Source organism: Apteryx mantelli, chromosome 1 (genome assembly GCF_036417845.1).
Source record: "Apteryx mantelli isolate bAptMan1 chromosome 1, bAptMan1.hap1, whole genome shotgun sequence".
Lineage (NCBI taxonomy): Eukaryota > Metazoa > Chordata > Aves > Apterygiformes > Apterygidae > Apteryx > Apteryx mantelli.
The window spans coordinates 74173861-74245949 of NC_089978.1; the positions used below are offsets into that span (position 1 = coordinate 74173861).

General features: G+C 38.7%; 1 protein-coding gene across 1 annotated transcript; it reads left to right on the forward strand.

Moving 5' to 3' along the window:
* The first annotated feature begins 17580 nt into the window (after nucleotides 1-17580).
* Nucleotides 17581-39282, forward strand: SLC5A7 (solute carrier family 5 member 7). Its single transcript, XM_013954089.2, has 8 exons — nucleotides 17581-17758; nucleotides 22700-22813; nucleotides 25825-25980; nucleotides 30232-30380; nucleotides 34622-34765; nucleotides 36666-36819; nucleotides 37652-37869; nucleotides 38659-39282. Exons 1-8 carry the CDS (start codon nucleotides 17581-17583, stop codon nucleotides 39280-39282), a joined length of 1737 nt encoding a protein of 578 aa, XP_013809543.2.
* Nucleotides 39283-72089: the final 32807 nt, after the last annotated feature.

Here is a 72089-nt window from a genome sequence, read left to right on the forward strand (position 1 = left end):
TTCTAATAGTAGAGACAAACCCTGAAACAGATTGCTTGGAGAGGCTATTAAATTTCCATCACTGGCAGGTCTTTGAGAAGATATTAGACAAACATTTCTTAGAATTCTAGGTATAACTAATCCTACCTTGCAGCCACAGCATAGAATGGAAGGCCATTTTTTTCTATAATTCCATGTTCTTAATTTTAAACATATTCTTAATATTTGATTGTTTCAGTGGATCCTCAGCTTGTATTAAAATGATTTCCTGAATTGAGCTAGACCCTGAAAGAGGTCTACCCATAAAGATGCCTATGGATGCCACGCATTCAATATCAAAGAGCATTTTGAAAGTTAGCCTTAAACAATATAGTTTTTAAGTAACACTGAAAGAACTAGGTGGTCAGCTGCTACTAAATTTGACTGGATCTTTGTATCGAACAACCTCTGTATAAGCCAGACCTGAGATGTACTTGAATCAATTTGAACATTTACTGTTAACATAAAATGTCCACCAATTCAGAGCAAAAGGCTAAACCAGAATGCAGAACAGACTAGATGGCCTCTTGGAGTCGATTCTTGAAAATATATCTTTACAAATGAGAATATACTACAATCTCTGTATGCCGGTTTCTGCTGCTGCTGCCTTCTTGGTTTTGATATCTTCATGTGATTTTGCAGGAAAGTTTGCACTGTCCAGGGTGTGTTCATATCTTGAACAGAGAAAGGGCTTCATTGCCAGAACTTTATTTTGACATCTTCACCATGACTAAATTATATACAAATAACCAAACCTTCAGGTAATATGCATCAACAAAGCACCACAATTGCCATGGAAGTATGGTGAGGTAGATCAATGGAAGATCTAGTCTAAAACTGTAACTGAATGAGGAAAAACAGCTCTATTAAAATATACAAATCTTACATAAAAGAATAGGATTATTATTTCTGTTTCATATTTCAGTGGTTTATAGGCATGGATAAAAAATCCTTTTATAAGCAAATTTATTTGATAAGAGTAATCTGTTGATGAATATCTCCCATACAAATTTCAGTTTGCATCTCAGATTTTGAGACTGGTGTATACATAATCATTTGTGTTACTGCACAGCCTCTGTTTGCTCAATTGATTGCCTTGTTATTGTTTTTCTGTCTGCTCATCTATACAATTGAAATTATCTTGCCCTTTTCTCTATCTGTTTTCTCAGATCATTTAACAATGAGCTACATTTTCCATGTAGCCCTTTCAAGGGAGATGGAAAAGGGGAAAAGTATGGGGAGAGGGACAGAAAACTGAAAAGTCAGTGTCAGGTCCCTATGAAATATCTTCCTTGCTGATAATGATTTTACTCAGTCTTTCCAAAAATCATTGTGTTCATGGTTACATGCCTTTCACTGTTCCTGTAGGGTCATACTTCAGTTACTCATTACTGCAATTTAGCTGTATTTCAATCTGGAAATGCTGAGATTGCATTTCTGTTTTGCAGGAAAAAGTAAACCAAACAAAACTGTATTTCCGTTTAGTTATCATTACAATGCAATGCAAAATATAAAACACAGTTAATGAAGTCATTCAGCTCCACTGTATATACTTTTTTGGCTTTATTTTATTTTATTTTATTTACAATAATATTGCCACCTTATTCCTGAATATCAAAAACTTGTGTGCAATAGGCTGGAGTGAGAACCTTCCTGAACTCTGACTATTGCTGTTAGGTCTGTGCTGGATTGTAGCCCAGACTATGTGCCTGCTTTGGGGACACACAGTCTGGTATCACCTTCGTACACCACAGGTTGGGGTGCTGGGGCAGGTGGGTGCCAGTTACTCCTCCTACTGACCAGGAGAACTGGTAAGGAATTGACACAAACCCTACCTCACACCAAGTGTCCAGGTGTTATTATTTCTGCTTTTTGTCTAGCCCAACAGCATATGGGAACAAAGTTAGAGCCAAACTGGAAGTGTGCCTGTTTGAGGGTGGATTCCTTCCTTTCACGAGCCCTAGCATTGCAGCAGCTATATGTCTCCCTTGAACCAAGACAGCTTGCACACTCCCAGTCTAACGCTAGACATGTGAATTTCAGTGAGTTCTACAGTCTTAAACAAATAATAAGTATTCAGGTCTCTAGATGGTAATATGTTTGTCTTTAAATTATGTACAACACTACACTGTAAATGATAACTGAACAGGATATTGTTCTGTGGGTAATATTTAGGAAAATTATAAACAAACAGCTGACTTTTTTTTACACCTGCCACCTACATAATGCACTGGTATAGGGCAGTACGGTCTGCGGTTTATTATTCGTCCTTCTATGCATGTGAACTAGGAATAAAAGAGTGAAGAACAAAGGGGGAGGGAGAGAAAGTGGGAAATGGCCTCTCAACGTAGTCCAGCTGTTGAAGAGTGAGATGTAATCTAGGCATAAAATAAGACTGTCACAAACAATTTCCCCTGGAGCAAAGTAGAAGCAGGGAACAAAAATGTGACTATTGGAGCCACTGTTTTTTCTTGATTTGCTATTATTACAGCACAGTTATGCCCTACTCCTTAATGAGAGCAAATTATATTGTTAGGAAAAGAGCAGAGCAGAGCAGAGTAGAGCAGAGGATGAAATCTGTTTCATGAAACCTGATGGTGTTATGCCCCCAAGTGGGTCTCAAATCTGTGGCAAGAGCTGTGGAGGTGCTCTAGGTGACAGAGTGGAGAAGTTACAGCAACTTCCTTCTGATAAAGAGGTAATACTTTTCCTGTATTAAATGTAAGATTTATGAATAGATCGAGTGGAGCAGTGAATTTTTTTCCATTTTTAGAAAATAAATGTTTTCTGTACTTTATGTTGTCACCAAATTTATAGTTTTAGTATACCATAGGCATTTATAAATGCCTATCACTCTGGCAGTATATATCTTTACAGCGGCAACCATGGCAGAACCTATTCATGGAAACATGTGGTTCAGTCCTCTCTACAAATCCTACACCAAGGCATTAGAGTGTCCTTCCGATTTCCTGGAGCAGAACTGTAGCTTCAGGCTGTCTGCAAATTCAAAAGGAGAACACTGCATTAATTTCTTCAGCATTTAATTTTCTTTGGATTAATAAACAGAAGATTCATTCAAAGCAGATCCTGAATCCAAAAGAGGAGGGATTGCATACTTTTCCTTTAAGCACCTCTATCCTATGATGGATATTTGTATCTGAAGTATTAGAAAATCTTTATCTTTTCACCACATTTTTTTTCTGTCAGTGGTAGATACCTATAAAAATATTAGGTAGTTGAATTCAGACATGTTTTTCAGCTTTCAGTGTCTCTTGAGTCATTTCACTTGTTTTGAGTGAAATTTTGTAGTGAGAGGGATGTTGAAAAATCAGATAAACTACTGAAGTATAACCAGCATTCAAGAAAGTGACAAGAATGTGAAGCTAAATTAGTTAGGGACTCATATATAATACTCTTGTCAGAGGCTTATATTTGAAGTATAAAAAGGCATAAAAAAGAAGTTAAAGCATGGTAGTTCGTGGACTTTTTCCATTAGGTTGTATTTCTGTATGAGCAGAAGTATTTGAAGAATTCAGATTTCATCAGGATTTTAAATGTAAAAACAGTCCCTCCTCTCTGATCATTGGTTTATATCCTCTCCCTTCTTTCTTTTTCTCCTTTGTGGCCACTACCATTGTTATTTACTAACTCATCTATCAGCTGATGGCACATCCTCCAGGTAGTTGAGGGTTGTGTAGGGCTTCCCCACCCCTAAGTACTAAATCCTCATGAAGACATTGGCACTTCCAGATGTCAAATTTCTTGAACACTGCTTCATATCAGTGTTCAAGGGATCTGTCTGGCTAAAAGCAGGCATCTGCAATGGATGTGTCTGCTTCGAAACAGTCACCCCATTGTCTGTTTTTAGCTATCGGACAGAATCAGGTACTTTGAGAGCTCAGTTTGCCTCATCCTCAGCAGATGCCTTAAAAGCTTCAGGTGAATGGCACCCCAAAAATGCAGACTTCTCTATATTGACCATTAAGCCTGGAGTGACTAGCTTACTTGAAAATGTCTATGTTATTGGTGTCTGGAGGTAGGTGAGAAAGCTTATTTTCTGGTTACGGCAGTCACAGGGGAACCACAGACACTACTGCCATAGCAGCAGCAGCATTTTGATATAGGGCTTCAGTTCACCTAGCCATGCTTGGATCTGAATCACTAGAAATTAATGCCTTTAACAAGATTTGTTTCTAATAAATGCAGCATCAGATACCACATACGCATTGACATTTCTTTAGTGTGGATGTCTAGCCCACTTCCAGTGAACCTGTCCAGTGTTGGTCTTGGCCACAGGAATTCACCAGCAAGGTTAAAGAGGGAGGGAACAAAATAGTCTGGTAATTTGACCAAAATTGTTCTGAGATGTCGGTCAGAAAAGTTTGTGGTCAGTGGTCTAGTCAGTATCTACTCTGTAGTAATTTAATAGTTGTTACTTAACAAGTAGGGGGTCATGACCAATATTATTTGCTCAGAGCATTATTTTCAAAGAAAGTTCCCTATCATATTTCAAGAGAATTTTCAAAATTCCAGATACTGTCTAAAAAACAATGGAATATACAGTCTTTACTTCAAGGAGTTAACATAATGAAAATAGTCTATTTAGCCAGAAAAGTATGATTTACTTTATTTCTCTCCATAGTATATATTCTGAGGTCTTAGAACTCAGGAGTCCTTCATACTAATCTTTCTCTTCTTGCTCTGGCCAGATGGGTTATTTGGGTGAATGAAGCTGATATATGATTCCAGTGATAGGCTCTGCTGCAAGCTGAGATTTGTTTCAGCAGTCAGTCCTTTGGGAGACTTCTGACATTTGCACATTTTGATTTCTCAGATGCCATCTGAATATTATAAAGTGCAGCCTGGTTTCTGTCCATGGTGCTGAGCAGTTCGAAAACATAGCTGGTACTGTTTTCATAAGCCACAATAGGGAACAAAGGCAAAAATAACAGTTTTATTGGAAAGTCAATGAAATTATTGATCTTAACATGTATAAAATAGTGTAAAATTATTTATTATTATGTTATAAACATATCAATTAATAACTACCATGAAGTTTGTTAATTAATATTATAAATATTAATATAATTCCTTGCCAAATTATATGTCTCAGATTAAACCACAAACCTGACTAAAAGTAACAAAAGAAATCTTAAAAAATCAGGAAAGTTAATAGTGAAGCTGAATATGTGCCTTTCAGTTCTCTTCCATGCACTGTTTTTTTGTTGTTGTTTTTTTTTACTACTCTAAGCAGATAGGGAGGGATTGCATTTTGACTACTTATATGCAAATGCATTTGATACTAGTATATAACAATGCAGCACATACAGTGAAGTGCCAATCAATAACCAGGGCTGGGGGGGAGGGCTACCAACTTTGAGAAGATTCTCCATTATCTCATTTGTAGGGAGTTTTTTTTCATGAGTTTTGTATATAAAAACCTTGTTTTTATTTTCCTTGAAAGTTACTTCAGGTTTACTATCTTCTGCTAAAGCACACAAGGTCTTTTTCTTATTCTCATTATGTCTAACAGTTGCAGGATGGATAGGCTGTATACCACAGAGCATGTAATAAATAATGAATCACTTTGAAACATTGCTTTTATGAAAAGTCACATACAAATATGATGTTTACTTGTAATTTGTTTAAGTTATAAAAACACCACCTGAAAGGATGACTTCCCAATAAATCTGCTAGAGTACTTGGGTAATGGAGCCTAGCTTCTTTTCTTTTTTTTTAGTTTTCCACCTCTGCTAATTTATGAGCCCTTTCAAAACCATGCTCCACAGCACATTTTTAGCAAAGTCCCCAAGTGAAATGCATATATGTAATTGTCACAGGATTCACTTCAATTTTTAATATCATGTCTTCCTAGTTTCAGGTTCAATGAACAACAAATCATAGAAAACTATCAGCTTTCATGCTATTTGCATTTGCCTCCCAAATGTGTCAAAGCACCAATACCTCAAGGAAAAGTTCACAGATCTGAACTCTGTTATTTATATTTTTGCATAAATAAAGCAATAGAAGTCACTCTTCTAATTAAAAAGTGGAATTAATTAGAACTGCCAGAGAAAGTTGTTCTGACAGTCAGTTGCACCATTGCTTTAGTAACAATTACATATTCTAAAATAGATACCTAAGCTTCTTACAGATACATAAACAAGTTTAATAAGGCTATACAAGTTTCCCACTTGTGCTACCATGATACAGGTCTGCAGGAGCCATAGATTTAGAAAGATCTCCTGCTCTTTTTCTTGAGTACGTTAAGATTAGTAACTGACAGCAATTATGACTATTGTATGTGGTTTTTGACAGGTCTCCTGGAACATGAAGACACCACAGGCCCCAGAATGCCTAGCAAACAGGACCAGGAGCCCAAGATCACAAGTAGCTGCAAGTACAAAGCATTCTGGTCAACATGTGATCCTATCCTCTTGCTAATTCTCAGGTACTTTAGAAGATTAGTATGGGTTTTATAATCCCAGTCTTCTTCCGAAATCCTTCTTGCTGTGGTCAGATGCTTTCCTATTGAGTATCTGTCTCACAGTCTGGAATCTTTTTTGCCATTTGCACTTTGCTTTGCAGGCCAAGATTCCAGTAATGAATCTATGGTATTTTGGGACTCTGTTTTCTCTCTCTAATCCACCCAGTTTCTTATGTCCTGATCCAAATATCACTGAAGTCAACGACAGCAATTCTGCTGGGCACTGGAGCAGCCCCTTGTATTGGGATCATGCATTTACTGATATATAGAAGCTACAAGACACATTATTCAGAATTTCATCAATATGGATTTGTATGCCAAATGCTTTCTAACTGCATTTAAAATACTAATGCTTAGACCAGAGAGGTACAGAAATAGAAAGTGCTATTTGCATGAAAGAGTTTTCATGGGAAAGACAACCTAAGGTATTTTTGTCTTTACTTAAGAACTTTTCACCAGAAGTATTTTTTATCTTTCACTTATCAGTTTCAAGCTACCTGTACATATAGCGATTGTGATTCAAAGAAGGTCTTAAGCCTGTTAGTAGAACCACTGAAGTCTACAGGATTAACCTGATCATTAGGGATTAGTTACCCATAGGAAGACCTGAATAAGTGATAGCAGACCCCAGTTACTAAATAGTGATAATGGACATTGAAACACAAAAATAATAGCTGTTTTAAATAGCTTTCATTATATATATGGTAGACAAGATATTTGTATGTAAGTAGCAATGAGTGAAATAAATGACCAAGTGATAAGCACAAATGAAAAAACTATGCTTTGTATCTAATTCATCTGTGTATAAGGGCCTACACAATGCCCATGCAGTGTCTAAGTTTTACTGAAGGCTTTAAAATAGGTTAAATATTTTTAATACGTATCTTTAAAAAATCCAAGGTTATCATGTTAATCCAGTTGTCTTACTTTTCCCAAATTAATTGAAATTACTGTACCATTTCAAAAGGAAGATGTTTCTCTTCTGGAAGTTAAAGGTGCTTTCTTTTTATCTCATGAATTTCAACCAGTTTGATTTAAAAGAAACAGAAATACTCTAGCTGGCTTCAACCAAGTGATCTGGCATACAATTGTATCTCTTTACCACTCCACTAAACAAGTTTTATGAATGTGCATTACTAAATAAAAAAATCCAAACTGATGTACTTTTTCTTTGAAGCTTGAGGTCATTCAACAGTCCTAAAATGACTTTTGTCTATAAAGGATTGTCATGTTGAAACTAGACAGCATTTCAGGCCAAAAGTATTGGCTTTGTAAGCCTTGCCATTAAATGTGCAGGTTTTCCAATCTGACAGTTTTACATAAAATTAAGACAGCTTTCATGAGGTTTAACTATTGCATAACTTGTAGTTAAACAGGGTTTTTATAAACAAACTCCTATTCTGTCTGAGATTATTATTAATAAGAAAGAAAAATCCTTCCTCCAAGGATATATCTGCTGTGATATTCTTTTCCCACACTAATTATGAACTCTGTTTACATATTCCTAATAGAATTAGACATGGTTATAAAATCATCGCCTATCAGTTGAAGTGTAGTGAGAAATCTGACTTCCAAGGGGATAAAATCAGAATCATTTTAATTTTTGTTTTTTTATTTTGGCTGCAAATATTATTTTAAGTTCTCTGGCTTAACAGTAATGAAATGATACATTTTCTATTTTTATCTAGCCAGATGATTTAATTTGAAAAGACCAAATTATATTTCTCACAGATTGTTTATAAATTAGATCACAGAATTCAGAAAATGACTCTGAATTGTGCCCTGATGGCTGCATGCAGCTGGTTGGCTAGTGGCAGAAGCTGCCACTTTTTTGTAGTATGAGTGACTTTTACAATGAGGATTACCATTTTGATTCTTTTCTGTTGGCCTATCCACTTTGTTTTGTGTGTGTCTTTTAAAGACATAAATAAGTAAGTACATACTTTAATTTTCCTGAAGGAGGGGGCAGGGGGAGGTGAGTGAACCAATATGTATGTTTATAGAGATACTGGCTATCTTTCAAAAATGAATAAATGTCATCCTTCTGCAGAGGACAGGTCTCATGTTTATTCTGAAAGCTTTAGAAGTGTGAACAAACACTGAGATATCATGGCCTGATGGGTTATTCTCTATCAATGGCTGAGCATATACCTGCTCCTCACCTATCATTGTGAAATAAAACACACTAGCTTAATCACATTTAATGTGACATTCACAACAAACTGCACAGGTATAGACTCTAATCAGATCTGTATAACTATTATACTGGAGATCTGTAACTTGTTCTGGCAATGGTTCCATTAAAAAATTTTAAATCTAATACATGTTTTTTTTCTCCCTCAATATTTTGAAATTGGCTGACATTAGTTTCAACTTTTTCATTATGACAGACCATGCACATAGCAACCGATGAAATCATTGCCCAGATAGAGGCTATTCTGTATGGATACTTCAGCCATACTACTCAAAGTTAATGCTGTTTAAAAGGTTTGATTTATCTAATCCTAAAATCCTTACAGAGTCAAATCAATATTTTCAGTTTTTCCCTCAAGAAATTGTTGATTCTCCAGCTGAAATGTATAGACAGGATTGAAGAGAAATTGAGTCCAAACAGAACTATCTTTTGACATGTCAGTCTACCCAATGCCATAGAGAATTTTTTTTTATGTTGTTCAGGATAAGCCACTAGTAGCAGTGCCAGGAATGTCAGCTTTTGCCTGACTCACATTGTCTTCACTAGATGGTTTCAAGGAAATTACCATGGTTAAATCTCAGTTGGGTTTTCTTCAGTTCTCGCCATGTTTTTTGCCAATTCCTATTTGGTCAAAATTATGCATTGAAAATGATCCAACAGTTTGTTTAAACATGTCTTTAGTATGACCATCAGCACCATGCCTGTTAACAACAGTAACATTCAAAGTAAAATTTATATTTCTTCTGATAATAGTTGATAAAAACACAATTTGTGTGTAGTTTCACTTAGTGCTTAACATCTTTATTATATTTTTTGCTTTCAATTCAGTTTGATTTGTGTTTTTTTGTTAGAAGGTGGTACCCATGGGTCTATAAAAAGAATATTGCTAATGTGAGGTTCATAATGGGAAAGAACCTGCCATTAGATGCTTTACCAAACCTTCTCACAGATTTTCTCTAAAGACTGAAGTCCTGTTAGAGAAAAGATTGAAACAGCATGAAGCTGTTTTCAGTGAAGAGAGAGGAAATCTTTTAGTGAATTCTCCTAAAGCTACCTTTGTGAAGATCTCATCCATGCTATCAGCTACACACAAAAAATCCTTCCTAAGCTGAAATTTGAAAACTTAATACTCTTGAAATCCTTTCTCAATTTCCACATTTTTTCCCCCAAGACAGCAATAGGAAATCGGCTAGTGAGTAATGGATAATTTGAATTCAGACAGATTAACTTAAAAACCTCATGACCGGCACTGGGACAAAGTAGCTGTGTTTAAACCACAACAGAAGGTGGCTTAAACTGATCTGCTACTCCTTACAGCTGAAAAAATTAGGTTTTCCTGCTTCCCTTTCAGTTCAAAGCCAAAGCTAGGACTACGAGCCATCTTCAGCATGGGTTAAGTATATTCAAATAGTCAACATTGGTTCCATATGTGCTTAAGAAACTGCTCTCCCTCCTCTGCTGGCTCTTTCTTTGCAGCGATATAGTAGTTCATCATCTCCAAGGTTTTCAGATAGATCTATGGTCCACTTTTACATCTGCTCATGTGACTTCATGACTTTGTGTGCTCTGGCACCCTCCATTTACCTTCATTTTCCAGCTTTGGGTTATATGTGGATGGCTGTCTTCTGTAGGGATGTGAGGCACTGGCGTGGTCTCAAGATCATAGTACCCAGGTAGGCATACCCTTTGCCTTCCTGGGTATGTGAGTGGTCACTGATACACTGTAAGTCATCCTACAACGCAGATCATAAATGGCACAAATGCTAGCCTAGTTGAGGTGTTCCTAGGGTGTTCCTATGCCAATTGTCCACCCACTGAAAGGCCTTTTGCGATAAGCTTGATAAATGGTGGGTCTCCATTCGGACAGTTTTATTGCTCAAGGATAGATTTCCCCAGAAATCCAATGAGCATATCAATCTGCTTAATCTTGATTAGTTCAAGGCACCACAAAAAAAGGTGGATCCTTGGTTTGTCTGTTCCCCTTTGTTGGTCCTAACTCACTGTCTTTTTCAAAAATCTAAAGGAGAATGGCAAGTATTACTTCAAAGTAACTTGCAAAACAGCTATTTTGTATTATCTCCTATATTAAGAATCACTAATTTGTGTTGTAGTCTTATTTTGTTACAGTTATTTTATTTTGCTTACTCTTTCATGTTGTTCACTGATGCTGATCAACAATGCAAAAAAGCCTGAAAGAAAATAGGTAGTGTCTGCATCAAGAACTTCTCTTTACAATATGTTTGTATGGCACTTATCTCAGTGGAGTTTTGAGGCAACTGGTTTCTGGGAATTGCTGGCAATATCAATATTAAGCAATGCTAATAATACACAACTTCTTCCCCTGCTTCATTTTAATCATTTACTCAGAAAAATTCAAATGTAACAGTTCACCATAAGGAAGTGTATACCTTAGATCTGATTCACTCTTATTTACATTCAAGTAAAGCAGGAATAATGCAATACAACTGGTTTAAGAGAATAAAAAAAAGTGAGCACATTCCATTTTCTCTTTCAATTCTTAGTTTCAAAACTTTTACAACAGCTTTCTTACACCAGGTGTTGGGAGGTTAGATTAGTTCAGGTTGCCTGAAATTTCTCAAAAGAAAAGCTTTACTTTCAATTGCATGCAGCTTTGCCAGGCATCAGACTACCAGCTGAAATTTTTCACTCCAGATGTCTGACTTAGATTGAATATTGATTTTCTTTTCTTCAGCATTTCAGCAAAAATAATTTTAGTTGTTTCTGAGATCCGCGTAAACATTGAATACAGCAGCAACTGAAATCGACGGGAGCTATATTTTAAATATATAAAGCAATGTAAAAATGCCACTTATTCTCTTAGTGTGTTACATATACAAAATTATCAGTATTTGTGAAGCAGTCATAGGCTGCACTCCAGAAAAGCCTGCAGAAAATTACCAGTTTTGTTTTCACTGCAAAGTCTGAATGAAGTGCAACATATAGGGCCACATGTTTAATGAAGAATATAACTAGAAATATTAAAAACCTATTAATTTATTGAAAGAGACAGGCATCCTATGGGAAAAATAGCATGTGATCATACAATTTAATACTATCATAAAAGGTACAGGGACAAGAGTGCTGTATTAAGGTTTCATACACAGTCTTAACTTTTCTTATGTTTTTAACTCTGTTTTTCTTATTTTTTCAAGTACTACACTTTACAGTCTTATCATTCTTTGCTGGGTTTTCTATATTATAGACTGTCAGAAATTATGCCACAGAGTATTAAACGATATGTCATATATAGTATTTGCCACAGTGGGAAAAAGAGCTGCCTATTTGACATTTCATCCAGTTTACTATCAAAAGAGTCACATCAATGATCTACACTGTCTGGAATCCTGAAAGCTCGAAACAGTGACTGTAGTTATATCTTCCCTCAAGGTAACCAGGGACTGTTAATATCTTTCAAATATATCTTCCAAAACTGTTTTCATCCAGGTGTTTTTTCTGAGCTATTGAGCAAATGGGTGGATAATTTCTTTGGGGACTCCATGGTTAATAAAGAAACTGCAGAGGAAAGGTAAGATGAATACTATCCCCAAAACCACAAACTGATTGAGAGACCCTTTTTTTGAATAATTCTACTATAAACCTTTCTGTAGCATCTGTCTGAGGAAAGCTTTTATTACAGGCCCTAAACTAAACTGTAGTAAAAGCTTTCTTACTACGAGAACCCTCATCAAATCCAGGGTTTTTTAAAGGAAGCTAGTGGCTTTTTTAAGGAATCCTGCAGTCCAACCTTATAAAATGTGTAATAACACCATGCAATATTTTAAACATAGAAATCTATTAGAAAAGAGAATTTTACTTCAGAAGTATACTTAACCAGATAGATATTTATTCCTTAGAGGTTTTAGATCATGCCTAAGCCTGGGGCATCTCAAATATTTGAATTATAGTCTTTAACATAGATGTTCACTGAGGTCAGACTTCAGTTTCTGTTCCTCATGTTGCATTTTGTTCAGGTTCCTCTGAAACACCAACTAGCAGGAAGCATTAAGAAAAAGAAACTAGGCAATTAGCCTGGCTGGCCCTAGCCCAAGGGTTTTTATTTTGATCAGCTGCATGAGTTGCATTCAGGGTGACCTTTTTCTAAGCAAAGTCTCAGTGATGGACATAGGTTTAAACCCAAAAGTCTTTACTGATACCAAGACAGAGTTTAAATAACCATATGTAGGCCCAGGAAATCATTAGAAATATTGTGATATCTTTGCTTAAAAAATGACAGATATTGTACATGAAAGTTAACTTCCATTGCTCTCACAGAACATTTCTCAATAGCTGTGTAAAGAAAGGAAGGAGAAAAATACCAGCTACAGCTGGATAGTAGGGAACTGGCTTGAAAAGTCAAAGCTTGAGGTAAGCTGTCTAATTTGGGTTGAAACTGTTTTCTGAAACAATCTGAGTAGGGACTTGTACCTTAGACTTCTACTCCTGGATAGGTATCCTGCCACTGCACACACTCTTCACAAATTATTTAAAAGATTTGACTGTCATTGCAATAAACATACCTTTTGACATTTGGAAAATTGCCACAGAACAGAGATTTGAGGACAGTTTCTGTTAGCAGAGTAAATCAAAAGTGCATTCGGTAACTTAGTTTGAATTTTTCCAGGTTTGCACTATGCTTAATTAAAGTAAAACCTGGCCCTTCATCAGTGTTTCATAAGACGCTCAGAGGTAAAATTGCAACCTGAATAACCCAATATAGAATGAGACCTTGGAAGCTTGCAACAGACAGGAAGGAGGATGCAGGGTTATTTGCAGAGATACTTGTATTCATCAGGTTACTCTTCAGTGCTTCATACTGGTTCAGCTAGCTTAACCTAAAAGTAAAGAGCAGTAAGGGATCTTTGGTCAACCCATCCTGTTTGTCAACTCTGGACCCTATTGGGCTATTGAGGCCAGTACTGTCCCTGTTCAAAGCATAACTTTTTCATTGGGGAGAGATTGCCTGCAGCAATGGGCAGCCACAGAATCACTAACAGAGGCAGAAAAACCGGTATGATTCAAGGTGAGCAAACATAAGCTTCTGTACCAACTCTCTTTCATACCGAAATCAAGTTTGAAGATTTTTTTTTGTCCAACATGTTTTCAAGCTGTGTTCATAAGAAAAGGACAAAATAATGTTCAAGTAGAGAATAATTTTTTTACAAGCCACAAACTGTCAATGGACCACCTGATTCTCTTTCCCAGAAAACATTATCTCAGATCTACGCATTCCTATAGCAGAAGCAATTTTCTTTGGAAATATGGTCATGTCTAGCAAGAAATCTACCTTGCAGTTGCAGTTAGTATCTTTGGCTGCATAATGCAGATGCATGATGCATCTAATTCCATCTTTTCCGAAGAGCCATAAAATTTACTGGTATCCAAGGAAACACTTACACAGACCTCAGATATCATGAGAAATGAGCTTTGTATTTGGCTGTGGTTGATGGATGCTGTTGGGCTGCAGCCGGCATAGTGTACATAGCGATCCAGTGTAGCAAGATCCTTTTCCAGGACAAATGTCTGCAGTAAACACAAGAAAACTACCTGAAATGCAATGCTAGTGGGTGAGTTAAGAAGAGATACTAAATTGTTAACTCAGCTAATGCATTTGGTTCACATCTCACCAAAATGATTGTCTTTCACAGCTGCTTCCAGGCGAAGGTAGCTTCAAAACCCAAAGCTGCACCAGCTCAAGGAACCTACAGATTAGACTGACCCCGTATAAAAAACTGCATGAATTAACTTATTTGTGGTTAAGTAACTACAGGAGTAGATAAATATATAAAGTAAAACTTAGCCAAAACTAATGAAAATCAAAATTAATAAACTTCAAGATTCATTTTAAAAAATTTTCTTTAAAATATAATTAATTTAAAATTAATTAATTTTCAGAAATGAGAAAAATAGTTTCCTCACTACAGTTCTATAAACAAAGGTTAATTATACCCATTAAGGACAACAGGAATTTTGCCATAGTCTTCAATGAAGACCTAAGTCTATATTCATTCTAAGAAAAGGATTTCTTTTTTTTGCCATTGGTTGACATTTTTTGAATATGCTAAAGAAAGACTTTTGGCTAACATTTTTTTCAAGAGTTTCCCATACTATGTGTTGTCATGGGTTCTTTTTCTGTACTGAGATGGAGAAAAACAGACTAAAATGTAATTAATCTCTTCTGTAAATTTAAGTTGACATCCAAGCAAGCACGCAAGCACTTTCTATCACATTTGACTAACTGAAGCTCATTTATATATTTGTTATTGAGACACACTCAACATTGTTTCCAAGGTCTCGGACTTCTACTTCTTGTTTATATTAGGTTTATTTATAGGATTTTTTCTTTAGAAGGTGCCTTGACGCTCCCCTATGTCTGAAGTGTGTCTCTGTTGCCTTTTACTGGGAGAAGGTTTTTACTGCAGACTCCCAAAGCAGACGTTGCATCACCAGCATCACTCAACAATCCATGAGACTGGCTGATAAAAATAGTATCGTGTATAACCTTTCATTCTTTGGTCACCTTTATTTGGGCATCTCCATCCAAGCCCAGGGACCCGAAAGCAGTATTATGCACACAATTTATGAGCACGCAATCATAATTCATTGCAAGTAATGTGCCCAATAAATGGCTGGGATTAACATGCTCCTTGGCCAAGCATTGATATCCTCATCTGACTGTGAGTGTGCAGCCGGTGAGGCAAAGAAGTACCAGTCCTTGTTGTTCCTTGGAGCAAGCTAAGCTAAGCTTTGCTGAGCTGCCATCTTCCTCCTCTCTGTTTTTATACCTTCCCAGATCATGGTTTTTCTCTTGAGTATGGGATGATTTTGTATTTGTTGCTTGAACTTAGTTCTATTTCCAGTCTCATTTCCATACTTCTGTGGGGGTTTTATTTCTACTTTCCTATGCCGCATGAGCAAGCAGCCCGTGTAACCTGCCACTCACAGGCTGCCAGTGACTGCTACAGCTCAGCAGGACCATCCCTTGATAAAATTTGGGCCAAGGCCCACGTGGGCCAGCTTCACATGTGTGCCCTTGTTCTCAGCACTTAGGGGCCCACTGCCCACTGCTGTTTGTGACCAGACGCAGGAGTCCTTCCACCTGAAAGCTGATATTAGTGGGGCTCTGCAGGTGCAGTTTGTAAGGGTCATGGCAAAAAAAGGGTTTTTCTGCAGCTGGGAAAGGTGGGTGCAGGGTCAAGCAGCTCTGCAGGGAGCTGTGGGGAAGGCAACGCTGGCAAACCGCCCCACAGCTGTGCCTTGGTTTACTGCTTGCCCCACGTTAAGCCCAAGTGCAGCGACAGAAGGGTGCCAGGGAGGCACCGAGAACAAGAGAGCCCCCCTTCCCTCTCCCATCCTCTGCTCTCCCCTTCCTCCACCCCTCTTTCCTGTGTGTGCCTCTCTTGATGAGCTCCTTCTTTTGTTCCTCTCCCCTTTTGGTCCCAAACGATCTCTTTCTTTCCTTTCTTTCCCCCCCCCCACCTCGTTCCCTTTTGTTTCCTCACCCCAATTTTATTTCCTGTCCCCCGCTCCGCTGTCCTGACATGACAATCACTTTCCCTTGAGTCATCCTCACTTCCCCCCGACGTCCCCTAGCACTCTGACGTCTTCCCCCTTCCTCCCCCCAGCTCTGACGGACACAGTCCTCTCACCCCACTCAACCCTCCTCCTTTATAAAGGGATTTTCCTCTTTTTAATCCAAGAGCCCCCCCCTCCCCTCTTTCGCAGCCTCCACGCTCGCACCGCCACGGGGGGAAGAGGAGATCCTGCCGGCGCTCTCTTTCCACCTGTGGGAACAGGCAGCAGGACCCGCGGCCATGGGCGGCCGCCGCCGCTCCTAGCGCCCGTGCGTCCCCCCGGGGCGGCGGGCACGACGGGAGCGCAGGTGGGGGGCGGCCCCGGTGGGGGCGGCCGGGGGGCGGTGGCGGCGCTCCCCGACGGCGGCGGCGGCGGCGGCGGCCCCCGGCGCGCCCGCGGGAGCACGGCGGCGGCGGAGCGCGGGTCGCGGAGCCCCGCGGAGCCGCTAGGGCCGCGGCCGCTGCGCGGTTCGCGGCGGGCGAGCGCTTCCCGCGCCGCGGGGAGGGCGCTGCCAGGGGGGCTCGGCGCGGGCGCTCCGCGTTTACGTCGCCGGGGAGTTTTCACGCACTAGACTTCGCGTACCTTAAAATTTCCGCCGTCCGGCAGCTTTTAAGCTTTCCGTCTTGCTCCCGAAACTGATCGCAAAAATAGGTTAATTCTTCTGATGCTGGAAAGTTAAATCTCTTACCAGAAAGAAAGCGCAGATTCTGAATACAGGAGATGGTAGAAGGAGGAAGAGACTCACCCTTCCAACACAAAGACTCAAAAATGTGCTTTACTCCTGCAGTTTTTACTTATCTATAGCTTTTCTATGCCTTAATATAGTCTTGTGGCTTGTCTTTTAACTAAATAGAGACTTTGTAAAAATCTGCATGGCTAAGATCTTCTATCCTATTCTAGGTACCAAACTATTTCTTGACTGAAGAGTTTCCAAACACTGGGGACTTGGTGGGACTAAAAGAATTCTGTGTTCTGTAATTGATTTCTAATTAGTGCATAGGTTTTTCTAGTAAGTGCATAGTTTGTAGCCACAGCATTCATTTTCCATTGTAATTGTTGGCTAGAAGTCCACAGGCATTTTAGTTACTATGTAAACTTAATTTCAATTACTTCTGAAACACTCATGTCATAATTTCAGCAGAATAATCTCTGCAATATTCATCTGCATTTTCTTTATATGCTGACTCAAAAAAGCATCTTACTAGGTTTGTTAAAAGCAGACATATTATTGCATTCTCTCCAGAGGTCTTAATGAAATAGCAATTAAAGAACCAGTCGGGACTTCAACATGCCTTTTCATGTGGAGGGGCTGGTGGCCATAGTTGTATTCTACCTTGCTATCCTGGCAGTTGGGATATGGGCTGCTTGGAAAACCAAGAATACTGGCAGCGAAGGAGATCGCAGTGAAGCTATTATAGTTGGTGGAAGAGACATTGGCTTGCTAGTTGGTGGATTTACAATGACCGGTATGTAAAAATCTCTCTTTTTTTTTCTAGCTTGTCAGTTTTCCATCTGAATGAAAGATAAGCGTAATCTATATTTTGAATAATGCAAAATGGAGGAAAAAATGTATACTTTTGGGGGGTCAATGCTAATGCTACTTAATGAAAAGTCAAATGTAACATTATATAAAAACATCAAATACTTTAAAATTGTGGAGGAAGAGCATATTCTATTTCTTCTTCACTGCTTTCATATTCATCTGTAAATCAGATACGTTTGGGACAGAAGTGGTTTTATATAGATTACTAAGAAATCTAATTCTAAAATAATTATTATTGTTGTTATAGCCATCCAAATGGTGAGTTATTTTTGTTTGATCTGAGTAAACTGAAAGTTTATATGGAAAAAAGATGGGGGGGGGGGCCTGTATCAATTAAGAACAAGTTTTAAAAAGAAAATTGGCATAAATCCAAGCATGTAATTCCACTAACTTCAGCAAACTTGCTTTGCGGATTCTTTTAGCTTCTTTTGCAGAAGTTTGACAAAATAATGCTTACTGTGAATAGAAGTATCAGTAGGAAAAGCCTGGGTGAAGAAAGATTTCATCATTAATTTTATAAACAGTGCAGTCTGTCTGACTCAGAGACACCCTGCAGTGATAGACGACTGTTTGGCCAGTTGAACCAGATGGCTTCCCAGGGTAAACAAGGGGTCCACAATATGACCCAAAATTTCAATTAATGTATGTTCATGTATGTCATTGGATCAAAACCACAGTATAAGAAGAGTGAAATGGCCCACCATTTTTGTTTAAACAAATTAATTTTAGGTAAGCATGCTTCATTTCTTTGGTATTCTAAATACTATTCTGACAAAGCTGCTACAACTCTCAAATTGGATTAATCAGGTTGCATTTATGTTTTGTTGTTTTGTCGCATTCTGGTTTCACAATTATCTAATAAGGAAGAGACACATAAAAACTTGCCCCAAAATTCTGTATTCTTTAATCAAGAGAAATTCACATTCACTTAAAGAGGCATTTTGCCAATTCAAAGACTGAAGATTAGGATATGGAGTAAAGGATGTTTGTCAAAATCAGTTAAGTTTGAATCCAGGCTGACATTCTACTTTCAGCACTTTGCTGTAATGTACTGTGTCATCCATTGGCTACTGAAGCAGTCAGATGTGACTAGATTTTACTGAAGACGAGAGCTGGTTTGACTGTTTTCTGATGAATGAAATGTTTTCAAGAGCACCAAAGCCAGAATGTTTTGCAGAGACTTATTGCTTGCCACAAGACTGTAATTGTTAGTTAGAGAGAGTGAAGAAGAAACAAGACATTCCCTGTGTAAGTGGTTATGACTAACAGCCTTGTCCGTAGAAGACACAACTTTTAGCCTCCTTAATCCTATTTTATAGAAATATACATATATGTGTATATATATATAAATAAATACACACGCACACACACACATATATATATAGTAACAACTGAAGCAAAAGAGAGAATTGAACTGGGGTTTCCTATATTGCAGGCAATTTCTGTAACCCACAGTTCACACCTACACACACTCATCCCATTTCATGCAACCTCTAGAGATGATGTAGTAAATCATCTCTGCGGTAGACTACCAGACAGATCCTAAAACCTTGGTTCAACTAAAACAGTCACAGACTTTATAGTATCAGGATTTACATGCTTGCTCACCTCCGTGCTCCATAAAAACAACTGAAGCTAATTGAGATGATGAGTAAATTCCACTTTCAGTTTCAGTGGACCCACGCCTGGGACACAGTTAGGTGTGCGCATCAGTCTACACAGTCAGGGGTCAGTTTGAGTTTTATCTCAGGGTAATTAGGATACTCAGTTTGTAAAGCCATAGCAAAAAAACTGTGAGTGTTGATCATAATCAGCAATAGTTTTTACTAAATGGTCACACTGACCAAGGGTTTATTTGCTTCTTTAAAAATGATAGGTTTGGGATTTTGTATCTCACAACCATGTCTCCAGAGTTACATGGCTGTTCCAACATAGTCTTTCTGTTTTACAGTTTTAACTGTCTAAATGTAAGCTAATAAGCAAAGCCTACCTGATAAAAGGGAGTATAAACTAGAAAGTTTTAAAGGTCACCAGAGAGTATATTGTATGTATGTATTTGAAGTACTTTTGGTTATGAGATAGGGCCTAATTCTGTCTCTCTTGTCCAAGACGGACATTACCATGTTTCTTGTGTAGTATCTGAAAACAGCAGCAGTTTCTAGGGCTACTTGGGGAAACAAAACTGAGCTCACTCTATAAACTTAAAATCAAATTCAGAGCATAAGCATCATGACTTCACAGGAATGCAAGATTTCTGAGTAATTATAGCTGATTTTCTAAATGGTATCTAAAAGCCTTAAAGTAAGTACACTCCCTGTGAATAATGTCTATGGACATATTTGGGTGCTTAAGAAACAGCTCTATCAACTAGCTACTAAAATGCCTGAACACAATGCCTACTGAAGGCTGAGCATATCAGCAATTATCAAAATAGAAAGATTGAGAAGCCTGAACTGTGGATGGATTACAACAGCTCATATTAAAATGAACTAATGCAGTACCACAATACGTATGCTTTAATTTAGGTGGGCATAGTTAAAATATTGGATTAATTATTAGCATTCCTTAATTTGTGGGATGAAATTCCTAAATGGTATCTGTGACAAGCTTGAGTCTATCCTGATTTCTGTGATTGAGATTAAACCCTAAATTAAGTATTTGAGATGGCATAATCAAAATGATGACAAATACAACCAAAACAGTAATGATCTATTTACATAATTTTCATTTTAGTTGAATGGAGCTATGTATCCTTCCACAAGGAAGAAGAAACATTATCTATATTCTATTTTCTGTAATCACTAGGCCAGGAATTTCATTTTACAGAACTTGATGAGTTTATTCAACGGTTTGAGTGATCAATCAAGGGAATATTTTACAGAGAAGTACCCAAACATCTGATCTGCTGTTATATATTGGTGGACTCTGAGGAGTTTCTGTGTTCCTCATTTGAATTAGGAACAAAATTCAACTGCATACCCTCAATATTTTTCTGATCAATAACATCTTTCAGGGTGTGCTTTAAATGGAAATTGGTATTCTCTGCATGTTTGGGTCCTTCAGAAGGTAGGCAGAGAGAGGATTAGAACAGATTACCACATGAGTGTTTCCACAGATTATTAAATTTGTATTCCTTTTGTCTGATTTAAAAAAAAAATCACCAAAGAAAGATATTACACTAACTTTAAATTGTGGCTTAGCAAACTAAGGATCAGAAAATTAATATCTAAGGATGAAATCCCATTCTATCATATCCCATTATTTCCCTTCTAATGTATTTATTGATGTGAATGTGCATGCTGACTATCCATTCTCTCTCCCCCTACCATCCCCTAAAAAAGCTATGCAGCACCTTCCTAAAGCTCTGGGGTCCTTGTCAGATGTTCCAGAACAGTCTCGTGTATGCAAAAATTGATAAGCATCTATTTTTTATCCCCCAATACAGAAATCAAGTAATCAAAAATGAAAATGAAACTTAAATCTTCCATGCCACCCTACTAACCAATACTTCTGAAACCATGATGCAAGTTAGCATCAGGTTAAAAAAAAAATACCCTTTGGACTACTACGTAATCAAGATGTATCATGATTAAGTGGAAGAGAGTGGTCAGTTAGAGTTCCATGAAAATTATTTAGAAATTTTAAATGAATTTTTGTTCTCCTCCACTTGATTCTCTTAAACACACAGACAAGTTTGCTGCCTACACTGGCTGCTTGGAAAAATCTGAAGAATGTTTAAGGAAAATAAATCTCATACAATTTTGAGTTTTTACACAGAAAGCCTGAGTTACTCTTATCGTATATGTGAAAGCAAAGGCTTCTGAGACAAATTAAAATAGCATCACAAAAATTTGGTACTTGTAGTGATCTGCCCTTGTTCAAATACAGACTCAGTTATGAATTCATAAAAATTACTCATTATACATTAGAGAAAATCAAGAACTATTTGCAAGGAATCTGCAAACTGGAAAAGATAAACTTAATCAAGTAATTTGTTATGAATGATTTTTGCAGATCTAATCACAATACATTTCTGTATTTGAGAATGTCTTTCAGTCATATTGTAGTTCCCAGATTCTCAAATGAAGAAGCTCTCTTTAAGGCAGAGAATCAATTTAAGGGCCTGAGGCTGATATATTAAAAATATTGTTGATTTTTAATGAGATTAAATCTGAACTATTACAGATAGCACAGTTCATTTCTGGAATCTGTGTTCAGGGTGCACAAAAACAGATGTGTCAAAGTTCAAAACTTAAAAATCTGGACAAAACCACTGCAGCACTATATAGAAATGTAACATTTAAGGAACTCGGAGTTTGCTCAATCTGCTTATTGTAGCCACAAAATAAAATTAGATAAGATCTTAAAGACAGGTTTTTTTCATGAAGGTCTTAGTAAAAGATGCATTCATTGCATTCATTACACTGTTGTCTAATCTAAATGCTCTGGGCTTTCCCAACAGGGATGACTTTATCATTGTATATTTATTGTTCTTCTTCAGATCCCCCCTTCCATCTCTCCTTTGACTAATGCAAAGAAAATGATAATGGTTAGTGAGCTGATCTGCTTTGTCCTTGTAAACAAATAGTGCGGCACTCAGCCCTCACATCTTCACCGACTATGCAGAGGCTTAGATGCCTTGGTCATTGTCCGAGTCCATCTGGTTTCTCTTGTCATATGCTTAGGTTATAAATTCTTTGAAGTAAGGATTATTGTTTATAGATGGATGCCCTGCCTGGGACTCATACAGTAATACATATGGTAAAAAATAGCAATATTGTAAGTGACGACAATTTCATTCTAGAAAGTGAGAGAATTTCCTTCTTCGTGTGCCTTAGAGGTTTTTCCACCTCTTCTTTTTCAGCCACCTGGGTTGGAGGAGGTTACATCAATGGGACAGCAGAAGCTGTATATGTCCCAGGCTACGGTCTGGCTTGGGCTCAGGCACCTATCGGATATTCCCTTAGTCTGATCGTAGGTAAGCAAGGAAAAAAAGCTAATAGTCTTTCATCTTAAAAAATTCTGATGACAAGACCATCATCTGAAATGCTGCAACCAGGGTGTGATAAAAGGCCACTGAAGTAAACTGGATTCCTTCTGCTGATAGGCTAGGCTCTGAAAAAGAAAAGCAATGCATGAATAAATCGCTAGAAACTGTTTGTTATCTTAAGTTCCCCAAATGCCTTGACAACACCAGTCAGATTGTTACAACCTCACTAGTGAACTATGGAGACCACAATAAAAAAGTTTTGGGGGTTTTGTAATATATACTCAATTTTATATATTCAGGTTTACTTTAAGTGCCTATATGACCTGGAACATGATAATATCAGGACACTTCAAAATCTTAGACCTCAAGAGTGGCAAATATTCCTGTAGGTTAGGGAAGTGCTTATAACTTACAGATCTCCACAGAGAGTCTAATTAATATGCCTAATTTTATGCAAGAAGTCTATAACAGAACCAGTCTATTGCCCTAAAATTGGATTAACCTTCTTCTTAAATGCAGTATGAAGTTCCAAATCATATGTCAAAATGCAAATACTTAATCCTGCTGTGTGCAGGTTCAGTGTCTAAAATAAAGACAGCATAGCAATTTTCAATGCTGTGCCTCTAATCCCAGAAATGTAGTCTCAGAACTTCCTTATTTTCCTTAAAAGTAATAATAATAAAAAGATTCTCACCATGTCTCAAGCACATGGCGCAGCTCTTAGCAAAACTATTGTGCTGTGAGTCATCATGAATATGCCACAAAGCTATCAGCTGCATCCTCCAGGTTTGTGAACAGATCATGTCCTTAAGGCAAATGCTTATGTAACCACTTAAAAAGAATTTGTTTGTAAAAAACATTTTGCATTTTTCATCTTTTATTAATATGATTGGTGTGTTAGCCTTTCTAGTGATATTTGATTTCTCAGTCTATTTTGAGTCTTTTTTTTCATGTTCCTTCCACTTGTGCAGTCCCTTTGTTTCCTCTTCCAGGTCTTCTTGCCCTTTTTATTTCTTTCTGTACAACTTGGTTTCCCTCATGACTCTTTGCTCCCCCTGGAAATGCTTTCCTACTCCCTGTCTCCTTTTATGCCCTTTCTTCCCAGGCAGTTAACTTCCACATCATGGATATTATTCTCTGGCTTGTGCATGCCAGCTCGAGTTCCATTAGTTGTTCCAATCCCTGAGAGTAACTCTATTTCACATAAGGAAAACAATAATGGTAGATGCCTGCCTGGAGATCAGTTGTTGTCATTGCGAGGTCATGAGGGTCATGATCCGTTGATGTCATTAAGAGGTCATTAGGATCATAGCCACAAGCATCTTCCTGCTTCCTAGCCCCTGTATAACTAGGACACATTAATAATAGCCCCCAAGGGGTTGTGTTAGCCTCTCCCCTCATTTCCAGCTGCTTTTAAAGAAATCCAGACTTCTTCATTGAAATGGTAAGTGTAGGTGACTGCAGAAAAGAGGAAAGTCTGTATTTTGTGACCATATAGCTCGCTGCAGAGCACAGTGAGCAAAGCGTTTCTGTAGTACATGCAGACGGGGAGGAGGGGTTGTTTATCCTTTTTAAAAAAAAAAAAACTAAATCAAAATTAGAAATAAATGGCTAGAAATATTGTTGCTTTAGACTGGAAAGATTTAAGACTGGTTTAATCTCCCTTTTCATTCAATGCTCCACAGTATACGGCTTTTCCTAATTTTTCATGCAGTTTAGTTTTAAAGGTTAGAATAGCTCCTATTTCCTTTGATAGGTGATTTAACTGCCTAATAGAGTATACTACCAGTGGCTTTTTCTTTTTCTCTTTTAATTGTCTTCTATGATGATGATGTAACAACTAGAATAGGAACAGGATTCATGAACAATGCAAGAATAGTAGAAAAATTGCTGGAGGGTTTCTGCGTCCAATCGACCTGTCTAAAGACAGAGTAACATAAGGGGTATAAATGATTTTTGATTGGTAAAGCAGTATCTTCTCTTCAGGGAACTTTATAAAATGGAAAGGTATGAGTGATATGAGGCAAGACAGAGAAATTTGGAAAATGTTCTGTACAATGAATATATCATGTATGTTGTGACAAAGAACCTAATTAAAGGTCACCAAATACTACGCAGTTGATTTTATTAGGAGCTAATTGGTTTCCTAGTTTTATGAGTGTAGCATATATATTACACTTCAGCAGTTTTATTGTAATAGAAGTCTACTTAGTTATAGCCATGAGCAGATCTGAACTATACATTTCAATAGTACTGCTATTTCAGGTTTCCTGAGATATATCCTTTTTTTCTTTCCATACCAGAAGGAATCTAAGAAATTTGAGGATTTTTGCACATATATGTACATATCCAGCCCATATGCCAGCCAGTCAGAGCAGAATTGCAATACATCAGATTTCCTGAACATGCACAGAAAGAAGTGTATGACAAATGTTTAGGGAGCCTGACACCTGCAGAACCAAGAAGGCATCTGACCTACCCAGCAGGTGTAGTAGGACTGATTTAAGCATACATAATAAATCTGAAATGTCCTGCAAGAATAGTGTGGACTATGCCATGTGTGAACTCATATTTCTGAACCAGGAATCCCAGACAGTTTTATGTTTAGAGCAAAAATTAAAAGTCAGACCCATCATCATGCTGGTTTCAGTACTAAGTAAGAACAAAATTAGGTAGAAAGCCATTCCCATAGGCTGATCCAAAATTTGACAAAACTTTAACAGCATTCATAACAGCAGGTCGAGTAAACTGAACCAGACAAAATAAAATAAACTTCTTTTTTCATTATCAGACCGTAGATGTTAATGGTGTGGGTGTGCTTATGTGACTCTGTAGATAGACCTAAGGTAAGAGTTCTTAGAGGATATTTTAATTGTACTTATTTCTTTTAAAAAACAGTAACATATTTTTCTACCTTTAACTTACAATCAGTGTTTTACCCTTTCATGGCAATGCATTTCTCCACTGCAGGTGGTCTCTTACACTGCTTTTCTTTGTAGGTGGTCTGTTTTTTGCAAAACCCATGCGATCCAAAGGCTATGTAACAATGCTAGACCCTTTTCAGCAGCTTTATGGAAAAAGAATGGGAGGGCTACTCTTCATTCCAGCTTTAATGGGAGAAATGTTTTGGGCTGCTGCCATCTTCTCTGCCTTAGGTAAGGAATGAGCAGTATAAATATTAACTTATCACAGGTGGAAAGGATTAAGAAAATCAGAAATGCATAAAAATCATGACTTCAAGTGCTAACCATGCTAGCTAAATGATGCAGAGCATGGCGGGTATCTCAGACCCATGGTACTCAACAGTGAGAACATTGCTCATCTTGGTTGTGCAAAGACAGCTAAGATGTCTATTCATTTTCAGTTACCCAGAAGGGGTCCCTTTTCAAAGCAGCATGAAAAGATTTAACAACAAATTTTCTTTAATTGTAAGGGCGACATGAGTGATTGCAAGTGTTCCTTTTATGTCAAGGCTGACCAAGCTTCTCTTTTCCTATGTAGAGATCACAGCAGCTGGTATTAATTTCTTTTAAAGAGAGGATAGTCGTGTAGCATTATTGTCAATTGCTCTAAATGAAATAATCCTTTGCATATAGGAGACCTAGATAGACAGAACTTTCTATCACACAAATTATAGAAGTAAACCAGATGCTGATCAATAAATTCAAGTATTATTCAATTCTAAATTCCTTTCTACTTGAGAAAAATGGAGAAAATACTTAGGATTCAGGAAAGGATGTAGAGAATTAATGGAACTATGACTCAATAGAAAATCACCCAACTACTCATCCAGTCCTTAAAAAAAAGCAGTTTCCAGGGTTTTTAATTATATTTCAGGCCTAAATTTCACTACTCCTTCAAGAACTGAGAAAGCCCTTGACTTGAAGCACCAGCAGTTGACTTTTACCAGCTAATCATACTTACAGTGCACATGCATGTGGTAATGCTTTCTAACGCAAGCTATTTTAAACAGAAAATAAACTTTGAAGGCACTCTCCAACTGTGTTCTGATGAACTGGAAAGCAATGGGGAGCTTGTTTACCATAATTTCATCACAAAACCCTTAAAGGTCTAAGAACAAACTACATGCTGAGGTGATAGGAGTTGAATAGCTTGAAGAACTCTCTGAGTATTTGGAGTATACTTTCTTTCTGATTGAGGACAAGCTGATCTGTGATATTTCAAAGCAAGTGGTGTGAATGCCTTTCTAGTAGGGTTTATATTAAAAGCTAATAGTTAAAGATAATAAAGGTGACTGAGAGTATCTATTTTAACTGTTCTGTGAATAGACCTAATTATATTTTACCTCCTAATCTGCACACCTATCCTCGCCAATGAAGATTTAATTCCAGTATTCTTCACCAGGTTGTTTATCTTCTTCATGATTCTTTGTTTGGCAGGATTGTAGAAGGGAAAAGCAGGGCTTCCCACATTGCGACAGAGGTCCAAGGCTGTACCCTTTAAACACATGAACCTTGAAGGTCCACTGTACGACAAAATGCCACCTGGCAGCTCTCTGCTGCTCTTGCCAGATCTTCTTTGTCTGTGTGGTTAGGCTACATCCACAAATGCCTACGGGTGCTAAAAGTTATTGCAAGATTTTTCATTTAAATTATTCTGATCAGAGGGTGTGGAATATTTTTAAGTAGGATTTATAAAGACTAACATCACTTAAAATAGCTAATTCATCTAAGACAAATGTATATCCATCCTGATATGTGCTGGAAAGGAAACACAGCAACTCAGGAGGTTTCCAGAGTGCAATGATGATAATTTCCTGACACAGGTGATTGATTAGTTGATGAGGGAAGATGCTCTGCTGGACTTCATACTTGCAAATATGGAAGAACGGGTGAAAGTCGGGTTGCAGTGACCATGAGATGGTAGAGTTTAGGATCCTCAGAGGAGGGAGCTGGGCAAATTGCAGGACTGCAACCCTGGACTTCATGAGAGCAGATCTTGGCCTCTTCAAGGGCCTGCTTGAAAGAACCTCATGGGAAATAGTCCTGACAAGAAGAGGGGTCCAGGAAAACTGGTTGATTTTCAAGGATCACTTCCTCCAAGTTCAAGAATGGTCTGTCCCAAGGAGGAGAAAATCAAGCTACGGCAGCAGGACATCTGCATGGATGAACGAGGACCTCCTGACTAAATTCATACATAAAAGGAAAGTGTACAGAGGGTAGGCAAGTGACCTGGGAGGAATACAGAGGCGCTGTCTGAGTGTGCAGGGATGGAGTTAGGAAGGCCAAAGCCCATCTGGAGCTGAATCCAGCAGCAAATATGAACAGCAACAAGAAGATCTTCTACAGGTGTATCAGCAGCCAAAAGAAGGCTAGGGAGATTGTGGGCCTGATGCTGAATGGGGCAAGTGCCCTGGTGTCAAAGGACATGAAAAAGGCCAATATACTCAATGTTTTCTTTGCCTCAGTCTTCATTGGTAATAGCAGCCTTCAGGAACCCCAGGCCCCTGAGACCACAGGAGAAGTCTGGAGCAATGAAGACTTACCCTTGGTGGAAGAGGATCAGGTTAGGGAACCTGGACATACACAAGTCCACGGGACCTGATGAGATACACATATGAGTGCTGAGGGAGCTGTCCGACGTCATTTCAAGGCTACTCTCCATTATCTTTGAAAGGTTATGGAGATCAAGGGAGGTTCTTGAGGACTGGAAGAAAGCAAATGTCACCCCTGTCTTCAAGAAGAACTTTTGACACTGTCTCCCATAACATCCTCCTAGACAAATTGATGAAGTACAGGCTAGATAAGCAGACTGTGAGATGGATTGAAAAGTGGCTGAAATGCCAGGCTCAGAGGGTTGTGATCAGGGGCATGAAGTCCAGATGGAGGCCAGTCACTAGTGGCATACCCCCAGGGGCAATACTGGGGCCAATACTGTGTAACATCTTCATTAATGACCTGGATGATGGGACCGAGTGCACCCTCAGCAAGTTTGCAGATGTTGCAAAACTGGGAGGGGTGGCTGATACACCAGAGGGCTGTGCTGCCATTCACAGGGACCTCCACAGGTTGGAGAAATGGGCTGGCAGGAACCTCATGAAGTTCAAAAAAGGAAGTGCCAAGTCCTGCACCTAGGGAGGAATAACCGCATGTACCAGTACAGGCTGGGCGCTAACCAGTTGTAAAGCAGTTTTGCAGAAAGGGCCCTGGGGGTCCTTGTGTACAACAGGTGGAACAGGAGCCAGCAATGTGCCCTTGCAGCAAAGGACAGCAGCATCCTAGGCTGCAGAAGACAGAATGTAGTCAGCAAGTGAAGGGAGGTGATCTTTCCCCTCTACTCCACACTGGTGAAGCCATATCTGGAGCACTGTATCCAGTGCTGGACTCCTCAGTACAAGAGAGATATGGATATACTGCCCAGTGACAGAACAAGAGGCAATGGTCACAAACTGAAATACAAGAAATTCTGTTTAAAACTAAGAAAAAACTTTTTTACTGTGAATATGGTCAAACATGGGAACAGGTTGCCCAGAGAGGTTGTGGAATCATTGTGGCATCTCCATCCTGGAGACATTCCAGGCCCAACTGAGCAACCCATTCTAGCTGACCCTGCTTGGAGCATACAGGTTCGATTAGATGATCCCCAGAGCTCCCTTCCAACCTCAGCAATTCTGTGATTCTGCAATTCTATCAGCTGTTCTGTGGATACTAACTCAGCAACTGAACATTGCGGTTTCTTTTCTATAAATGAAATCTGCTTCATCATGTTTGAAGAAGTGCTAGGTTTCTAGACTGACAATGGAAGATGGATTCTCCAATTTGCAAAGAAACCACTTTGTCCCATGTAAACGATTCAAGGGCACTTTAGAGAGGAGAGTGGACAATTCTCCCTGTACAGCTGATGGCTGCTGTACCCTAGACAAAAGGGGCTAGTTCAGAGCATAGGCAAGATATGAAAGAGTGTGATGGTATGTTGAAGCAGAACTGCCTTGGGCCCAATCCTCTACTGCAATGGTACATTTGCTCCCATGCATCTGTAACTTGGCCAGGGAGGCTTCAGTTGTGTATGCATGGCTTCTTTTCACCAATATACCTGAACCAAAGGGCAGAACATGAGACACTAGTCATTGCAGAGGTTAAACAGTGCAAGGGAAGACTGGTGGGAGCCTTCCCTCCTACTTTTTGTAAGAATTTGCGAAATGGCAGACTCTAAACTTAGAACAACAGGAGCTTTCCTTTTCCTGCTCCCTTCAAAGGTGCAGATGGAGCGTGGTGAAGATAGAGAGGGCTATACCTCCATGCTGTCACCATATATCAGACTGCATAGCAGACCAGCACCTGTATATGCAGATTCTCCCTGAAGTGATTTGCTTCACAGAAATGAAACAAAGGTGAGCGTTGTGGTCAGACATACAGTGACATACAGTGTTTTGTTTTTCCCCATAGGTGCCACTATAAGTGTGATCATTGACATTAATATCAATATTTCGGTCATTATTTCTGCCCTGATTGCAACTATGTACACTCTTGTGGGTGGGCTTTATTCTGTGGCCTACACGGATGTAGTCCAGCTCTTCTGCATCTTCCTGGGTCTGGTGAGTTTGACTTTTTTTTACCTTTCTTTGTTGAGGCATAGGGGATTTTGCCCTAAGCATTATGACAAATGCTGAGACCTAGTACTTACAGCTTAGATTTTGAACTATATCTACATTGAAAGGGAGAAGAAGGAATATCTCCAGTCAAAGAGCAACAACTTTATGGAGTCTGCATTTACATCAGTCTACAGCCCATACTTTGACTGCAATGCTGACAAGAGGCCTAATTCTTTGTGGGTTTTTTTAACCAGTCTGATAGTGCAAACAGTCTTGTAATTTCCCTGCTGGGTATAAATCTAACTTAGGATAGGACTGGAGCTGGCTCCATCACTATCTGTCCCTGAGACTGTGGCACAGACACTGGGAGGAGACATCAAAGGCAGAGAGCAGCAAGGAAAGCAGTCCAGAAATACTGGAATTGGAACTGGAGAGCTGAAACACCCTCCCACTTCTGTAGGTGTACCACCTACCTATGGCAGCTAGGTTAACCTCCTGTTTTAAATCACCTTCTTGATTTTTCCCTCATTTCCCTCCACCTGTCATGGAGACCATAGCCTGGAGAGCCTTACCAGATGACCCTGCTGTTTGAATACGGTGGTACGAATATCATCTCATCAGCAGTTAATGATATGCTATTGGGTGGCCTTTTGTTTTTTTACTGCTGTTCTTTAAGGCCTACTTTGAAAAACATTAATGCAAAAGATCTCTGGGGTTGAACCATAGGGGCGCAATGAAAGGAGCCACTGCCTTTGTTTGCTAGTACCAGTAATAAATAGTTGCAGGTGTGCAGGGATCTGAGACATGCAGAAATAAAAGGGGTGGCTGAAGGTAAAGGAACTGAATGGCACCTTGGGGAACCAGAGTTGTTTCTCTGCTTTCAATAGAGTTCTTGTGCAGCTCTGGGGAAATTGCTTCAGCCAGAGCTTGCACACAGGTGGTCACTAACCATGTGTGAGTCCTCACTCTGTGGCTTCCTACAGTGAGGCCTGTTGCCTTATTTACAGAAATGCTAAGCATTCCCAGTTGTAACTGACTTCATCAGAATCGTGCTAAATGCTCTGAAAAAGCAAATCCAAGTTCCAGCTGGCCACCTCAATTGAGTAGTTACTCCAGATATTATTCACTAATACCTTTGCTCTTCATGTGCACAGTGGGGAAAATACTATTCCTTTCCCTAAATTGTCTGTTAATATCTGTGAACCATTCAGTTTCCACAAATGATGTGCATTACAGAAATTCCCAAAATAAAAAATAAATACCTATGTGGAAAAATCAAAATACAGAAATGCTTTTCCAATGAGGATCACTCATGCACTGCATAAGGCCCTAATCCTGTGGGAAGAATAATGTGTGATCCTGTAATGAAAGGCAACATGAACCTGACAGGGAGGGGGAGGCCAATGAAGGTTGCATAGCAGTCTTTGGAATGCTTGTTTTTGTGGCTTTAATGGTGTTCTTTTAATTCAGGTCGAGCTCTTTATGTAATTTCCCATTTAAAATAAACAACAATAATGTCATGTAGAAGGAACCATTTTTATAACCTCCTGGGGTTTCAGCCCATCAGTGGGGCTGCAAGCTTTACATAGCAGTCCTCTGTATAGCAGAGGTCCATAGCAGAGGTCATGCTCTAGGTGGAGTGGTTTTAGATGAGATGGGAGACTTCCACAGTGGGTGTCACAGCAGAAGATATCACAGGCTCAACTATCCTGGTTGCCAATCCGGACTCTTGAAGCGGTTTTTATTCCCTTCGGCGCAGACCCTTGCTGCTCTTCCCTCTTATGTCTGTTCCTCTCCTACTCCTTACTCTCCCTATATTCTTGCTCTTATCATCTCTGATCCCCATTGTGGCTCCTCATTTCAGCCACATCCTCTTCCTCACCTCTCCATACGTCTCCCAATGCAGCCTGCCTGCCTACTATCTGCTATCCAGCTTCCCTGGCTTTATCTTTACAACCCCACGTAGTCTCTCTCCTTTCCTCCTCACCTTCCTTTATCACATCTGCAATTCTCAGCTCCAGTCTCTGTCTTAATCTTGCCCAGTGAGTCCTCTGACCCTGCACTAAATTTCCGCACTATTTACTGATCTTCTCCTCAGTTGTATTATTAATTCCCAGTTGTAAACTCTTTGCCCACCATGCATAAGTCCTCTTCTCTGGCTTCAAATCCCATGAGTCTCAGTTCCTCCTGGCTACCTGTTACTTCTGCCTCTGAGCCTCATGTCCTTGGTTTCTTTTCCCAAAATGTAGTCCCAATTTCTCCTTCAACTTCACGAACCTTGGTTTTATTTGCTCTGCATTCAAAACAGCAAATTTGCTACTCCACTTGGAAAGGGCTCAAAGAGGAAACTGGGCAAGAGAAGGAGGGAATTTGGGACTATGTCTATATTAGCAAATTAAATAGTGCGAAGGTAAAAACAAAAGATCATCCACACTGTTTAATTATTAACATAGTTCTGGCACTGTTTTGGCCCATGCCAACTAATACTTTCCCAGATAATTCCCATGCTCAGTTCAGGGCCTAGCCAGGGAGGATTCCCAACAAGTAGGGGATGCAGCCATCTATTTTGGCAGGAAAAGGGAGTCTAGCTGCAGGGACATAAGCTATGACATGTCAGTGAGCTGCAGGGCCAGAGTATAGGTCTTGACTTGTTTTATGACTAATGCAGAGATAGTCCCTGAGACCACAAAGAACTAGGTTGCTGTCAGGAGCCTGAGCAGATTACAAAAGCTCATAATGCATTTGCAATATAGTCCCTATTAAAACCTGGGCTGTGGCATGCAGGCTGCAGATGGACTCTATAGAAATTGACTTTCCTAAAATTCTCATCTGAGTATGTGCAAACTGCTGTTCTTCAGAAGTTTATCACTTGGACAAATTTTAGATTTGAGAGCAAGAAATCTCTTTAGATTTGATAAGCAAGAAAAAAAATCCATTTCACATCCTTCTTTCCTGCAAATTTTTCAACAAAAAGAGTGTTAACATCCTTTCATTTTGACAAGATATACTTTTTTTTCCCCTCAAAATGTCTTGGAGATGGTTGAGACATTTTGGTGATATTTCCCAGAAAAGCCCAAGCAGACACCAACCAGGGAAAAATTATGCCCATGTCTTAAACTGGCAAAGTTTAATACATAAATGAAAATGGAATCCAACTGTATTTGATAAATAACCTGAATAATAAGCAGTGCTGCCAAACATAGCAAGAATTCATATATTCTTCATATAGTGTTGCAATAATTGTGCAACAAAATAGAGGGAAATGTGTGATTTATCCACTCTTTGCTGCTAACCCCAAACACTTAAATGTGATCATTTGGATTATGGTAGTCTGCATGTTTTTGGATACCATTGGAGGCTTAAAAGTGTGCTAGAAATGGTGTATTCCATACAGCACAAACCCTGGTTTTCATCTCAGTAGAATCTATGCAGAATCTAACCTGGGAGAGTTGACAACTTACTCCATTCTGAAATGAGCTAGAAGGTAAAATAGCATCCATGCTCAAAAAGTCAGTGGGTGAAGGAAACCCACCTTCTGGCAGAAACTTTCTCTGGGAAGGTTTTCTCAGTTGATCTTTTGGCCCCGATCAAAAAGCAAGAGACTCAAAATAGTCCACAGCCCAGAGTGGGAGTGTTCTCTAGATAGAAAGTGCTGTAGCACTGAGCTGCCGGAGCAAGAGAGATGGGGATTCACCTACAGCACCTCTCTCCTGTCACCATATAGTTTTGTGTTGAATTAAAACCCTTTCCCAAGCATTTGGGTGTGTTTTTGATGTCTCATTCTTGTTTACTGGCAAATCCTGGCATTATTGCACAAGTTTACTTGTAGACATTTCTCTACAGTACGGTCCAGGAGAGGGTGTAAAGAATACCCATGGAGTATAGGGAAGATGTAGGGAAGATGTATAAATGTGTCTTTCCTGCTGATAGTATGATTGGTTTCTTTTTCCTAAAGCTTTCAAAAGTTTGGGAAACACTGATTTACACTGATTAATTCTCATACCCGCACTCTCCAAAACTTTACCTTGGAGATGAGAGGTAAGCTATCGATTACCATTATCATTATCCATTATCTCTGGATTTTAGAGTTGTTTCACTGGCACATAACTTGACTATTCTGCAATTCAACTTTGCATTTGATCTGTAGCTTACTAGAAGAAAAACAGACCAATGTTAATATTATAATTTCATGAGTTTAACGTGCCTTGTTTAGACCTCAATGAAGCATTACTCTTTGGTTACAGTGGATCAGCGTACCTTTTGCAATGTCGCATCCTGCAGTGACAGACATTGGGCTCACGGCTGTGCACCAGGTGCACCAAGCACCTTGGCTTGGATCTATTAACTCACTTGACATTTACACATGGCTGGACAATTTCCTTTTGCTGGTAAGTGATGGCTTGTACGAAGGAATGAAGCGTTTAAGAACTCATACTGTGTTACTGGAACATCTGAAAGAAGTAGAGTCTACTTAAGTGTTTCCAGCAAACTGAAAACTTTTAGCCTCTTGATGCCTGCTAAATATTTCTGGGCATATGAATGATTTTAGTGAAACATCAGAATATTGTAGCGCAGCTGTCAGAGTCAGCGTCACCAGTAATGCAATTTAAATATCATCAGGCTGAAAGAGTTGACTTATGCTAAAACTAATTAAAATTGTGTGGCTAATACCTAACTGATGTCATTTTTGGCAAAGAAATATATGTATTGCAGGAGGAAATGCATAAGTTTATACAAGTGATTAAATATGCCTTAATTATAGGAATTATAATTATAGGAAAAAGCTTTGCGAAGATGGATGGATGAATTCATACATACACACGTGCCAGAATGAGCTGAGAGCTTTCATTATTTAAAATCTATGTATTGCACATGGGACTGGTGGTTATTAAGTACTTTCCATTAGAAAATCTACCACATGTACAAACATTTTCCGTTCCCAGTGCCCCTGAGCAATTCTACACTGTTTTTATTGTCATATTCTAGTCTGGGATTTCTTTCTTTTTTAAAAGTAATTTCAGCCAAAAATCTTCAGAGTTTTGTGATGATTGAGCTAGGAAAATATATTGTTTCATCCAGCTTAGGTTTTGTAGAGATACTCAAAGATCCAAATTATGACACTAGCTCAAATAGCTAAATTTGATTTGGTAAAATTACAGTTTCATTTCTGCCTATGACCAAATGAATTCTCTGATGATGCCAAATTATGACATATTTTCTTTTCACTCTGCTTGTTTCTTTATAGATCGAGAAATTTACACATATTTAGAAAGCTTTATTAAAGGAATATTATTAAGATTGCAAAGGAAAATACTCATAAATAGCATGTCAAAATCAGAGTTGCTTGTGCAACATTAATTTGGTCCCTGCATGAGCATGAAACACATATGAAACACCTGTATACACACTATTAGATCCATATGCCTCCTGCCTCATTCAGCATGTAGAACTGGACAGTGCACATTTAGGGAGAAATTAGTCTATTCACTGTTTTCTTTCCACGCTATTTAGTCATAAGTCCTTCTTTTACTTACTGGAGACTATTCAAATCCTGCTCTGAAGATGAAATTGTTACCACTTGGTTTTTCAGCCTTCTATAATACTTTTTTGTGTCATATTTTGTAGATATAATTTTAACTCTAGCAGGATCTTCTCTTATATACCCAACCTAAAAGAAAGGTTGCCACCATAAAAGAAAACTTTGGTTTACATCTTTGAACTTACTTTGTATTGGTATCATACTTGATTGAGAATGTGGGAGAATAATTTTTCAGGTTCTTGTGTTAAATGTTTATAGAACATGTTGCCATGTTTAGATGGCCACAAGAATTCGTGAAGGAAGATAAAAACCTTGCTTTCAAATCCTATCAGTGACTAAACTGATTGGGGTGGGAGGAGGGTACTGAAGGCCAGATTCTCCAAGTATGAGATATGGTAGTAGTATTTTATGACTTTCTGTAAGACTTTTTCAAATATTTATGCAGCTCAGAATGCTTTGGGATTACAGGCATTACACATGTGCAAAGTATTGATGCTAATTGTACAAAGGGATAACCTGTCTAAAAGAGTGGAATTTAACTGAACTTGAGAAATCCTAACATTATTTGTGAGAATGAAAGTTACAGCTATTATTGACTGACTGACATTCAATAAATAAAAGAGCAGCAAATGGGGAGAGGAGCATATTCAAGTGATGCTTCTATGTGCTAACTGTATGATAGCTGACTGTATAGCAAAGAAATCCACTGTCAGCCCCCAGTGACGGGATGCTGCCCATTGTGTTTGCAGACATTAGGAGGAATCCCATGGCAAGCATATTTTCAGCGAGTTCTTTCTTCATCTTCTGCCACATATGCTCAAGTTCTGTCGTTTCTGGCTGCTTTCGGCTGCCTTGTGATGGCTCTTCCTGCAATACTCATTGGTGCGATTGGAGCATCCACAGGTAAACAATTAAATATAAATATTTAAATAAATGTGTGAAAAATCCACAAAGCTTACGGTAGATAAAATCTAGCCAGGTAACACCATTAATCAACTCCTGACTTGTTAAATGGGAGACCACACCAAAAAAAATATATTATGAAATGTTTTTCCAAGGCAAATTGTTCCTATCCCAGTTGCTGAGATGAAATTATTTTGCATGTGCAAGGTACCTACAAATGTAATATTTCTATTAATGTTTTGAGTTATATCCTGGTACTATCATTTGGTCATAACAATAATAACTGCAAAAACTGTGTATGTATTGTAGTTGTTTCAGGGATGCCATTTATCAAGGATTTCTCATCTTAACCACAATATCCTTGTCAGCTTCTTTGTCATAGTGAGAGTGATCTCCATCACAATGACCATATAGCTAAACTGTAGAAGCCATTTTATATTAGAAATGCTTGACATATAGCTCTGAGCTCTAAGTCTGTAATTCAAGAGAGTTGTTAAACACATCCCAGACCAACATGGATCCCAGGCTTGTTTTATTGAGGAAAATGATATTTACAAGTAATGCAAACTTTTAATTTTAAAATTCCTGCTGGATAACCACTTGCTGTGGTCAGATTTAGCTTAGAGATGAGAAAAATGATGAGCAGAATTAAATCTGCCTAACAGAAATCAGTGGGACAATGCCTCCCTGAAATGTCAGTCACTCCGCCTTAGCAATGATTTGGATTGGTCATTGAATGGGAGTGAAAATATGACAATGTGAATAGTTCATTATACATGAAGTCAGGGTATATTGTAACTAACGATTCAACGTATTGATGTCCATATTGCAGCCTGGAACGAGACTGAGTATGGTCTTCCTGATCCCATGACTAAAAAAGAAGCAGATATGATTTTACCAATTGTGCTTCAGTATCTTTGTCCAGTCTATATCTCTTTTTTTGGCCTGGGTGCTGTATCTGCTGCCGTGATGTCGTCAGCCGACTCTTCGATTTTATCAGCAAGTTCTATGTTTGCTCGGAACATTTACCAGCTCTCATTTCGGCAAAATGTGAGATTACATTTTCATTTTTTTCACTTTTAGAGAAAATCTTAGGTGACACCTTAACTAGATGAAGCATAGACTGTCATTGCATACTGAAACATCTCTTCTGTGTTCCTGTCTCTGACTAGAAAAAGTATAGCATTTCTTTCCTAACAGTATGCTGAACAAACTGAAAGCCATAAAAATATTTATGGTTGTGACTGACCATAAGTGAAGAAGATATATTAGGGAGACTGCTTTCAAGTGTTTTCATGGCACTGCAATGTATCCAGACAGTTCCCAACTATTGCTGTTACCATAAGTTTTACTTAAATCCTTAATGAAATGAGACATCTTTCTGAATTATTGATTTATCAGGAAATCAACTGACACACAAGAAATGCACAGAATGGACTAGTAAGTGGACGTTCTTCTCAGGAAGAGAGAGATTCTGAAACTGATAGTGTTTTTCTGTTGATCCATATTATACTTATTTTTTAAAAATTTATTTCTACCACTCTGTCTTTGTTTTTTCCTTGCCATGCTATCAAACTTTTCCTTATGCTTAAAGATTAAGGACTTTGGGAATAGCAATCATAACCTTTGATTTTTTTTTCCTCTGTGTTTGAGTTAGATATAGAGACAGAGATGGAGATATTACTTTGTAAATTATTATTAAATATGTCATGCAAAATTTCCTTTGACAATGTAGTATCCAATATAGACTATGTTCACAAAAGAAGGCATATATATATATATATATATACATATATATATATATATATAAACAAACCTAACACTGCACTCTTTTTGCAGGCCTCGGACAGGGAAATCGTGTGGGTCATGAGGATCACTGTTTTTCTGTTTGGAGCCTCAGCAACAGCAATGGCATTGCTAGCTTCATCTGTGTATGGCCTGTGGTACCTCAGCTCTGATCTTGTTTATATCATCATATTCCCTCAGCTCCTGTGTGTGTTATTTATTAAAGGAACCAACACCTATGGTGCCATTGCAGGATATTTATTTGGCCTTGTTCTCAGAATAACTGGAGGGGAACCGTACCTGTACCTTCAGCCCTTGATCTACTATCCTGGCTGCTATCCAGATGAAAATAATATCTATATCCAGCGATTCCCATTTAAAACACTTGCGATGCTTACCTCCTTCTTTACTAATATTATAGTCTCCTACTTAGCAAAATACTTATTTGAAAGTGGGACTTTGCCACCAAAACTGGACTTCCTTGATGCTGTTGTTGCGAGGTACAGTAGAGAACACATGGACAAAGCAACTCTTGTAAAAAGTGACAATATTGTATTAAATGAACTTGCACCTGTGAATCCACGGCACAGTCTAACTTTGAGCTCAACTTTCACAAACAAGGAAGCCTTCAATTATGTTGATTCGAGTCCAGAACTGTCCAACACTGAAGATAATTAAAAAGTCTGGTATCCACAGACAAAGCAGTGCAAAACAGGATATCCTACAAAGAATAGTAAGAGACATTTTATCAGAAGAAAAGCAAGAATTGGGAATAAATTGCCACTGCACAATTCTTTAAGATGGTTCTAGGAACAGGAGCATCCCATGGAAGAAACTGTTTTGTGTTATTATCTAACACATTGGATTAGATCATAGAGTATTTATCAAAAGATACACTCAGACCCCATTCTTTCCACCCAGAACTATATACCATAAAATTTTAAAAATATTTAAAACTGAAAATATAAGTAACAGAAAAGTGCAACTGTTATTTAACTAGGATATTATGTGAAGAGATTATAATACAGTCACTCTGAAATACTATCAGTCAACATTTTATTGGCATTAAGTGAAAATATATTGTCACAGCTATAAGTGATTTATTACAAAAGAGCTAGTTGCTTGAGCCAAGACAGGTAACTTCCTTGGATTCTTGGTCTGTTTTTTCCTTATAATGAATTTCAAAGAACACCAATTTAATATTTTGTTATTTGTATAAGACAGTGAAATGCACAAATAGTAATAAATTCCTTAAAGGAGTGTTAAATATTTATTAACAAGTTAAAATAAATTCCCAGTTTAAAATCATGTTATACCTTATGCAAGACAACATTAAGCAAAGTATGTTAATATAGGTGTTCTTTTTTCCTAGTCTTGAGTGGCTGCCACCAATGAAGGATAAAAAAATATATATTTTATAGCAATAATTGGAGTTGAAGCTCAACTTGTAAAAAATGTCAAAATTGTAGGCTTTTACAAACTAAATATAATATTGCAGTGTTGAGAGAAGAAGCCTTATCTTGACTTGTCATCAAAATGAACATTGAGTGAAGCACTCTGATGCCATTCAACTGCAGCAGTGAGCAAATATTAAAAAGTTAAGAGAGTCAAGAAGGCCACTTGAAACAGAGGAGAGGGTTTTCCATGGGGAAAATTCCCATTTTTCACTCAATAAAAAAAAATTCTTAAAGACAACAAGAAGTCTTTGGGGTTAGACTTGCTGGATTTAATCTGAAAAGTGTAAATTTTCTATGGAAAATCATATTGTCTCGAAAATTTGACTTCCCACTGGAAAACAGGCTTGCTGAACAACTTTCCACATTGTTATGTGGCTGCCTCCAAAAGCAGTACCAGCTTGAAGGGGAACTGAAAGTAAAGGCAAATCCACAAGCTTAGCGAATTGCACGGTAGTGTCTTCCACTGAACACTGTACTCCGTTATCGAGAGCTGTCCTCCTGGGCAATCCCGGCACCCATGTGCAATGCCAGCACTGGCCAGGAGCAGGCAAGACTTCACTCATAAATGACAATGATGGCCAGGAGCAGTAAAGCAGGGAGATTAGGCCCCTTCTGACTTTGCCCTGACAAGGAGGGAACACATAAAGTTGTTTCTGCTTGCCCACGGCCTAGATGTTTGTGTCTGTCCCCATTGGTACGTGCCTTCCACAGTGGGAGATCTAACAGCTAGATTTCTGTACTATTAACAGTTATGCTCCAGTAGTTCTTTTTATGCTCTACACATGACATAAAATCTTCAGATGAAATCCAGCTATCCTCCTGCTGCTGGTCACTGGTGAAAATTTCTTCTTTAATGTTCACAGCACTAGGAGCTAGTGGATAGGAAGTGTAAGAATAGGTTTTGCTGCTAAAGGAAGAAGCCATCAAGCTGTGCATTCAACGTCGACATAAACTTTCACAAGGTTGAATCCTTAGATATGTTTTTGCTCCTTTTGTGGAGTTTTAATGGCATATATATATTTTATATGTAGACAAAATTAATTTTAGAAGTGTTAACTTTTTTCTCCATACACTGCATTTCAGAAATAACACTGCATCTCAGCTGTGAATATGCACTCTGAACTGCAGTACTACTGCCTACCAAGCTAACAAATACTAGGTGTGCTCTGGGTGGAGGGAATCAAAATCAGGACATGCAGAAGAGTCAATGCAGCGTAGAAATGACAATTCCTCTGGAGTAAGTGAATGGGTGGCCAGTGAGATTCAGAGTCCTGAGGAGCTCCCAAACCGGACATGAGCACAGCAATATTTATTCCTCACTGAATCATGGAAAAGAGAAGGGGAAAGGAGAGAGCGAGGGGAGAACAGAGCTATTGCTGAATTGTTATCAGTTCCTGGCCAAAAATCCACTAGCCTGAATCCCTTTTTAAGAGGAAATAGCAAGCCACAGTTTTACTAGCTTGCATAGCTGATAGCTTCCACTACAGTACCAAATTAAGTTAAAAAAATCGTATTTTACAGCCACCTGGAGATCTTCCTAAAAATCTTTTTTTCCTTCAGTTTTGTCTAGCTAGGAATTGCTATAATTTCACCATGAGAAGGTCCTAAGTGGCCAGGTGGCTTCGAATAGAGCAGTATTTCTGCATACCTGCCATACACAGGGATATGTTACTGTGAAGCTGCATTACAAGCATGCAGATGAGAGAAGAGACTTTCTTTTTCAATAAATTTGTCTCTGCTCTGAAGAAAAACAAAACTTGGTATTACAAATTTCACAAAATATTTGTGGGAGGAGAGTGAAAGGAGGAGAGGGGCTCCGCTGGAATCATTTAAGATATTTTGTTTAGAAAAGAAAAAATCATTCCATTTCTATTGTGTTCACTCATTGCCATAAAAACATAAAAGTTTTCAAATGTTCAGAATGAATAGTTAAATAAAAAAATAAAAAGTTTTCATCCAGAATTTTCAAACCAGATGCTTTCAACATTATTGGAATATCTCCTACTGTTTTTTCTATCTAATATTTTTGTGAGATCACTGTGATTTTACAAAGCTTTTCTGTTTAGATGGAACTATGCATTCTGTAGTGGAAAATGGTTCCAACAAAGTTTTCCAGTCCTCTTGAGGAAGACTGGAAACATTGGTCCCATGGTTATTGGGTGTCTATAAGTAGTAAACCATGGAAGCTTTATCATACGACAGAGAGAAGCAGACATTGAAGACTCTGTATAGCATGACCTTAACTCTGGTTTCTACATACATAGTCTCTGTGTGTGTCTTTGCACATGTCCAACAATGATTGCAGTGGTGGGCTGCCTTCTGGTTTGAAAGAGTCCAAAAGCCAAACTAAACAACCCTGTGCAAAGTCTGGTTATAATTTTTCTTGTCTTTGTTTGGCTAACCTAGCGTTAGATTTATATAAAGCTGTTAATATAACCAAAGGCCATAAACTAAGATTGATAGCTACAAAAAGAGAGAAGAAAACAAAATGCAACCAAGTTACTTTCAAAAGGAAAATACCAACAGGATGTGAGTCTTCAAACAGACTTTATTTTGATGTAAATCATCCAATGTTCTTTCCCCAGTTTTGCAATTTGTAGACAGTGGTACTGTGAACTAAATTGTTTCTACAATCAGTGAAGCAAAAAGTTCATTTTCAGACACTGAGGTTATTGTTTCTGAGCCCACCACTTGCGGATAAAATATTCATATCATAATTATGTATTTTACTTTCATATTCTTAACATTTCTGTGGATAACACTTATTTGACAGGGGATTTTTTTACCTCCTTTGCATGAAGATATGTTCATAAAATTAAGGTTAATACATAGCTGAGATGTCAAGAGCAGTTACAATTTCATCTATATTTGTCCATGTGGGATGATATATGTATTATAAATAAAATATTCTTTTGTGAACTTGAACTGAATGTAAACGTTAAGCGAATCAAATAAAGTAAAAGTCAGATTTAGCCTTTTATTTTCATATAGTACAATAATTTAGGATTTCAAATATAAATATCATAGGAAAAAAACTTATTTATTTTTCCTTCTGCCCTTCAAGCGTATTTGATCAAGTACAATGTGCAGTTAGACAGTAAGTTATTGTAAAACTGCAATTTATCAGGGCAGTATTTGTGGCTGTTGTTTAAAAAAAAATGTATATTTTTGTCTGTGTCAGAAATGTTGTATTAAGCCTATACCTAACAAAGCAGATAGGAAAAATTATATGTATAGACATATATGTTTTAACTGCATTTGTATTGTATTCAATAGTGCCCATGCAATTCAGGAAAATACTGTCTAGTTTGGGGTTTGTTCTGTCCATCTACTAAAAATAAAGGCGTTTATTTTGTTATCACTCAGCATCACCTGCGGTTTTGCCTCGAGGCCGTATCCTGGCAGAAGCGAGCCGGTGCCTGGCCGAGCGGGAGCGGGTCCTCTCCAGGGTGGCCAGCAGGGGGCTGGATTTGCTCCCACTCCCGCAGTTCCTGAGGAGTAGGGCATTTACTGCCACCACTGCACTTCCTAGCTAGAAATGCAAGAGAAGGTCTGGCTTGCTCTCACCTGCCAATTAAGTAGGAAGCAGGGCTATGAATGGGGATGGAGTCAATGGGGCCCAAGGGGTTGCATCCCACAGACCCTTTGCTGGGGACCTTCATTTTGCAGGTGTTGTGTTAGGGCACGTGAGGACTGCGCCTGAACAGGAACTGTGGTTTGGACTCCAGAGTCGGTAGGAGCACAAAATGTGTAAACGGAACAGGAATTCAGTTGCTTAGAAATTGCAATTGCGTTTCACCTTTCATGAGAGCTGACTGGAGCTAGGGTTTGACAATTTGTCGTATGGTGGAAGAGCTGTTTACACTGGGACATAAAGTCATCCTCTGTGTTGCGTATGTTATAAACAAAATTATTTAGAAATCAAAATTATAAACTGACTTAAAACTGAAGCTCTGCGTTTATCCTCTTATTAGGGGCTTGATCTAATGTCCATTGAAGTCAAAGGGAAGGCCCAAATGGTTGGCTACTATAATGATACTTGCCAGATATACTTATCGCCAAGCTTCTCTACAGAAAGTGCATGGGCAATACTGTCCACTCATGAATGGGGAAAGTAAGGCACTGTCCTGATTTCCCAGGGCACTGAGATGCTCACTCACGGAGGGAAGCACAGACTAGGATGTTCAAACAACCTCACGTAGTTTAGACATTTCCTTGAGACCGTAGGGCTCTAATCTCCCATGACAATTCTGGATTTTGATCCCCGCTTGCACCCTTGAAAACCAGAAGCATATTTTAAGACAACAAGAGCTCTAATTTCTTGTAATTCATACCTCAGAATGGAAGCAATTCCACCACCCTATAGAGTCAAAAAGGTAAGAAAAAATACAAACTAAGCATGCACTGATTATTGCTTTGGAAGTATTAATAAACTTTTCTGCCACATGACATCATAGGCAAAATTTCATATGCAGGCTAGTAACTGTAACTGTAACACCCCCCCCCCCCCAAAAAAAAAAAAAGGAAACTATTTTGGAATTACTTGAAACCTTTTTTAATACTAACAGGTTATTTGTTGCAAAAAATAATTTCAGGGAAAAAATAACCCATTTTTTCTGTCAAAATATGTCCAATATGTCACAAAAAATATGTAACAGCGAACATAAAAACAGTGGAGAAGCAAATGGGCAGAGAAAGTCAAGTTCTTTAGTGTAAGCGTTTTTTATCGAGGAATATTGAACTAATTTCTTCCCACTGGGGCCATTCAAGGACTGATGGGGAGTGAGTACCAAGCAATTATATGAAAGGTATGAGAACTTGTTCTCTTTAAATTATATTTATTTGCCAAGCATACTTAAAATCCAATACCAACCTACAGAAGGGACTGAAAAGATGACAAATACGGAGTAGTCTTCCAATTAAAAAGAGCAAACCTGGGCACAGCAAAATGCTATGAAATCTTCCTGTCTGTGACACTATCAGACTCCCCCAGAAAGGTTCAAGAACAATTATGCTGGGCTGGGGAGACTTTTAAAGAAGGCAATATTAATACATGAAACAATGCCCGGAATTGTTCCCAGACCATTAAGGTGATCTCCTGTTCTTGGCTCAAGCCAAGCATTCCTCTCCTGAACAAATCCCCAGGCAAGACTCGGGGGCTAGACTGCTGCAGTGGCTCTAGAGGGTCTTTCCCAATGTGAAGCAGCCCCCCCCTTTTCAAGGCTGACAGACACTGTTAGCATAGTCTCATGCTGGATAGGCTCAGTGTCGAGGAACATGCCTGAGTATATTCAGTTTACTGGTATGGATACAACCTCAGAAGGAAACCATGCAGGTCTCCACTTCTGAGCTGGATCTTTTGGGCTTCCTTTGGGGGTCAAAGGAGAGAAATTGGCACTTGTAAAACATGACTAGTCTTATCCTAACACACACATTTATATCACCGTGAGATGAGTCACACCCTAGAAATGTCGATACAGATGCTGAATGGTAGGTGAGATGTAGCCCACTCATTCCTCCTGCTCCTGGAGAAGGAGGCTGAAGCCATGAAAAGGATCACACTAACCAGATGGCTGAGGAACTGGTCTTAGGATGAGGACTTTAGGGTGTTTAATTAGGAAACATTCATAGAGAAAGCATGTTTCTCAGAAGAGGGTCTACTTCTGTCTGGAGCACTGACCTTCTGGGACTGAAACTAAAACAGTCAAAACAAAATTTCATTCTAAGTTGCAAGGGAGGTGTTGTGACTGGGAGGGATTTATGCTATCTCCACAGTTGGTGTTAATAACTAGCAGGTGAAAAATAATGTAAATGAAGCTGTAGTCAGCAATAAGACTGTACTAGACAACAAAGTGATGGACAGCAGAGGCAAAAAAAAAAAAAGAAAGTACTTCTGTTGATGAGGGAATTGATCAGGTAGGTTATATTTAATTGTTTTAGGAAACTGAGTGAGGTCAGAAGGAAGCAATGAAGTTGTTTGTGTACTAATGCAGGAAACCTGGATAATGATGTGGAAGAACTAGAACTACTAAAGCAAGTTGTGAAATCTTCTCTTACAGAGCTAGGGGAAACAGGATAGAACAGCTCTCTGGATGGAAATGGTTTTGAAAAGAGCTCTTGCTGAGGTTAGGCAGTATTCAAGCTGATTTAACTTGAATATGGACAGGGACAATTTTAATATTATTAATGAAAGAAACTACTTCAAACTGTATGATTATGTAAAAATTTAAACTCTGGTAGAGATTGGTGAAAAAAGGCTATTATATTGACAGAAAATAGGTAGTTTGGGTTGCTGTGCATAATAGATTTCTTCATCAAACAGTCAATGTACAGACAAGAAGGGGTGATATTTCAGCTTCGAGTTTGGTGCAAAAATAAAGCATTATAAAAGAGCTCATGATGGAAAATAACCTTGTATTGAAAGCTGAATGTTTAGATTACCTTTATATACAGCAGTGAGAGGACACTTTTAAGCTAAAAATATTTTAATTCAAAGACAAATGGGTGTTCAATACCTAAGAATATATTGGGGATGGAAATAAGAGGCAGATTCCTCATCACATGATTGAACTTCTGAAATATTCTCCCAGTTGCAATATTGTAAACAAAATCAAACATAGTTCTAAAACAGATCTTGTGAGTGAAACAGCAACAATGGTTGGGTTCTGGGCTGGTCTATATTTTTTTTATTGCTCCTGATTCCCATATATGTCATTTCGGGAGTCTAAGCACACCTGAAGTAAGTGTAAATGACAAATCCTGTTAGTAGTCATCCTTCAATGTAAAATGGCTGTAGGAAATCAATCCTTAGTTACTTGTTAATTCTGCCAAGTAAGAGTTTTCTGCAATTGTGATCAAAGCACTAAGATTTGTGTACTTATTTGGAAATGGACGAGGCATACTTTGCCAAATTGCTAATAAATTTCACTGCAAGCAAAAGGAATTGAATATTTCCTGCCAATTTACTAATGGAATGTAATTATTATCTGTGTAATAGTAACAGAGATAAGAGCGCTGCTCTGCACTTTATGTTACTCAGCAGTTTACATCCATCAAAGTGTCGAACATGATTTTCAGGAGGACCAAATGGGAAAGATGCTCCCAGCAATGATGACTCATTGAGGGCTTGTCATTCAAGGAGTGTGGCAGCTTCTTACAATTTCAGCATGATTAGGTAAGACATAGATTATCTTTGATGATGTTTTAATGATTGAGGTGTCTGCTTTACATTGGCACTGCCAGTAACTGCTGCAGAGCCATGACTGCAAAAGTCTGTGTCCTCCTCTGAGGTTGGGCAGGAGCATGGGCCAAGCTGAATGCAACAAAATGGTCCCCGTTGCCCAGCCAGCTTTACTTCTTGCCTCTGTTTCTCTCTCCTTTGGTAGTCTGGTGCCTGTGCTGTTCTCGTCTATGGTCAAGTGTAGAGATTAAGTCTGTCCTCACCACCCCAGCAGGTGCTCTGAATAAGAACTTGCATATAGCCTCCATACCAATAGTCTGTCACGGGAGGGAGCTATCTTTAAAAGATCATATTATCTCACAGAATCACAAAAGCAGTGAGGTTCTGCTGGGCTTAGCAATATATACAATATTGAGCCGTTCCACAAGCAATTTCTTTAGTTCATTTTAAAGGTTGGGTTTTTTTTCCTCTCTCTATAAACCAACACCTTTAAAATCTACTGTATCTTAATTTGCCTTCCTCCACAGAAAGGTTTTCCCATTTCAGTACTGATCAACTGCTATTGTCATAATATGTAGTGCAAGCCTAATTATTCAGCATGTAAGGAGAAAGTAATTAGCTAGCGATAAAAAAGACTTCTAGCCTCTACAGTTTGTATTTTTACACATAAAGTTGAAGTGACAGAAATATGGCAGAGACATAAACTGAATAACAGAAGTAATATAATTGACCAGGGTTAGTATACCAGTGAGCTATGTAAACTTTATTAGTCTGTGTGACTCTTAGAAAATATTCCGTGTTCCAGCAAAACAACAAACTAATAAGTTCTTCCGCTTCATTCCTGTATCCCACACACCAGGAAACTACTATTTGAAGAGATGAAGTCTTTTTATATCAATTATCCATTCTGCAGGATATCGTTAAATATGCAATTTAAATATACTTCCAAAACAAATACACTAACTGCAGATCAATGATAAATTTCACTGCAAGATGCCAGACAGCCAGCTTAAATAGGATCACTGCTATATCTTAAGTTTTAAGGTAGGCCATTAAAATGAATTATTCAATCTGTATAAAGCTTCACAGAACACTAGGTTCTGGCTCATTTCTCCATGCTAACGGGAAGGAAGAATAACTATGAATCCTAGTTCAGCTGGCTGATTATTCTGCTCCAAACTTTGTCAGGACCACTGCCAACAAAAATACAAATGACTAGAAAGTCACCTCATACCACCCCTGGATTGTAGCACACAAGATCAGGGACATCCTTCTTGGCCTGACACATGTGAAACACTGTCGAGCAGGATCAGCTGCGCATATGGAGGAAGAAGTTGTAGAAACACATATCTCAGGAGAAAAGGAAAGAAAGATTTGGACAGAACAAGTTAAAACTCTAATCACCCAGTCATGTTGTAGTGGTTATACTGCTGAAGGCTAATTGGAATTCCTCCACTGCTTAAATTAGTATGATATTTGCACAGTGGCTGATATTTGTTTATGCATTCACTACAGCAGCTATCCATGTAATGACTCCATGTTGAGGAGCAAGCACAGTTATCCAATTTTAGTTTTGATAAACAACTTTGTATTTCCCATCAGTCTAAAGGCTGTTTCTCTACTTCTGGTGAAGTATCCTCAAGGATTTCACTTGATCAGAAGAGCACATAACATAGCGGAAATGTCTTTTTAGTGGCATAACATCATATCTGAATAAGAAAATAAATAAGATAGGCTTTCATAAGTAACTTATTTCCTCACTAAAAAGAAAAGATGGAACCTTCACTCCTGAACAAGACCTCTCACACGTTTTCAGTGCAAACATTTTCAGAGTTTTGAACGTTAGTTCCTTGCATATTAAATCTGTCTAAGCTACTTCACAATAGATATACAAACGTAAGAAAATCTGGGCTATAAAAACAGTTCAGTCCCATGCCCAGTGAACTGACTATAGTGTGTGCTTAGCTTACCCTGCATGAATGTTTGCATCAGAACTTGGGATACTTGGCACTGTCTTTTTGTAGCTAATTTTTATTCATAAGCAGTTTCAGTTCAGATGCAGTATGAGAAAGGTGCATACATCATTCGCAAGGCACAAACAAAAACCAGGTAAGTCTTGTAACCCATACATTCAAAAAGAAACGTTTTATTTCAGGCTTTGCTGATGTCATTCCCTTATACCTAACCTACTAAAGAATTTCAGGTTGCACTCTTCACCCATTTCTCTCTCAGCATGTTATCTCCTGTAAATTTATGTGGCTCTCCAACAACCTAAAGAATCCTAAAGAGGTTTTTAATGAGTATAGAGAAACTGTCAGTAAACAGACTTATTTCACAACACTGTCACTTAAAAATGAGCACACCAAAAATGCAGAAGTCTCATAGCAATTATAATAGTTGCAGATATGAGCAGAAATGTCAGCGGAAATAGGCATCTGGCCATATGACGCTGAATGGCAATACCAAGACAATGCTGAGCGTTTCCATTACTCAGTTTCATAATGAAGGCTAATGGTTCTGTCTCTGCTGTCAGTGTATGCCAGAGTCCTCCTGACAACAAATAGTGGGCATGCAGTTACAGAGGTGCAAACTGTAATTAAATATTCAAAAATAAAAGTCACATTAGTAACAGATTCTTCTTAATCATGCAATGAGCTGTTATGCTAAATATCATCCATCTAGAGCATCTAATTTATCAACCCATTTGAAATGGGCTGGGATGGTTTTTAGTCATGCAGAACATTGTAGGATAACAAACACCTGTACTAAGAGCAAACAATTTTTATTTAGGAAAACACACACACACACACACACACACACACAAAACTGTTGTGCCTTATTAAGCATGCAATATATATCTGGAGATCTTGAGCAAGGTGGGAATAATGATAGCCACTAGTAACAAGCTAACCTTGATTCCTAAGTCAAGGCACTTCCAAAACAAATGAAGATAGGAATGGATACATTAAATGTGCTTGCCTGCAGCCCATCTCACCTAAGCAGTAGCCAGCAGTGGCCTGTATATAATAATTTTTTATGGATAGGTGATCTACTTCCAGGTAGATTGTGGAATCCTTGTAACTGACAATCATTAAGATGTCAAGAAATCACTTTTCTAAATATAGCTGCAGCATGACATAAACATGTAGTTGGAACTGAGGATCTCTGATAAGGGGTAGAAAAATAGGACTCGTGTAGCTGGTACCTTTTGCATTGCACTAGAAGCTGCAATAGAGAAGGCCACGGGGACATGGAGCAGGGAGCAGCCACATCCAGCCAACCGCAGGATCAGCACGAGCCAGTGAAGGTGCAGGGGAATGCAAGGCAACAGCATCCTACCTGTACACCTGTCACTCACTTGCTACGTAACTGAAAAGAAATACCTCTCTTTTGCTTTTCCTCATCTTGTCTATCTGGCTTTGATTAGCTCTCTAAGACAACATCTTTTTCAATGTGTCCGCACTGTGCCTAAGGAGGCCTAAATTTGTCTGGAATGTCTACATACTATCTTAATAGAAATAATAAATATACCGTGCTCTGCTTTGACAGTCATTTCCCCAATACAATACTATCAGCAATATTAATTCAAAGGCTGGCTGTTCTTTGGCTTTCATTTATTATGAGTAATGTCTGGCTGGTTTTATATAACCTTCTTGTGAATGCAATGTGCTGTTAACAATTAGACATGAAGAAGAATTTCCTATAATATAGTATTTATAAAACTGTCATGTTTCTGTGCAAAGACACCTCCTTCCAGTCAGACACTATATTTGGCACAGTATTTACCACTAAGTTAGCAATTGCTAATTTGGTATGATAATATTTTTGTTTAAAGAAAAATTTCATTTCACATAAGCTGCCTATCCTTTTCCAACAGTCCTATCTTTGATAAGGAAATTAGAAACATTTTAGAGGCTTATAAATTCAGTGCTCTGTCTCTAGGCCTAAAATGATTCCCTCTTTAATGAAATGTGAATCCTTCAGGATTAGCAGGTAATGAACTTTGTAGTTGCTCATTTCTCCAGCTTGTTTTTAAGGCCTGGGCTATTGCCTTTAAAATTTATCTGTCCTTTCATTATCTGAATTCAGGATTTTACTCTGTGCACCTGATCTGGCAGATATTTAAATTCCATTGCTGGCACTTTCACAACAAAGAACTGTTCTCTCTTTCAAATACTGAAATTTCTTTTTGAGGCCAATTACTAAAGAAACCCTGGAGTAACGGCACATTGCCCACATCTCCTAGACAGCCTGTCAAACATATGCTACCCGTATCACACATTAATAGTAATCCTGTGTTAGAAAACAACCATTCCTTGGATTTCACAGTGCATAACTTTAACGTTAATTAGATTTTTCATATGTATGTGAGTAAATTTCCAAAGGGCTTTGAACTGTAAGCTCTTTAGGCTAGGACTTATGTTTATACTTGTTTCCTGCTCTGGGCCAAGTATTTTTACAAAAAAATAACTAAATACAATAGCTTTTTTCACATGGTTCCCAGGTTAGTTACCCAACAAGCTCGAATTTAGTGTACTACTCTTTGTAAACCTTGGCTTGAGTTTTGGAGATGGCTGGCAACATAATTTCAAAAACACTGAAGCAATTCTAATACAGAGAGAGTGGTAAATTAATTGTATATATACATGTAAGCTTGTAAGTATATATACAGAGAGGTAACTTAATTAGAACTCATAGAAATGCACATATAAATTTTAAGTCATTTTAAAAAAAATAAAATGTGGAATCCTTGAAGTATATTGTTTTGTAATAATAGAACAAAAATATTTCATTCATAATCTTTTCGTTCCATAGTTCAGTGTTTTTGCTTATAGAATTTTAAAATTACCTGATGAATAATATATATAAGTGAAATGTCAAAAGTATCTTTGCAATAACTATGAGAAATTCCAAAGTAAATATACTGTACCATGCAGTCAAAACATTTTGATTGTTGCAATACCCTCTTTTTCCCAAATGATATGGGTGAAACACAAATATTCTTCTTAGAACAAAAATTCTATGATTATTTGTCTTCACTCTCCAAAACTGAACTGAAGAAGAAATACTTTGCAAGTCAATCATTTTGTATGGACATCAAAGTGAAATCAAGAGGGAGAGTGAAGTGTAAATATCACCATCAATTCTTATCTCATTGCAGTCAAAATCGCAAATGCAAGGTCAATGCAGAAGGAAATGAGAAACTTCAGATGCTGAAGGTCTTGCTTCCAATAAATAAAATTCGCAGATGCATATTGGTCCCTTTCCGCTGTTACTTGAATGGACTGGCATATTGCATTGCTGCCACCAGCAGTTCATGAAGGGTTTGGGTGGGGGGGATTAGTTTGTTTTCTGCAATGCCACTGTCTGACCATACTAACATAAACCAGCTCTGCCAAAACCTAATAACTCAGGTAAATCGAGGTTAAGCTTGTTTCTGCAAAACAGTTCCAAAATAATCCTGTGCAAATCAATGGCTTTTACAATCAATCAAAAGGATATTAAAACACTTTAGCAATCTTCTCTTTAATGAAGATTGGAATGTCTATTTTAGTAAAGCATATCAGGTGAAGCTACATTACTACTCTGTATCTGCCCTGCAATCAGTCAGTGCTTAGGCTGGAGGCTTTCTGGATTAAGGCGTGACATGACACAGGTATCATATATCACCCTGCCCCCTTGTAGGTCTGTATTATAAAAGTACTGTGATGTCAGTAAAAGCAAATCTAAGATCACATCACATTCATGTAACAAAGTAGAAACAATTCATGAGGGAACAAAGCATAGTTGCCTTAGCCACTTGGGCTTTTCTCTATCTAAAACTTCATGTACATTTTTAAATTCTTTTTATTGTTTTATTACCAAAACAAAAATCTTTCAAGGCTACTATAATTTTGCCATTTGCCGGGCCGGTTGTTCCGAGATACACTAAGCTATGACAACTCCCCAGCAAACACCACAAGTGGGTTGTTAGCCAACAAGCTGAAGCTGGAAAGTCATTTAACATCTGACTTCTTTAAGACTCTAGCAGAACTCTGAGAGGTGTTAAGACAATGTCCAGATATTAGTATACAGAAGAAATAAAGGAATTTATAGGTCTATCCAGCTCTCCATACTCTGTTGCTTAGGTAGGTCACACAGAGATTGGTCACGAATTCAAAAACAGGCTTCTAAAAGAGTCACTAAAATTATACAGAGAGCAACATGAGCAGAAGAGCCCTGTTTCAAAAGATCTACCGGTTGTGTAAAATGGAAAGGAATGATGTCATCAGCTCACTGTAGGCAGAACAGCAAAGGCAAGCTATTAGAAAGCTTAATGATGGAGATGCTCTGAAACACATCTGCAGAACTGCAAAACATGGTGTTTTGAGAATTTATGGAATTGGGAATTCAGTTTGAAGATGTGGACTGTCATGTTGCATAAAGAAGTTATTATTTGTGGTAGGTACATGAAGCCTCAGTTTTCCGCACTCATACCTCCTGCAGCTTATGTTTCCTCATCAGTGGAGGTCACCAGAGGTACCTTCCTACAGGTCAGCCTTTTAAACACAGCAAAGGCAAACAGCCTGAAACTTTGAGAGGGCTATTTTAATGCTAGCTAAGTACTTCATTCATATCAAGGGAAAAGCTGTACTGTCAAAACCTTCTTTATCACTGGTCCCTGTACCTGTATCTTCTGGCATCCTACGAGAGAAGATCTATTGTTCACTTTAAACAAGCTGCTGTGTTCCACGTCTGTGGTATGATGCTGTATACAGTGCGGCTTAGCAGTTTCTAAATTGCTTTCAAATCCCTCTATATAAAAATTCCTGGACACATACTATATTATTAATTATAGGAAGGTGGAATGCTCCTTGTAGAAAGGTTTTATTTGTTTGTTTTAGTTAGTTTTACTGTCTATGTTTCTTAGGAAAATGTATATTCTCCAGCTGGAAATATCATCTGGTACAGAAGACTGCATAAATCAGGCAGTTTAGATGTCAAAATGCAATACAGCGAGACAGAGATACTTGGCATTTGCATGCCTTGTACACTAGTTTAGAATGATGGCAGACTGTGTCCAGAACTTATATTCCAGCTAAAAGCCATTTTGATTTGATACTTAAAATAGTTTCTTACCCAAGATCTTGGGCTGCAGACATTTTCCAAGATGGTTTCTGATTTTGGTTCTGTTGTTCTCATGGGCCCAATTTTCTAAGCCAGTTCACATCCCTGTTTACCATCGCTATTCATGGGTGATGTGCACATGCAAACATTGGACTCTGCACACTCTTGGCTTGCAAGTAAACTTTAAAAATGGACGACTGAAAGAGCAATTTTTTTAAAGCAAATAAACTGCCATGCAAAAAAATGTTTATACTGTTAAAAGATTTCCTGTGATTATTTCTGTTTGATTTCCAAAGCAGATTTGTTAACCAATATTAACCATCCATCGGAAGATGTGTGTTATTTATCCAAGCGATTGATACTATGCTGATAGTTGAATGAGGACATTGCAACAATTTTTACAGTTACAGACTTTAAATACAGAATGGCAAACAGACAAATGCCTCCCTGAGGGGCTTTTAAGAAGCAGAAATCTTAATGAGCTCATCACTTAGAAAAGCTGAATACCTGGGGACAGGCAATGTGGACAGTAGGGGAATCATGCACTATGTTTCTGTTCAGGCTTAGCATTCCAGTTACACTCGCCTGATGACTGCTGGCACACAATGCACCAAGGCACCAAGGCAAGACTGAGTAAGACAAAGGTTATATTAACCCAGCGACACTTTGTTTTCAAGTCATTCCTGTAAAGGATGAGAATGCAAACTCTTGAAGCAAAGAAGGTTGTCTGCTTCTTTTGGAGAGTTTTTTGTCCTGTTTAGTCTGTAACCACAAATATGGCTCTTAGAAATCTTGCATGCTTCTGCGGGTTCTAAGCAAGTGGGCACCGTTTGTTTTGTAAAGTTTAATCATGCCTGGTCAGAAGAACAACGTCCACTAAAATACTGACTTTCATCACCTCTCAAACCTTATAAATGCACAATGTTAGCATTCTGGAACTTAATTTTTCCTGTGGAAGAAAGCGTATCAGGCACAGAGAATTGCTTTTATTCTCCTATTGGTTTCTAGGCAGTACTTATAATAAGTAAAACTAAAAATTTGCATGTGTATCTTTCAGTTAAACAACACACCAAAAGGTTGTAACAGCAACTGGTTTCATCTGGAATATTCCACGTCTCTCAAGATCCAGTTATCCTTACAAACAGGATATGTCTTAAGGCTTGTTCTGTAAGCATTCTGCTAAATGTCTTTCAAAGACCTGGATACAACTTCCTCCAAGGACCAGTTTAGCCTGGATGACATGAGGTGTTTTTGTTTTCTTTTCTTTTTAATTTCCTCTCAGCAACCCAGGAACTCAATGAGTCACTTGCTCTATGAATTGTTCAGGATAGTGCATGAAGCATGGGTAATAGTTAAATTGAGATGTGGGGGAAGGAATCTCTCTTCCTAATAACTGGATTTAGGAATGGGAAGCCTGACTCCTACATAAAATGGGATGGCTTTGGGTTTCAATGCAGAGTCCCAGTTATGGGTACCCCATAGGACAGGACGAGAAAGAAGGTCCATCCTTGTCCAAGCTGCTATGCATTAAGGAAAGAAACACAACTGCACAGAGTATGTCTTCTACAAAGCACTTTTCCTGGCTAGCAGCACTAGTAAAATTGCAGCCTAACTGTACTCCAGGGTCTTTGCCTTCTGCAGCCTCATTTATCTGTGAATAACACAGCAAAACCAGGACAGACCCAGAGCTCAGGGTTCGGAGACCATAATGCATTCCCAATTACTTTCATGATACACCTTCTCCTATTGTCCGCTGGCCTCTTATCATGATAAAGCCACAGTTAGGCATCTCCCAGCTGCCCAGACTCATGTGGTACCTGCCTTCCTTTGGGGCTGGCATCAGTCACAAAAACAGGTGTCTCAGCCTCCTTGCTAAATCATGCAGAAGGCCAGCATGACACATGCATTTCAGGCATCTAGGAGTAAGCAGCCAGTCATCCTAACCTCTTTCTTGGTGATGCAGGAGAGCAGCAGACAACTAGGCTATAACCTTTAGTTATTGACAAATGTCCTGCAGAGAGCTAAAACATATAAAATATTGCTATAGCTTGTATGGCATTATTTCAGACTAGGTTGTGTCTATAAAGAGAACTAATTAGATTATGAAAAAATACACAGGAGGGGGGTAATATACACCAAATTCATATAAGACGATCACATGCATTTCAAGGAGAAAAAAAACAAGAAATCAAAAGTATTGTTTTACAGTAGCACTGTCATCTCTATCCCTCCAGCTGATTTCTTTGCAACTGCTCAGATTTCCAGCAATATCTCATGTAGATGCATATTTTTCTAAACCAGTCTTTCCTAATCTTTCTTTTTCAAACTCCTTTTATGACCATTTCAATTATATGCTTCAGGTGGAGACCTGAGTTATCAGTGATTAACATCTGCGGGAACTGATTTCATGCACACTAGGCAAAACTCCAACGTGCAACATAAAGCAGTTCATTTTGCCAGAGTTCATGATGTGGAGGAGTTAACCGTGGTCCTGCTACTTGTATCTATAGCTCTTTACTGTGAGAGGGCTGAAGGCTGTACAGGGCAAATTGGCTGCAGCTTGTCTCCCTTCATGCCACTTAGAGCTAAATGGAATAAACCAGCACTGCAGGAGTAAATGAGCCATGGCAAAACTGATCTTAACCACCCCCCCTGATTTGGCAGCCAGGCACTAGGGCAGGAGACAAGATAATTCCCGTCAGCTTCAGCGGGTTCTGTAATGCAATTTGACAAATCAAATAGATAGTTCTTATTAACGTAACTAAATGAATTATTGCAAATGGGAGAGGTGGACATTGATCTGCCTTCATAGATGGATTCTGCTTTGGAGGAGGGGAGGTTGGCTTTAAACTCAGGCTGTTGCTGCCTGAGGTAGGAAATCACTGTAATGAATCAGTTCTGCAGTTTCAGTATCCCCAAACCACCCATTTAACACCAATATCCATAAAGGAAAACACAGAAGAGTGGTCTGGATGCAGAGCTATCAGTGTTCATACTTGAACCTTCAAGAAAACATTCAGGACCAGATATTCATAAATATGAATGCCTGCTTTTCTGGTGATGGAATGGGACTTACAAAGGTATGTAAATGTCATGTATTTAGCTGGATGTTAGGATACCAATAAAGGATAAGGACACCCTGACTGCTCTCCTCGATAATGTCACTTTATACATAAACTGCTAAATAACATATTTCACAGCACTCATGGTGCAGAATCATAGACATCTTCAGCAATGAATGTCCGATTTCAGGCATCTAGAATCAGGCACATAAATTCACAGCCTAAAGAAACATTAGTATTTCTGCTGTGTCATCAGAGCTGGGACACTGGAACGTTCACATGTCAGACCTCGTTATCTGACTTGAAAATGTAATTTCTTATGCTTTCATGTTCCTGCAGATTAGGTCTCAGAAAGGCAGAGGGTAGTTTGTGTTCTCCTTCTCCACTGTTGTCTGTACCCAGAGCTAAAAATCTCACCATGCAGATGCCTGTGCTGTCTGAAGCACAATGCAGAAGAATTTCAGTAACAGAAAAATTAAAGTAGAAGCAAAATAAAGACTGATTTAGCATGAGGTAGAGGAAGCCTTCTTGGAACCTTGTAATGTGGGGAACTTCTGGGAAAGGAGATTAAGCAACTCTTGGCTTCATATATCTATCACTTCCAAGACAGGTCTGGCAAAATATTTCGCTGAGCTATTGTGCTGAACACATGATATTTTCTCAAGTGGTTCAGCTAGGATGCCTCAACTTTCTGCATCCTGTAGACTGGTGATGACTTTTCTTCTGTTTTCACCCAATATAACACATTTGCTGTTCAGCTGTACAAAAATATTTGGATTTTTTTTTATTCTCTCCAAATCAGAGAGATTTAGTTTTATTTTTATGGGTATTTCTTTTAGTACAATTAATGATGAATACACAATTTTGGGTACTAATGGCTATTTTTATAGTATCTATTCAGGGTTTTTTAACTACTATTCTAAGATCACAGTGGAATATTTTTAGTGCAGACTTAAAGTATGCCATGTACAAATTAACTGTAAGCCTCAAAAACTTTAGGGAGAAAGTTTAACTGGGAGTGCAGAATTAGCTTAGATTTATTTACTAAAGGTGTGTGATTTCAACATACCTCATGCATCAGTTCGCTATTATAAGGAAGATTGTTTACATACCAGAAGAGAAACCTGTTCTTCCACATATTTGAAAATTCCAGGCAAATAAGGTGCACCTGAAGATTTTCCACAGATTTCTCCCAAAATGCTCTTTTAAAGACAGAAGTGCTGACTGCAGAGACAGGGCACATCACAGCTGTCAAGAAAGCACAGCCTCTCTGTGCAAAGAGCCCCCTGCTACTGACAGTCCTGCAGCGATCTGCAGCATTCAGGTAATTTCAGTAGCAAGTTGTGCAAGAAGCATAATCGGCAGATAACTCTCTGAGAAGAAAGTATTAGTTTCCCTCTCCTGTCTCTCTGTGGAAGGGTACAACAGTGATTACTGAAATACAGAAGTTCTTAGCATTATAGCAGGAAAGAAATCCCAGCTTCTCAGAGTGGGTCTGTGAAATGAAACCTAGGATTATCCTATTTCCCCAGTGTTTTGCAGTTCTGTTACAGGGGAGAGACATGTACCTAGAACTGAGAATAATCTGATCATTGCCTTTGCAATCCCAGCTATCTTTTGCATGCTGAATTATTGGTATCTATTTGCTGCTCCAATATACCATGTTATAATGCACCAGGGACCTTGGATTAGTTTTGACTTCATCCCTGCTTTATGTTCTATAAACATGCCTGTTCCCGCAACAACCAGTGTTAACAGAACTTCCTAAAATATTGCTGGGCAAATTGCATGGCCTCCTGAATTTAATTAACTCTTCAAGTCAGCATACCTCAAATTAGTTTCTAAAATGGACCTGGGGCAAACACTGAAGCAGATGAATGACTGTGTTGCTTAACGCAGTAAGTCATCAATGTGTACAGCTCAAATGATGCCTGTGTAGGCTGTTGGTAAGGTAGAAATGCACTAATCTACAGGGAATCATGAAGAGAAAATAAGAAAAAAATAAGTTTGAATGTAGCCTCCAGTTCAGAATGTCCCTACACCACTAATTGTGGTGTAGACAGCCTACTGCAGGGGAAGGATCACTATGCAAAACCTTTCTCTCATTAACATTTGTCACAATCTGCTGCTCACCAATTTCAGAAGCAAAAAGGGAAGGCCCATAAATCTTAGAACCACTGTACAATGCTATATGGGGTTTACATTTACCTTAAAGAGCTCTGTGTGTGTGTGCTTATGTACATATATGTATCTGTATATATTTTAGTCTGGAAGAAAAGAATCTAATGGGTCTGACTTGAGTGAAAATAACACTGCTGAAAACCAGTTCTATAACCCCAGAAGCTCCAGAGAGCTTGGAATGAATCTTGAAGACCAACTTCTCCTTCCTCTTAGAGAGGACAAATCAACTGAGAGAGCAACCCCTACAGCCCAAAAAATAAACCTACATTCTTTTCCAGACTCCAGTAGGCCAGACTACACTTGAGGAGGTTAAAAATGGCAGTGACTATGCCCTCTCATAATTCAAGTCACCAAAGAACTCATACAGACCACAATCTCTTCCTCCAATTAGTTTCCTCACGTTTTCTGCTTCTTTTCTTTGGGCTACAGGTTAGCTTTTCCAAGCACAACATCTTCCAGATTTATTTAAATCAAAATGTATATTGCCCACCATTTTCTCATTTCTTGTAACCCCACAATTTTCAGATTACCTGGGAGAGTGAGATCCTGCCATGATAGCTGTAAAACAATAAGGCAGATATGTACAAGCACTTCTGCTTCTGCTTTCAGTTTCTGTTGCTCCCTGAACAATAAAGAATGGAGCAGAAGTAGCACACAGCAGACTTTCACTTCAGATAAGGTCAAACTACAAGGCCTGTTGCCTCTGTCTTCTTGATGACCTTGTTTTAAGGTTTGCCCAAAAGTTTGTTTTTCCTGAAACTTTAATAAAACACGGTGTCTTCTCTCGATATCAAGTAATTTCATGTGGAATCTCTTCTCTTTTCTGAACTTGTAAACCAAGTCCATAGAGAAAGGACATGACCAGTCTCAATGACTGGTTAGTCATTAATATCTGGATCTCTTACTTTTAGCACTCTACTGCACTCTTCAGTCTCATTTCATCCATCCCTCCCTCCCTTCCCCCACACATGATCATTTCACTGGTGCTTTTGTGTCTGGACTTCACACTTCAAAGACTGTGTTCATTTAAAGAAAAACAAGAGCGCGCATTTGCACAACTGAGCCCTTCACCCTTTCCTTCCAAGTTCTTTCCATATCAAATGCCCCCAAATTACCTATTTCATACTATTTGTACTTGAGATGTCCCCCAGTCTTCAGGTCTGAATTTTAGGACATTTTATACTAAAGTAAGAATTAAGCTTTCATGTGAAGGCTCTGTTCTGGGTGACCTAAGATGCTCCTATACATCCTCTGCTCATGGAGTCTCTAGGAAAAGTCCTTGTTGAATTTCACCAGAGAGCACATGGCCAGTATTGCCTCAACCAGCACTGTGGAGACAGGGATAAAAATATGGCCCCATCCTCTTCCGTCCTATTCTCCTCTTAGAGAGCTGCCATTCTAGGCATAAAATCCAGGATCTTGGGAATATGTGCCCCAGAAGCATACTGAACAGCCCCTGAGCAATACCATCAGAAAGAGAAGTTCCCAGCAGTACTTCTTCTGAGACATAAGTGATGGAGTTGGCTAGAGCTGACTTGGAGTAAGGAAGCCAGTGGGACATTAACAGTATGGAGATCATTCACAGAATCACAGAATCACACAATGGCTGGGGTTGGAAGGGACCTTTAAGATCATCTAGTCCAAGTTCCCTGCTCAAGCACGGTCACCTAGAGCGTGTTGCCCAGGACCCTGTCCAGACGGCTTTTGATGGAGACTCCAAAATGTCTCTGGGCACTCTGTCAGTGCTCTGTTACCCTCACAGTAAAGAAGTTTTTCCTCATGTTCAGACAGAACTTCCCATGTTTCAGTTTGTGCCTGTTGCCTCTCTTCCTATCACTGAGCACTACTGAAAAGAGTCTGGCTCCATCCTTTTTATGCCCTCCCAGAAGATATTTAAACGCATTGATAGATCCCCTCTCAGCCTTCTCTTCTCCACACTAAACAGGCCCAACTCTTTCAGCCTTTCCTCATAGGGGAGATGCTTCAGCCCCTTAAGCACCTTAATAGCCCTTCACTGGACTCGCTCCAGTAGTGCAATGTCTCTCTTGTATTGGGGAGCCCAGAACTGGACGCAGTACTCCAGATGTGGCCTCACCAGGGCTGAATAGAGGGGGAGAATCACCTCCCTCGACCTGCTGGCAACACTCTTCCTGATGCACCCCAGGATACCATTGGCCTTCTTGGCCACAAGGGCACATTGCTGCCTCATGGTCAGCTTGTTGTCCACCAGAACCCCCAGGTTCTTCTTTGCAGAGCTGCTTTCCAGCAGGTCAACCCCCAACATGTACTAGTACATGGGGTTATTTCTCCCTAGGTGCAGGACTCAGCACATCCCTTTCTTGAACTTCATGAGGTGGAGATAGGAGATTACTTCCTGATATGTTTACAGTATTTTGTGGCAGCAAATCATTTTAATTCTTTTTTTATGCTACTGAGTTAAATAAAGGAGTTCTGATATTATGCTGCATGGTCTGGATTTTTTTTCCCTGACAGTAAAGACATTTCTTCAGCAGTAAATTGTGTGGGAGACAGTGGTTTTGATGACTTGCTTACTGGGAATAAAAATGCAAAAGCTATCACCTAAAATTTTACTGGCACTCAATGCCAAGGTCAGACTGAAAGAACCAAAGGAACAGCACTGGCTTTATTAGCAATCTTTAGTGCTCACAGTGCTAGAAATTGGGAAAGGAGAGAAGAGAAGCAATAATCTGTTTTTTCGTTCGTTTGGAGGGTCCCTTGGGATGAAAGTGTACATGTGTGTTTCCAGTAAAAATCCAGCACTGGGCTGACTGCTTTGCTTAGGGAGACAGCATCTGGATAATATTATTCCACTATGCTCATACCTCTTACTCATTCTTTTTCTGTAAATAGTATTCACCATAAAAATTTCTATCTTTCATTTGTCCTTCGTTTTATCTTTTACTCTGTATAGTTTAATAAGCCATTAAAGCATATTACTATTATTATTTGAGCTTCTGGTCCCATTGGTTGTGTCTAAGCTGATGGGCTTGGGAATGCTTCCAGGTTTCTGTGTTCTGTTGTCTGTGCCCTTATCAAGTCCTGCCTATCTGTCAGAGTGAGGCGCTGGCATGCAGCTTTCTTCTCCTCTACCGTGAGCTGGTTTCCACAGAAAGAAAACCAAATTGCTTAGGGTAGACAGCAGCCATGGTGCAGCCTTGTCAGATTCCCAGTTCAGACAGCAGGGGAACCTGGACCCTGGCACTTTAGCACACAGCCACCACTCAGCACAGAGACAGCCATGGTGAAAACAGGGATGTGCTCCTTGGCTTTAACACAAAGAGTAAGTTCTCAGATAACGCATCCTTTAAAGGGGGGATTTGGCCTCTGTAAGAACCTGTAGCCATTTTACAGCGGCCTAGTACATTTGGAGAGCCAGCTGGTGACCTGCCAAGCCATTCATCTTCTTTGAATCATTTCTTCTTACTGAAGCTGAAAGTCCCAAGTGTCTCCAACAACTCTTATGTTCTTAGGACTTAGTAAAAACCCTCCCAACAAACTAAAAGATAAATTAACATTACACTTGCCTGGCTTGCCCTCTATGGGCTAGTCTCCTGCCAGCCATGGTTGCTTGACTGCCTTAGCCATGAATTTCACTCCATACCAGAACTACCATTCAGGTTTCCAGCTGTTCAAGCAGTGTGGTAAGAAGAAAGCACTGGCATGTTGCTGTCCAGAATTCAGTTGGATACAGCTGTCCAGCACCTGGAATCCAAAGTTACCCATACAAAGTTTTATTTCCATACAAAAGAAGAGTCTAACAAATTTTACTGCATGTTCACTAATTGGTGACACAGTTTATCTGTGTATTTCATATATAAGCATATACAAACTCACACATCTGCTCAAGCAAATGTCCTTCTAGGCATCTGGAACTGTGCCCACTTGGAAGTATTTTCCTTGAAATTTGCAGGTGTGGTTTGGGCCTATTTATGTTGTGAGGCTCTGGTTTCTGTTAGACATGTCAAAGTTGACAGGGTAAGTATTTTACCACAGTACAGGGCCCCTGCAGAAGCTGACAGTTTCTCTGCCAGTTGTCAAGTATAATTTCTGTGATTAAATAGGCTCAAGGCTGTTTTGGAAGTATATAGGGCTTTTCAAAGGACATGGATTTGTTGTCCATATTGCCTGTCCCACAGAAGACACCTGAGGGGAAGAAAACAGTAGGAGGTTTGGGTCTCTGTGGCACGGAGCCCTGGAGAAGCTCTGTATTCATTAAGTTCTTGGCTTAGCAAAAACTGTTATTTTCATTGTGATGGGGAAACAGTTAAAGCAGCAAGCTGAAAAGGAGAGGAGAAGCCAGAGACTTTTTCACTGTGAGAGAAGCCAGCATAACTTTTGTATTGTGACAGTCTAAATGCTGCCCTCTAAGTAAAAGGGTGAGTGTGAGGTCATGTGGAAGGAGAAGCAGCACCAGCAGAGAGAAGCATCTCAATGATTCACCCAAGACAACTAGAAAAAGTGATGGATGATGTACTGACCACAACAGATTTCCAAAGAACAACAGTATCATTACAGCCGAACGTGTTTTGCTTCAGCTCCCAAGGAGTAACACAATCAGTCCTAAGAAAAGCAGGAACCCCTGGCTGGGATTCCTCTAGGTGAGAAACCCAAAAAAAATGAGGTACAGAAAAGTTGCTCTCTCTTTTACTTGCATTCTTAAGGCTGGATTTGTGCCTGTCAGGTATTCATAAGCTAAGTTGTCTGTCTCAAATAAACAAATAGAATGGTATTCTCAGGCAAAATTTTTCCATTCATCTACCTTCCAAACTGCTGGCATCATTCCTAAGGGGAAGTCTAGACATAATTCTGGAAACAGCTCTTTGTTCATACGGTAATGTTCGGAACATGAAGTTCTCTTCATGTATTCAGAGCTCTAACGAAGCATCACCAGCACCTATTGTTTTGAATAAGCCTATTTTGAATGATGTGATGAAATGTAGAGATACCTAAGATAGTTTAAACAAATGAATATGGTCCAGAAACAATCTAGATACAGCTGCAGAGCACGCTGCCCGAGCCAATGTAGCCTGTTGCTGGGGTAAGGTTGCTTTCAGCTATTGTGCTACCTCTAAATTAAATCTCCCTCTGTTATCCCCAGAGCTAAAGCAAGGGCTGTTACCCAAGAAGCAAGACTGTGGTTAGGCAGGGCATCAATGACCTGTGGGAGACACTAGCAAGATGGAGCAATCCAGATGGTTGGGTGGAACCGCAGACCTTGTACATGTCCAGAAGGCAAAAAATGTTTCATGGTAGCTCCAAGTGTCTCTGCAATATTGAGTTGCAAGATGTAGTCATATCAGTCAGGTCCCTCAGGTCTCTTTTGAACTCATTTGAGGGAGAGGCTGTTACTATAAGGTAAGTGTTAACTTGAACTCAGAATAGCTTGTTTCCCAAAGGCTGGAACTCTGAATGTTTCACATAATGTTCTCTCTCTGATTCATTCTGTTGGACACAAAGCATTACTCATTTTGCAGACATAATGCAACTTCCTCAAGATCATGAGCTTAGAAAAAACCCTAGAGGACAGAAAAGTTAAAGCATAAAAACAGTCCTTAGGAAGATAACATTATGGTAAAACTGACTGGTTAAAATATAGCAAGCATATTTCCAAAAAGATTCAGCCATAACCAGACCATCAGTGTGAATATTTATACTGGAACAAGTGCACTTATATTAGTTTAATGGACTATGGTTACTACTACTCTCACGTGCAATGTCTGCAGTTCATCACATTAAATTCATTTACAGACCCAATGGACAGCATCATTGCCATGGACACACACAGCTGACTGGAAGGAGTACAGATCTGTGAGGGGCCACAAGCTTTTTAAACAGATGCTGTTCTTAAACACACTAAATAAGGCACAGCAAGAGTCAAAGTAATCTGTGATTTGTTGCTTTTTGGACTGATTTCCTTTTGCTGAGGCCAGTCTTGAATATGTATGAGAGGGTGGGGGAGAGAGAAGGGGGTTAGTTTATAAAAGCCATGTGTTAGCAGTTTTTTTTCAGAAGCCTTAAAAAAAATGAGGTGCCAGCTACCGGGTTCTCAGTTTACCCTATGCTGTTACCTTGTAGACTTAAACTATTCAGATAAGCTCCTCTTGCTAAGGCTCCTGAAGCATGAGGTAGCCTGTTTGCACCATCCCCTTCAAAGAAAGGGATGTTTCACAACTCCTTTTAGCCTGCGTGTTTACAATACTAGGATCAACTTCATTTTCAGTGTTCAAAAGTCAAACGCTTTTCCAAAAGCCTATCGTATCAGCCACCTTTACTGAAATGGTGTTTACATGGATCCTTTATCTCCGTCAGATTGAGAAGAGGATATTAGATACACTGATTTGATAGTATTCATCCAGCCAATATAATAATGTCATTTATCATGTTGGAATGTAAAGCTCCCCAGTTACTTCAGAATACACAGTCACATCTCACAAGGAAAAAATGTATAAAGGTCTTTTCCCTTTAGTTTTTGCAATCTGGTTTCCATTTGTTTTATGCAAAGGTTCATACCCTCTTTTATACAAAACCATGTATAACATGCCTTTGTAATAAATAATCTAATCCACCATCCATACAACATCAGCATAATATGGAGAATCAAATATTTCTCGAGCTTATCATGGTGAAACTCAGGCTGATACGCAGTCATAATGGTCTAATAATTTCATCAAAAAAAGAGTGTCTACCAAGTATTCATGAGGCTTTTCTTCTTCCTTAGTATCAAACATACCTGAAAGATCCAGGAGCTTTCCTTGAAAATAAAGATGTCTAAGATTTCTTGCATCCATCTTAGAGGGATATTTTTCATATTTAGTGATCTCTATACTATCCCATTTCCTATTAGCAATTTGTCTCTTATCCGAAGGTCAAGCATTAAAAATAAAACAATTCCTTCTCCTGATAATATTCAAATATTTCTAGACAATTATCACATTTTCTCCAGATCCCAGAGTTATTTCCCAAGCTACAGGCATTTAATTCTTTTGCACTTCCCTCAAATTCAGTGCTTCTTTTCCCTAACAAAAAACTTTTCTTCCCTTGATTTATTATTCTATGCATTTCAATTCAGAAAGGCACAGCTGAGGTTAATGTTATCATTAGTTACAGAAATAAAGAATTACTCTATATTTTGTTCATAAGCAAAATACAGATTTACATTAAATTGTATTCTTATTTGTCATAAAACGGTGGGGCTGCACTGATTCATACCCAGCAAGGACTGGTACAGCTTTATATATTCCTGCTAAAAGAAATGTGGAAAGTATTACATATTTTAGATTAGAAAGGTACAATTCAGTTCTGTTTTCTATGACCAGTACCACTGACGTCAGCGGATCATGGATCTGATCAGGTGAGCCAGGTTTTCTGTAGAAAGTAAACAATTAGAGTTTATTTCTTACCAGTATATTTTAAAAATCAATTAAGCAGTTTCATATATAGGTATGTATATATGCGTACACATATATGTATGCACACACATATATATGTAGTGATGCTAATCTTGCAAATTCTTTCTGTGTGAATAATTCACTCAACACTGATCAGCAGGGTTTTGTGTTCCAGTAACAACAGCTCCTGTCATCAAGATTTAAAGTGCATGGGACATTTGTAATGAAATTATAAAATCTATTTCTAAGAGAATGATTGATTCAGTTCATTACCAGCTTTCAATATAAATAAAAAAACTTTCCGAATCCTGGAAAAAAAGTCATGAGGCAAGTGCAAGTGATAATAAATCTCCTGTACAAATGTTAACAAAATGGACTCAAGATGCAAAAATCACTCTGCATTGCCATGTTGAATACTCTATAAATAAAACATATTTTCTTTTTCACTAAGTAACAATTCAATGAGTTAAAATAATTCAGTGTAGCTGAAAATGCTTAAAAGCTGGCTGTAGCAGAGTGCACAGTAAAGGTCCTTATTGACTGATTAGCAATTTGTTTCTACAAACGCTGCACAGCAGTTGCCCTACTTTGCAGCAGGCTATTAGACCCTAATGAAAAATGTGCATTTTCATTAGAGTTAATGGTCTTGAACAGAAGCCCTGTGCTTCCAGAAGGCCTTATTCTGTAGTTAAATTCTGGATTTGTGTCTGTGATTATAGCTGTTGTCCCTTGGTTGTATAATATATGCACCCATTGCAGAGGTTCATGTTATAGTGTGATTCTGGTGAACGTGTGGAGTAGAGTCTGTATCTCTCAAATGAAGAAGGCACTTTTCTCTGATGAGGCAGAATGTGTCTTTGTTAGCAGATAGTCTGAGGCCTGAATGGCAAAAATAGAAATACCTTTTTCTTTAGCTGGGTGTTTTCTGCCTTTGATATTTTTGGCAGGGAAGAGCAACTGTCAATGCACTTTAAAAAGTTGGTGGTGGGGGATGTTCTGCTATGCATGATAGTTCAAGATATGAAATGATGTGATCATGAATCACATAGTAGACAAAGTACAGGGTTGATTAAAGACCATCATGTAGCTAAGGGATTCAGTTATGTATGAATCTGACAGCACAGAGCTGCGCAAGGTGCAGGCACCAAAGGGTGGAAAGCGGGGCTGCACTGCAACGCAACTTCTCTGCTATCACCATGCCAGGAGCACCCAGCGCCCAGCACAGCTAAAAGCACCCCTTGTTGTACAAACCTATACCAAGAAAAAGCTAAGGATAATCCAAATGGACAAGGAAAACAAAAGAGGTATTATTTAGCTATTTAACAGATATAACAGAGGCAGACTGACCACAAGTAAGCAGTCTTCCCAAGCCTTGTCTGAGCTGTACGCTGAAACGAGATTCCTTGAGTGCTCCCTCTAGTTCTCAGTCCAGCAGCCATCCAGAATACTTTTTTCTACTAAGCTAATAATACTATCCTTTCTTAATACTGCCCTTCTTTTTGTAACACTAGGGAGCATGTTTGCACACTATGAATACATAAAATTTGCAACTCAACTGATCCTTTTAACAGTTCGTTCACATTTGCCCTAGTAGCAAGATGCTTCTTACAGTCTTCAGCTACATTTTTGGATCATACATTGCCTATTTTCAGATGTACTTTATTAAGTATACATTGGGCTGTTTTTCAAGTTGAGCTGTATGTTTTCCCTCCTGTATTAGTTCATATCTAATTTGGGAATGCTTGTGCCCAGACTAAGCAAGTTAATCTATGTGTTTACATGTGTATGTGTTATATGTTACATGTTATTTTTCTGTCTGGCTAGTGTTTACCTGGTTTGGCTTCATGTGCATCGGAGCCAGTTTTGACAGATATCTTTGGTCTACAAGCATGTAAGTTAAACATGCTTATATGACACATGTATATTTCTGACTTTGAGACTTCCCTTAATTTTTCTTCTGCTTTTCTTACAGCCCTGAGAACTGCAAGGCTAGGTCCTTACCCACTTCTGGTTCATAATTAAAGTGGAATTTTCCAGATTCTATTGTCACAAACAAAATCATGAACTGTCCATTTTCTTCCATTTCTCCTTTTCTCCTTCCCTCATGACCATTTCTTTGGGTGTTCTCTGTTTTCCTGTCTTCTGTTTATTCTTCACTTTGCTTTCCACTTCTTCACCAGGCTTGTGATGATAATCATAACAACAACAGTAGAATGCAGTGATTTTTGTCCTCTCCAGATTTTGCTTTCTGTAAAGATAGCTATTGATTGTTCATCAAGGTATCTGCAGCAGCCCATGATTTATATCCACTTCTGTTCAGATTTTGGGGAGGGAATTACATGGCTGATGATGTGAACAAGTGTTCTGTATCTGTAATGTTATTTTCTGATTGCTAAGCTTTCTGTAAGAAACTTTTATTATTATTACACTTCTCAGTTTTTGTGGGTTTTTTTTCCAAGAATCAAAAACTTCTAAAGCTAATCTCAATGAAACAAACATCTGTGTTCTTAAAATAAGAAACAGAAGAAAGAGCAACTTAACCGCCCTGTCTGAATGCCTTGAGGATCAGAGTAACTACCATCAGCTAGTTACGGCTCAGAAGCTTCAGTCCATGTGCTCTAAGTTTTCAAATTACAGAGCAAATATCTAAACCTATTGAAATCACGTCTCCTTTTGCCCATGGATGTAGGCAAAAACGTCTAAGACTGCTTCATCTAAAACTCAGTCAAGTCTCCAACAGAAAGTGACTGGTAGTGGTGGCTAACCTGGGATCAATGACCACCGGTAAGGGATCTGCCTATCTACACTGAACAGTGCAACATACCTACTTCTCGGTTCTCCATCAGTGAGCCTCAAGTATGTTGGAAGATTTACGATGATCTGTTGGCCTCGGAATCTGGGAACTGATGCCTCAGGGAGAGTAAACTCATTCATACTGTACACAAAAATACTTGGACCAAGCCACTGAACACTGAAAACACAAGTTCCTCAGACCCCTCTCCGTAGCCAGTACTCACAGAACGGGAGGCTACTGCTTTATTTCACATTTTAATAATCTTTGCAAAATAATCAGAAAAAAAAAATCTTCCTTTGAAGCTAGAATTCCCCAAATTCTCAAAGCTCAAGCCTTTTACTCATCCTGCCCACTCAGTATGGTCCCACTGGTTCAATTTTCATACACAAATTTAGTGGCCATGCATCTTTTTACAGTAATAGCCTCTGCAAATGATTTGTCTTTAAAACATACTATAGGCACTTCACAGCAATCACATTAATTGAGAATATAAATTACGTTGATTTACTGGTTCTGATTGCTAAAGTATCACCTAGCATAGTGCTTCTCAAGCTCTTTTAATCAGAAGGCCAACTGATCTTTATGAAAATTGCACAGGCCAGCTTATACACTGCTGTCTCCATAGTTTTCATTTGCATTCAAAGAGAAATTAGATTTAATTTTGAAAGTTCATACATTGCTTTTATTAGTACCCACTTCATTTGCTAGCTTACCTCCATGTAAGTTTCCATGTATGGAAAAATGTAAGGCTTTTTACTAGTATTGCTTCAGGTATGTTGCTCACTGCCTGACAAAGTCTTATAGATCAGCAGTTTAAGAAACACTAACCTATGGCCTTCATGGTATGAATAAATAATTAGTCACTAGTTCAAATTGTTTATGAGATAAAACTGAGAAAGCACAAGCACAAAGGTCTGACATATACCAACAGGGATATAGAAAGAAGTAAGACGTGGCTGCATAGTAAGTCATGTATACAGGCAGCAGCATGAATTCAACATCTTTACTTGGGGCGGGCAGGAATTAGGAGGTGACCAAGTTATGTCAGTTCTCCCCACTTTTTAATATGAGCTGAGGAAGTTCCTGATCAAAGAAACAGAGTCTTTCCTTGTCCACCCCACCTCATCAAGTTGGTTCTAGTCCCTTCCTTTCAAAAGTGATCCTTTGGGCTGGTTTGGGAAGTGTTTTGGTCTGGTTTACTCTACAAATAACATAATTCTGTTTTTTTAAGTACTCACTTTTAAGATAAAGGGAGTTGAAGCCAATATCTACCTAAAGTTTTCTGGAGATTCCTGCAGTGTAAATCTGAAGCTTCAAAGCATTAGAATCTCTCTTCCACTTCCAAGTAATGCAATGTAGAGTTAAAAAATGTATCTGAAGTCTTAAAGTGAAGGTCAGGATAGTTATTCATCTTTGGGATCTATCTTTATAATGTCTCTTCAGAGTTACTTTTAAGTTTTAGAGTTTACCAAAAGCACCAGGCTTAACCTTATACACCCAATGAATTGTGCATTTCAATAAACGTTGTAATTTAAAAATAATACCCCACACATTTTTCCTTAAATAAGTCTCTGTGATCCCTTCTTTTTTTCTCTTCTGCCTAATAATTCCCTCAAGACAATTTGTATATTTGAAAATACAGCTTTACATTATCTTGAACTTGACATGTTTTTTATGCTTCTAGGAGGAGAAGCTCCTGTAGAGCTCTTCAGCTCTACAATACCTGTTCTTTCAGGAACACATTTTCCTCCACATTGACAGCACATGAAATTTGTTGGAAGATGCACATATCAGAGAATACTGACATGATAAATATGACGGCGCTGCTTCCATCTCTGAAAATGTTGATGTTTTCTTCACCTATAAGCTCTGTTACTTTATAAAAAGTGAGAAGAGGAAAACATTGTTACTAAATTTTAACCTATTACATTTCCAGAAACTGACTTCTGGTTTCAGGCTTTCTTAAACGAATGAGATTCAGAGTCTAATCTTCCAAATGGCTAATAGCTGGGCTGGGTTTCTGCAGTGAACTCAGCTGACATTAGAAGAAAAAGAAAATTATATTATGCCAGACAAAGTACAGATGCCCTGTCTTTTTCCACAATAGCTCTTGCTTATATGGGAGCTTGAGGTTATAGGGCTATTAAAGGAAATCTTAAGGAGATTGCAGGATATATGATCCTATGTAAAACCTTAGAATATAGAGAAGGAACGAACTGTTCTGATTTTTTTTTGTTTACAAGCATATATGCTACTTGATTGATGCTGCTATAATTCATCTTAAATTACTACCAT

Bases quoted from the DNA above. Each gene is read 5' to 3' on its own strand.
- SLC5A7 (XM_013954089.2), top strand. From the start codon at position 17,581: ATGCCTTTTCATGTGGAGGGGCTGGTGGCCATAGTTGTATTCTACCTT. The intron at 25,981-30,231 runs GTAAGGAATGAG...TTTTCCCCATAG, and splicing joins TGCCATCTTCTCTGCCTTAG to GTGCCACTATAAGTGTGATC. The intron at 34,766-36,665 runs GTAAGTGATGGC...TTGTGTTTGCAG, and splicing joins TGGACAATTTCCTTTTGCTG to ACATTAGGAGGAATCCCATG.